Genomic DNA, 72,089 nt, shown 5'->3' with positions numbered 1-72,089 from the left:
CGAAGTGGCCGCGCGGTTAAAGGCGCTGCAGTCTGGAACCGCAAGACCGCTACGGTCGCAGGTTCGAATCCAGCCTTGGGCATGGATGTTTGTGATGTCCTTAGGTTAGTTAGGTTTCACTAGTTCTAAGTTCTAGGGGACTAATGACCTCAGCAGTTGAGTCCGCTGCAGTCTGGAACCGCAAGACCGCTACGGTCGCAGGTTCGAATCCTGCCTCGGGCATGGATGTTTGTGATGTCCTTAGGTTAGTTACGTTTCACTAGTTCTAAGTTCTAGGGGACTAATGACCTCAGCAGTTGAGTCCCATAGTGCTCAGAGCCATTTGAACCATTTTTTTCTGTTCCTATAATAAGCTCAGGTGGCTCTCGCTTCACCGAAGTCGTGTGCATTAATCCGTAAAGCACCCGCCATATAACCCATTGCGATTTGTCATTTGCCATGTAGAACAGCGGCTTTTAAAGTGCCGTATCTCGATAACCCCGCTCCACTCCTAGGAGGGAGGAATGAAACGAGTAAGAAGATAGGAGAAATCTACAACTGTAAATCCGCTGCATGGTAAATTTACTATTGCCCTTATCCGTGTGTGGAACAAATAATCTGAGGCTATTGAAGTGATCTGTAATAAATAATGATGGTGCTTTAGAGCTATAGCTGATAGTAAGCTGTTAGTATCTAAGAAAGACCGCAGCTAAACTGTAGTTGTTGTTGTGGTCTTTAGTGCTGAGACTGGTTAGCTGCAGCTCTCCAGCTACTCTATCCTGTGCAAGCTTCTTCATCTCCCAGTACCTACTGCAGGCTACATCCTTCTGAACCTGCTTAGTTTATTCATCTCTTGGTTTCCCTCTACGATTTTTACCCTCCACGCTGCCCTCCAATACTAAATTGGTGATCCCTCGATGTCTCAGAACTTGTCCTACCAACCGATCCCTTCTTCTAGTCAAGTTGTGCCACAACCTCCTCTTCTCCCCAATTCTATTCAATACCTCCTCATTAGTTATGTGATCTACCCATCTAATCATCAGCATTCTTCTGTAGCACCACATTTCGAAAGCTTCTATTCCCTTCATGTTCATACTATTTATCGTCCATACCATACAAATACGTTCAGAAACGACTTCCTGACACTTAAATCAATACTCGATGTTAACAAATTTCTCTTCTTCAGAAACGCTTTCCTTGCCATTGCCAGTCTGCATTTTATATCCTCACTACTTCGACCATCATCAGTTATTTTGATCTCCAAATAGCAAAACTCCTTTACTACCTTAAGTGTCTCATTTCCTAATGTAATTCCCTCAGCATCACCCGATTTAATTCGACTACATTCCATTATCTTCGTTTTGCTTTTGTTGATGTTCATCTTATATCCTCCTTTCAAGACACTGTCCATTTCGTTACACTGCTCTTCCAAGTCCTTTGCCGTCTGTGACAGAATTACAATGTCATCGGCAAACCTCAAAGTTTTTATTTCTTCTCCATGGATTTTAATACCTACTCCGAAATTTTCTTTTGATTCGTTTATTGCTTGCTCAATTTACAGATTGAATAACATCTGGGATAGGCTAGAACCCTGTCTCACTCCCTTCCCAACCACAGCTACCTTTCATACTCCTCGACTCTTATAACTGCCATCTGCTTTCTGTACAAATTGTAAATAGCCTTTCGCTCTCTGTATTTTACCCCTGTATTCCAATCAACATTGTCAAAAGCTTTCTCCAGGTCTACAAATACTAGGAACGTAGGTTTGCGTTTCCTTAATCTTTCTTCTAAGATATGTCGTAGGGTCAGTATTGCCTCACGTGTTCCAACCTTTCTACGGAATCCTAACTGATCTTCCCCGAGGTCGGCTTCTATCAGTTTTTCCATTCGTCTGTAAAGAATTCGCGTTAGTATTTTGCAGTTGTGACTTCTGATAGTTCGGTAATTTTCACATCTGCCAACACCTGCTTTCTTTGGGATTGGAATTATAATATTCTTCTTGAAGTCTGATGGTATTTTGCCTGTCTCATACATCTTGCTCACCAGATGGTAGAGTTTTGTCAGAACTGGCTCTCCCAAGGCTGTCAGTAATTCTAAAGGAATGTTGTCTACTCCAGGGGCCTTGTTTCGACTCAGGTCTTTCAGTGCTCTGTCAAACTCTTCACGCACATGGGTTCAAAATGGTTCAAATGGCTCTGAACACTATGGGACTTTTCTGAGGTCATCAGTCCCCTAGAATTTAGAACTACTTGAAGCTAACTAACCTAAGGACGTCACACACATCCATGCCCGAGGCAGGATTCGAACCTGCGACCGCAGCGGACGTGCGGTTCTAGACTGTAGCGCCTAGAACCGATCGGTCACCCCGCCCGGCAAATACATGGGGAAAGACTGCCACTGTGGAGTGCTCCTTTGGCTTTCCAAGACAGAGTGTCGGACATATTGTTGAAGAGTGTCGTTGAAATTCGAACCCTCGAATCTCCTCGGACTTCTTGCGCAGTACAGCAATTGCGGTTATATAAATGTTTCTGTAAACTGTGCACATATTTTATATCTATTTTTAAAGTGATGCGTGATTTTCATGCAATTAATAATAATAATAATAATAATGATATGGCATATCAAACACTTTTTGAGGTACTGCTACTAACACAAACCGAATATATTACATCAATTCTTACTGTTTCCGAAGACCCAACAGTGGCTGGTTGGTTGGTTGGGTTGGGGAAGACCAGACAGCTTGGTCATCGGTCTCATCGGATTAGGGAAGGATGGGGAAGGAAGTCGGCCGTGCCCAACAGTGGAGCACCGACTTTCAATAACCAAAGAAGATCGTCAGAGACGACCATACCTTGTTTAGTGCGTCTGCGGAAAGAGATTTCATAGCTCTTGCATTCGAAACAGCATAAATAGCGACCATCTTCCAATACTACTAAAGACAACGTTGTACAACAAAGCTAACCTACACAGAAGAACAAAGTTGTCTATGGTCTAAAGAACATGGGTATTAAAAGGAACCAATGAACCTTGGTTCACAGCCTACCAAAACCATTAAAATGTCATCAGTTGACCAAGTCAATCACTATAATGAAAACACAATAACAGTAATACGAGGGCGTGCTGAAAAGTAATGCCTTCGTATCTTCTATGTGAAAACTCTTAAAGCTATTTACATAAAACTAACGTTTTTAATATTCTATGCCTTTATTCTTCACGCCTACATATTTATTTCTGAACACACTACCCAAATTTCTCCCAATGAGAGATCACTTTCTTGATATCTTTGATTGCACGCGCCTTCGTGAAGAAGTATGAGAGAGAGACTAGGCAAGTGAAGCCGAACAGCGTGAAGGGCGAGTGGCGGGATACAAAAGCCACTGACCTTGGATTAGTCTCACGCATTTAGTGCTCTGGTGACCAGTCTCGTTTCTGTATTTCCCATCCCTCCTATTATCTGCCCACCCAGGTGCTACTCGATGAGTGATACAATCGAGTATTGCATTCGGTGTTCTCCCTGCTCGTTACAGCAAGCTGCAGTTAGGTACCGGCATATAGACCATTCTGCAAATCAATGAACAGTAATTTTTGCAACGGATGCTTTACGCTTTAGCTTGTGTAGTGAAAGAATCTACATCTGATTTGACGAAAAGTTAGAAATTTATATGTGTTCGTAGAACCGAAGGCCTGGGGAGTCGCGAAGAATGCACAGTAGTTATTCTGTGGAATGAAGATGATATCATGAAAGCTTTGAATATTTTCGTGGTTTGGTATTGCTGAGATGTGTTTCAGCAAGTTATTAGAAGGGCTACTCCATTGTGATGTTCTATATCGTCGGTAGACATGATATCCTCAGAACCGCACGATGGTTTCCGGCTTCAAAACCAAGTCTCGAGGACGATAATATTTATTAGGTAACACCAGTGGCGGCGCTCCGCTCCGAAGACTTACATCGGGTGCGGTAAAACAGACAGCGAATACTTCCCCTTGGTCCACGCGTGGCCACATGACGCCCGCCAGTGGTCTCGGTTCAGGCAAGCCAAAGATCTCAATAAGATTGGTGTGTTTGCGCGCTAAACGTTATTTCTCTACGCTGCTGCCTCATCGCCGAAAAGGATTCTTGCCTATATGATGGATTCACTGAGAATTATTGTATTAAGCAGATTCTCTCTAGCTACCCACAGACCTCTACACTTGTAGCCGGTTCAATGAGCTCGAGTTGTACTTTGTGTAAACCGTTCTTCTCCATTCTCTTCGATAAACATGACGTCCACCATGGCACAATATAGAGGATAAATATAAGGTCCATGAAATATTTAAAAAAAATTGGGGTTGGTAAATGATCATACGTAAAGTAATGAATATGTAGTGCGTGCAAGGTAGTTCGGAAAACCACCGTTAGGGGCGTCACCGACAGTTGCTGCAGAAAAAGGCGCCGAACCAGGCACTGAAAGCATTGTGAGCACTATAATTTACCTGTTGCCTCTCAGTAGTCATGCTCAAAGAGCTCTCAGTGCCAAATTTCACAAGACGTCACCAGTGTAGTGTAGTGGTATAGGAAATTCGAAGAGGATGATTGAGCAGGCCAGCTAGGCATGTCAGTAAAGACAGCTGATCTTGCAAGATGCTTAATGCTGCAAAGTTCCACGAAGTCTACCTGTCGATCTGGTGCGGAGCACAACGTCCCTCAGCCAGCAGTATGGGTAATCTTTCGTAAGCCAAACAAATTGCACCTGCTGCAAGCGATACACCATTATGACAGTTTGTGCCGTCTTCATCTCTACACCGATGCACAAAACCTTCCTGAAAATGAAGATTTCATAAGAAAATGTGATTTAGCGTCCAAGCCACTTTTCACCCTTATAAACACGTTAACCGACACAACACTCGCATATGGGTCGCCGAGGATCCACATGTAGTTATTGAACACTTCGGCGATTCCGAGAAAGTTCACCTGTTCTCTTCCTCGTCCAACGAGACGGTCTTTGGAAGCTTCTTTTCTTCTGAGAGCACTGTCATTGGTCTCACGTATCTCGACATGCAGCAATCGTGACTCATGAAACAACTCGAAACATAGGAGGTATTTCACCTTTCAACGATGTGGCGTGTGGCGCCACCCACGTGCCCATAGCTGCGCATGAAGTTACCTATATGAGATGCTGACACGTCCTTAGCTAAAACTTGATGCGCCCTCCGACCTGGCACCAATCGAGAGTTTACTACTGTCACTGGACTTGACGGTTCAGGATTATTTCTTGTGGGGTTACGTCAGTCAGCGCTGCAGGGTGTTACAAAAAGGTACGGCCAAACTTTCAGGAAACATTCCTCACACACAAAGAAAGAAAATATGTTATGTGGACATGTGTCCGGAAAGGCTTACTTTCCATGTTAGAGCTCATTTTATTACTTCTCTTCTAATCACATTAATCATGGAATGGAAACACACAGCAACAGAACGTACCAGCGTGACTTCAAACACTTTTTTGCAGGAAATGTTCAAAATGTCCTCCATTAACGAGGATACATGCGTCCACCCTCTGTCGCATGGAATCCCTGATGCGCTGATGCAGCCCTGGAGAATGCCGTATTGTATCACAGCCGTCCACAATAGGATCACGAAGAGTCTCTACATTTGGTACCGGGGTTGCGTAGACAAGAGCTTTCAAATGCCCCCATAAATGAAAGTCAAGAGGGTTGAGGTCAGGAGAGCGTGGAGGCCATGGAATTGGTCCGCCTCTACCAATCCATCGGTCAACGAATCTGTTGTTGAGAAGCGTACGAACACTTGGACTGAAATGTGCAGGAGCTCCATCGTGCACGAACCACATGTTGTGTCGTACTTGTAAAGGCACATGTTCTAGCAGCACAGGTAGAGTATCCCGTATGAAATCATGATAACGTGCTCCATTGAGCGTAGGTGGAAGAACATACTGACGAAACTAAAATGAGTTCTAACATGGAAATTAAGTGTTTCTGGACACATGTCCACATAACATCTTTTCATTATTTGTGTGTGAGGAATGTTTCCTGAAAGTTTGGCCGTACCTTTTTATAACACCCTGTACATAGCAGAAACTCTAAGACTAGAGACACTGCAACGCAGCAGATGTTCTTACCGTCACTCTTAATATGCTGCATCGATTATAAGCAGAATTGGATTAGCGATGAGACGTGTGCCGTGTAACGAAGGGTGCACACATAGAACATTTACAAACTTTGTAAAAAAAGAAAAAAAATCTTTAGAGTTTTTCTTTCACATACAGTACCATTTGTTCTATTGTTCTTGGCCATTTGTCTGCAACGATTCTGCAAAATGTTTCATACACTTTGTAATCATCCAATAGCGCACTACCGATGACACGGCTGAAGAAGTGGAGCAGTGAATTGTACGACTTGGAAGAAAGAATTCCTAACACACTGTAGTACGAGTGTGTCTTTGCTTCCAAGTGCCAGCAGTTCACTTAGAACACATCCTTTAGGGGTACTTGTGTACAGGAAGTTGTAAGTTACAATGAGCTGAAGCAGTCTTGCATTTCTTGTTAACGTACGCCAGGGGTGAAATTTGATCCCGATCATATGGGGACCTATTAGAAATTTTACACTTAAAATGTATCTGCGCTGCCTAGGCCAATATTTCATACTGAAGTCAGCGGAAGCTCGTAACCACATAAAATTGTAGATCCAAATTTACTATAACCTTTTTGCTTCTACTGTCGTATATTTTCACCTATGCCAATATTTGCTGTTAACTAAGAAACGCCCTGTACATAAATGTTAAATCACAGCTAACATACACTGTATTTATAAATAAACTCAAATTTTTTACTACATTACAAACTGTGTAGTAAACCCTCGGGCTTATAAACTACAAGTAACCCACGAAGTATCGGTGGCAGCAGTGGAGAACAAGAAATGAGGTGCCTAGATCAGTTGAGAAAGGTACGAGGCCCCGTCTCTGCCTCTCTCGTTTACGGAAGGGCTTGAGAGGTAACGTTCCGCGAACGAGGGCAGCAGTTTTCTTTACAATCGCGAAGAGGAATCCGCAGAAATACGAAGGCTGTCCGTCCCACGCGCAAGATGCGGCCCCTTTTGCCAAGCGGTGGCCGGGAAGCCACTGGCGATATACACAGCAGCGGAATTGATTTCTTCGGTTGCGATTTGTTTCCGCGTGAAGGAATCTGAATGGAAGAGAATTCCCTGCCGAGTAGACGGCTGCTGTATACAGGATAACCCGGGGCGGTAATCTCTTGGGAGAAAGATGTTGCGTGCGCCCCCACACACACAAATACACACACACACACACACACACACACACACACACACACAGGCGTGGGCGTGCGAAAGGAGACCTGCATTCACATATACAGACGCCCAAAGCAAGAGGAATATATACACTATCAGCCAAAAATTCTTGATCACTCTTGATAAAAAGTATATACTTTCTTTTAATATACACGCACATCCTACAAAGTAATAGAACAACAAAACAATTATTTTCTCTCTCTGTCGGCAAGTACAATGCAGTACGGTTTAGATTTCGGCCTGTCCAAAGTATCTACCCTTTGCCGTCAGAACAGCTGCACAAATTCGTGGCCTTCAAGAGACAAGATTTGACAATGTTCTTGCACGTATTTGAATCCATTCTATAGATCATCCAAAGACTGGATAGTTGAACAGGTCACACCAATATTCAAGAAAGGTAGCAGGATTAATTCGCTAAATTAGAGACCCTTATCAATAGCGTCAATATGCTGTACATTTTGGAACATATGTTGTGTTCAAAAATTATGAAATACCTCGAAGAGAACGGACTATTAACACACAGCCAATACGTATTTAGAAAACATCGTTCTTGTGAAACAAAAGTAGCTCTTTACACGCACGAAGTGTTGAGTGCTATTGACAAGGGATTTAAATGTTTCTAGGTTTCCAGAAGGCTTTTGACACTGTACCACACAAGCTAAAACTAAACTTAACTCCTCGCGCACAGGCCCTGAAAGCCCAACGGTTACCGACTGGCCGCCGTGTCGTCCTCAGACCACAGGCGTTACTGGATGCGGATTTGGAGGGTCATGTGTTCAGCATACCGCTCTCTCGACAGTATATCAGTTTCCGAGACCGGAGCCGCTACTTCTCAATCAAGTAGTTCCTCAGTTTGCGAGACAAGGGCTGAGTGCACCCCGCTTGCCAACAGCGCTCGGCAGGCTGGATGGTCACCCATCCTAGTGCTAGCCCAGCCCGACAACGCTTAACTTCGGTGATCTGACGGGAACCGATGTTACCACTGCGGCAAGGCCACACAAGCGGCTTGTAGTGCAGTCGGGTGTTTATGGAACAATGTCTCAGTTATGTTACTGGATTTGTGATTTCCTGTCAGAGAGGTCACAGTTAGTAGTAATTGACGGAAAGTCATGGAGCGAAACAGAATTGATTTCTGGTGTTCCCCAAGGTAGCGTCATAGGCCCTTGCTGTTCCTTACCTATATAAACGATTCAGGAGACAATATGAATAGCCATCTTAGGTTGTTTGCAGACGATGCTGTCGTTTATCGTCTATAAAAATCATCAGAAGATCAAAACACATTGCAAAACGATTTAGAAAATATATCTGTTTGGCGCAAATAATGAAAAGTTCGATGTCATCCACATGATTGCTAAAAGGAATCCTTTAAACTTCGGTTATACCATAAAGAAGTCAAATCAAAAGGCAGTAATTTCAGCTAAATTCGTAGGAATTACAATTTCGAACAACTTAAATTGGAAAGAATACATATAATGTTGTGGGAAAGCCAAATCAAAGACTGTGTTTTACTCGGAGAACACTTAGAAATTGTAGAAGCTCTGCTACAGAGACTTCTTACACTACGATCGTCCGTCCTCGAGTGCTGCTGCGCGGTATGGGATCCTTACCAGATAGGGTTAACGGAGTACGTCGAGAAAGTTCAAAGAAGAGCAGCACGTTTTGTATTATGTATCTCGAAGTAGGAGGGGGTTTCACGGACATGATGCAGGATTTGGGACGGATATTATGAAAACGAAGGCGTTTTTCGTTGTGGCGGAATCTTCCCATGAAATTTCAGTCACCAACGTTGTCCTCCGAATGCGAAAATACTTTGTTGACGCCGACCTACATAGGAAGAAACCATCTTCATAATAAAATAAGGGATATCAGAGCTCGTATGGAAAGATATAGATACTCGTTTTTCCCACGCTTTTCAAGAGTGGAGTAATGAGGAATTATTGTGAAGGTAGTTAGGCGAACTCTGCCAGGCACTTAAGTGTGATTTGCGGAGTATCCATCTAGATGTACATAGCTATGACCTTAATTTTTCGACCTGCCTGTCAAATCCACCCAAAAATTTCAATGGCATTTACGTCAGGTGACTGACTTGGCCAAATCATATTCACGAGCTCCCCACCTTTCTCTTTTCTATTGACATATCTTCTGCACAGTTTAAAAGCATGTTTGGAATCATTGTCCCACTGCAGAACAAACCCACAACCAATAAGTCTCCTGCTACATGGAGGTGAATTGTTGATCAGTATCTTTCCTGTTTCAATGCTGCAAAAGACCCTATGCCATCACCGACCCTCCGCTATGCTTCACCATTGGCACGACACACTGACTCTTCATACGTTTTCCACAAAGTCGAAGAACGAACATACCACGAGGGCTTCCAAATGTTTCAAGCTTAGATTAATCTACGAGTAACACGTTGGACCATTGCTGCACTATCCAGTTTTCATGTTATTGTGTCCACTGAAATCTCTTTTCCTTATTTTCTTTCCGTAATAAAAGTTTTTTGGCCGCTATGTAGCCCTTTAAACTTGTTTATGGAGACAGGATTGCATTGCTGAGATAAAGATTGGAGCTGCTCGCATGCTATTTAATTCCACGCGGATTTCAGATGAAATGTGGGGCCTCTGACCTTTACTCTGTAGAAATATTAACTGATTTTCGCTGTATGATGTTACTCGGGGTCCTTCTAACCGCGAAACACTTGCATTGACATCCGTTTGCTTTATCAGTTGCAATGTGTACATCAGTGTAGACTGGTCTACCAGAGCCATAGTTAGACCTACTATTGTCCTAATATAGTAGCTTTCTTAAAACAGAGGTATAATTATGGCATTTTTTTAATTTCCAGCGTCCTGCTTCCGTTCCATTGGGAGGTAATACGGTATGAACCTGATCCTGATCATCTATAAAAACACACTGCTAGACGCACGCAATGTACTGTAAACTAATGCAAATTGATTGCTACACAGACAGTTGAAGGAATGACGCGAGTTTGAATCGATCCGTCTTATGCAAAGGCACGCCACTGTCGTTGTGGATACTCATCAACGCCCCTCTATGCCAACTACCAGTCAAATACATGGTTATGTTGTCTTTGATAGAATATTCAAAACGAATTCTCAGTACTAATCACAATTCCAGTGTCGTGATACACGATCGGAATTTTCTGACCGGTAGCGAATAAAGTGTCGACAGAAAGGATGTAAATGAACGCACTGCTTAATTACAAATAGCAGGTAGACACACTAGAGCGTGACTGTAAAGTCCAAGGAATGTTGTGAAGGCTTGTAACCTCCAATGTCTCACGGACCAAATAATCGATTAAAGTGCTGAAACACGTATGTAACGTAGCAGCGATGGTGAGGCATGATAAAATCTTTGACCAGAGAGCCTTTTATCGTGGTTAGTCTGCGCTTGACCGCGCGAGAGTTGCGAGCAGCACTCTGTCGGTAGCAGTAGCTTAGTTCAGTTGCGTTCGGTACTCGGTCGGTAGTAGTCGTACAGTACAGTTGCGAGCAGTCTGTCAGTGGGCAGTCTGTGAGCAGTGCAGTATGTCGGTAGTAGCAGTCGAGTGCAGTTGTGTGTGAGGAGTCGGCGGGCGTCGACACGGCATTCTGGTCAAGATTCAGGATGAGGTATATTATTTTTAAATGCGCTCAGCTAATAATGTAAATTAACTGTAACTAATTTGTGCAATAATCGCCCCAATAATAATTTTGATTTCAAAGCAATTTTTTGCAAAAGAGGCATTTAATTGAACCAACGATTTCCTTCCATTTCCTTTAAAGAAAAGTTTCAGTTAAATTTCAAAAAAAAAAAAAAAAATATTATTTGCAATGCATTTCCTCCAAGCCGTGGCCAACAATAAGAGCAGAAACTTGACATGCAGTTATACTGAGGTAAGAAATTAATTCTGATTTTTTTGCACAGGGCCAAAGACCGACATTTCGGTTTAATTGAGTTATCATTTTCACTGAGATTTTCTTATCACTGAAGTCTCATTAGCATTGAATTGTTTTTCATTATTTTCGTGACAGCTTACACCTTGAGTCAGATTGCGATTCTCATTCTTATTGTCATTAAATTTAATTGCTAGGGAGATTACTGTTTCAAAATTTCTCTGGGTAGCTTACACTTAGCTCAATGACCATTAGCATTCAATAATAATATCTTTAAAATTTCGGTGGGGAGGTTACAGTGCTTAGATGCAAATTTTTTATGTGCGTCCTAGGCTATCTTACAGTATCACCACAAAGGCTGCTGACAACCATTAAGTTTTATCGTATAAAACAAAAGTTATTGGATAATTTCCATACAAGTGTAACCCCAAAAGCAGGTAGATAGCTTGAGATGACAACTATTACGTACATTTCGAAAGGAAGAACTGGCCATAAGAGAAGACCTGTTTAATAAAACTTTACTGTATTGTCAGCTACTCGTCATGGTGATGTACAGACCAACGATTTGGTCGTAGTGGCAAAGGCGCCTTGCAACGGTCCGCGCGGCTTCCCTCGTCGGAGGTTCGAGTCCTCCCTCGGCATGGGGGTGTGTGTTGTCCATACCGTAAGTTAGTTTAAGTTACATGAAGTAGTGTGTAAGCTTAGGGACCGATCATCTCAGCAGTTTGGTCCCATAAGACCTTGCCACAAATTTCAAATTTTACCACAGCAACACTATTTTCATTATGATTCTACTGGCACTGCGGCCTAGATTAACAGGTGTTATTATTCCTGTTTGACGGTGTCAAGTTGATTTTTAAATTATTTGACAACGTCACTTTTGGCTTAATCATATTAGGATAACATAAGGCTTCTTCAGTTTGAATCAGGTCTGATGGTGGTCATTTCTGTTGGAAGTCGATCACTTTTTGTCTGCACTTCTCCATAGTTTGTGGTGTTGCGGTAGCGTTCTCGCTTCCCGGGAACGGGGTCCCGGGTTCGATTCCCGGCGGGGTCAGGGATTTTCTCTGCCTCGAGATGACTGGGTGTTGTGTGTCCTTCATCATCATTTCATCGTCATTGACTCGCAAGTCGCCGAAGTGACTTCCGCTAAAAATGGCTTGCAATGCAGCGGCCGAATTCCACCGCATCGGGCCTCCCGGCCAACAATGCCATACGATCATTTCATTTGTCTGTCCTTCGGAAAAAATTGTGATTTTTCACTTGTCATGGCTATGAAATTTGAAAGTAGAAATTTCCCCTCACATACCATTTTCCAAAAATAGGTGTTTTATTATTTCTGAGAAATACATAATTTTGAAATACTGAAAGGGCAGGTATCTCACCAAACGATAAGTTTAGAAGGACATTTCTGATCTTTAGCTGTTATGTTCTGCAGTTTCTCTAAGGATCAACAATATTCTGCCAACATGCTGCAGTTCCATCGCCCCACAAACCGCTTTTCCTGTAGTTAATATCCTCGTTAAAACGTTCGCCGTGTCTATCACTTGTCAGGATGGAAAGAAAACGTAACTTTGTTCAGATGTGACACTTCATTCGTTGGAATTATCTGAACATATTAATCACAACCTCTTTATTGTCATCAGATTTGTGATTTGAAGGAAAGTGCATATACGCTGACTTGAAGGCATTCGAAGAATCTTTTTCAGTATCACCCAGCGAGATGAGTTGTGAAATCTTATGTTGCACAACCAGTTGTATTTGTGATCAAATACATATTTTCAATCTTTCCACCGCTGATATTAGGAAACTTTGGCTTCAGGTGTGCAAATGCTTTCTAGGCCACTCTTTACGTACGTAATGTACTTTCTTACTGCAACTGTCCCAGTCCTTCAGAAACCAGCAGTACTTCGGGTAGCCTTGTTGCATGATAGACATAGCCCTATTACTCGTACTTTCGGATTTGTACACAATTTTCAGTTACGCATACCACTGTATAAATAATTGAGGAAACTGCGCATAGTTTAGTAAGTCTCTTGTTAACCACTCATCCGACTGGAAGAGAGGGATATGTATTACGAATCTGAAGGACGACAATCTTTGCACTTGATTTCGAGGAGTCAATAAACAGTCTCCATTCCTCATGGTTGTGAATATGACCCAGTGCACCAAGGAAACCATTGATGTCACTATGGTACATAGACTCGTTGGAATGAAATAGAAACGTTTGACATTCACTCTGGCCCGTCCTACAAGAAGTCCCTCTAACATCCAGAACAAGTAAATTCAATCCTAGCAGTCGCGAAGACAGTAACTCAGATACTGCCTGCGACAGACTGTAGACCCTACTGAGGTAGTTAGTTTTTCTTTGCGTAATTCGATGAGGTGTTGTTGAGTGTGGTGACAAACACTGCAGATCAGATCCAACACATGCTGTGCTGTTTCGTCCCCATCGGTGTCGGACTGCATCTCTAAATGCGTTTCATCAAATGTCCAATCACTTCACGGCTTAGGGGCCTGAGAAGCATCGTCATGAACTGGCCACATGGCTAAGACTCGGTCTGGTTATTGAATAGCATGTTTTGGTTATGCAGGATACCCTTTCAGTTTCGTTGAGCAACAATAGCTGTTAGGAATATGATACTTCTGTTCGTGCCACACCATTGGTATCGTAAATGGCACTGACGCTCGAGAATCCAACAGCCATTAGCGCAAGCTGCTTGCACATGTTCAACGATAAAGATGAGGAGCAACAGCGCTTATCTTTGTCCCCAACTCCGCAGCCAAAATACAATTCGTATTCCTTCTGAATTAGAGTAGTAAGATTACGCCATGGGATTCCCTCAAACATGTATAAAATATAGGTGTTGTTTGCACATTGTCTAGAAATTTTGTAAAGACGTTTCTTACGGAATATACACATGCACAGAACACAATACAGTAGTAACTGTGCCATTACAGAGTAGTATTATGGAAAGTCACCAGGCGGCAGTGCAGAAACAATTGCGATCACTGTTGATGATAGCTAACACTGGATGGACAGACACAGAGATCAAAATACACATCGAGGAGAAAGTTTCCCCGCTGGATGTGAATTGAAATTATTTAATTAAAGCATATTTCCATAACAATGAAAAAAACTGATTTCCAAAAGAAACTGTGTATGATGGAGAAAAACTAAAATGAAATCTGGAATTAGCATACGACAATTAAACATAGTAACCTGTTTTCATGCAAAGGACAAGAAGTATGCTGTGTAGTGTGGTCAGAAGACAATTGATCTTCTAACATTCTGCGTGGTGTCTGTTTGTTCTATATCGTGTCTCCCTACCACTTTCGCGCAATGACGCTCTGAGCGTGTTTTTTAGGGAATTGACTAGTTTGAACCTGGGGCCTGTTGCTGGTAAGGAGACGCCAGACCACACATGACATGTAGAATTCAGAAGAGTTCAGTGAGACTAGCGATGATATAACCAAATACTTAATGATTTCAGCGTCAGCTCCACTGCACTCCCTGTAAAAGAATCTTAATACTAACTAAATTTAGTGGAAGGGGTTCAAGGCTTTACTATTTTTAGTTAGCTGGTAAAATAACGTCGAAAAAGCAGTTAAGTTTACCATTGGAAATTTTATCCTAGTCACAAAACATTGTTTATAAATTGCACTATTGGTAAAAGGAAATGTTTTAATACAGGATGGTAAAAACCGACTGCGTTCAACAAAAATGTGAACGAATATTCCCTGAATGGGTTTCCAAGTTCTACAATGGATCGAAGGATGACCTATGCCATATCACATCTATAATCTAGGTTTAAATTAAGTTTCACAAAAGAGAAAACTATCAAAATGGTCTACAGTGACCCTCAATTATCTTTAATTACTTATCTAACTTGTCGTAAATTACAGTGGCTGATGTGGCTTCTCAATGACTACATAACAGAAAAATCAACGCGTTTCAGATTTTTACTTCAAGTGGCAAATGTGAACACCATGAGCTTTAATTGACGATCGACACTAGTATTACGCAAAAAGGGGATGTAACAGATGAGACTTCTGCACTTCTGAGTGAAGCCTTAAGCGCTCAAAAATGCGTAACGCGTGCGTTCATTACCTTGTCGGTGTTCGTCAGGGGGTGGCTGGCAGCACAGCGGAGTGCTCACCTCGCCGTCTCCGAAGCAACTCTCTCCTAACTTCTCCTTACTAGAATTTACTGAAGTTAGTTTAAAAAAACTATCTGGCTGTGTTTTCATCTGACCAGTCGGGGTCTCAATGTTAACCTTAAGCTCCGCATACAAAAATTCTATCAATCCAATGAGAAACGTTATACTTTTCGTGGTGGAGCAATGTTTTTAAAGTTTGCAATGTAACAGAGACGCGAAAAAGTCTCACGCAAAAACTTGCAGCTGGTGTGCTCCTTTTAGAGTTATCATAAGATCTATACTGTTGTTATGGAGGGCTCTATCTTTTAACATGGGCTGGGGGATTGTCCTGACGTGACAGAGACGCGAAAAAGTCTCACGCTAAAACTTGTGGTTGGGGGGTGGCCCTTTTTGTGTTATCGTAAGATCTATACTGTTCTTCTGGGGGGCTCTAGCTTTTAACATGGGCTGGGGGGTGGTCCTGACGTAACAGAGACGCGAAAAAGTCTCACGCTAAGACTCTAGCCTTTAACATGGGCTGGGGGTGGTCCTAACGGTTAGCTGGCGATGTGGGTATCCGTCCCTTATTGTAGAGCCTTCTAACTTAACACGGTTCTGGTCTCGGCTTCTGTTCTCGTTTCTCCTCTCGGAACTGTGTCTGTCTCACGGTGGGAAGGTATGACATGCATTTAGGCATTCTTGTGTTAGTCTGTGGTATTCCATCTGCTCACTCGTTACTCGTATTACTTTGGTTAATTTAATGTCACGATTTATTCGGTGCTATGTGACATACTACTTGATTTGCTTATCATGTCAGGGTTTTCATGGAAGGTGTTGGATTTGCCTGACACCTTACATATCACCACCCTTCGAACTTAATTTTTGCACTGAAGTTAGCAAATGATTGAATTGTTGTCTAAGTCAGTCAAAAATTTTTCCATTATCTAAATATTGTTGCCTACTGTTCAGCTACATTATTCTGTTCTATGCATCTTTGTATTACTAATTTATATTTTTATATTCTTCCACATTATTCTCAAAAATGACAAGAGAAGAATATTTTTATGCTATTATTAATTTTTAATTATTTCCTTTCTTTATTTAAGTGTGAAGTTTGTTTTTTAAGAAGTTTGTTATGGAATGTGAGGAGTCTTTCACATCGATTTTCTTAGAAATATATTTTTTTATAAATGTAGTAATTAAGTAAAATCTATTCCTAACACATTTTCTAAATATCATGTACAAGTAAAATGTTTTTGTTTCTAGACATTCATTTCAACATTGTTACACTAACAAATAAGAATTATTCCCAAGAATTGCTTTGACAAAGAAATATACATACACAAGTATTGAGATATTATCCTAACAAATGGTACAAATGTTAAAAAAAAGGGAAAACATTCAACAAGATAATTTTTAAGTCTTTGCTTTTATAAGAAGAAAATAAGTAAAATATAGTTATTATTTTATTTTTATGAGGAGAAAATGAGTGGCATATAGTTTTAGTGTTTATTATGCCTTACTTTTGGTCTTTATATACTGTCCATTTCAGAACTAATGACTTATTTTTATCGATAGTGTATTTTTTACTTAATTCCATAGTCAAGGACTGTTATTTTGTAGTTTATTAGCTGTCTGGTATGCTTAACTTATTTAGTTTTCTGCATGTTTCTTTTGCACAATTCCTACATCACATAATTTGATTTCACACATTCACACAATCCTATGAATGTTTAAGCAAGAGGTTGGCAAATGTTTTTTTGCACGAGGGTGATGGACTTGAGCGAGATAGATGTGGGCAAGTATTTGATGTACAGCTTCGTTCATCGTTCCTTGTTGGCTTTGCAAGTGTGTGTTGCTGTTGTGGAGGTCCCATAGTGGAATGGAGCTGTGAGTGCAGAATCTTGTGGTTTACTGGCTTTGTATGCGTGAAAGTCATCGCTATGTGTCGCTGAAAGTGGTTGTTTTTCGTTGTAATACTTCGCAGCCGACTACTTTGCAATAGGATAGGGATTTGGGAAGGTATGTCGTCTATTCTTCACCCATCTTCTTTCTTGGTCTCAATCTTGCGAATCTTCAACTTCTGTTATTCCTGCTTTTTCTCTGCTTCTTACTTGATTCTTGGTTCTTCTCTGAGCATGATATGGAGATATTTATTGATAACTAGTCGCTTTGAAGTTCTCCTCTTAGTAACAGTTTGATAAATTGTTTGGGTATGTCATTTTTACTTTGTGGAAGTTTTCTTCAGTTTTGTGCATCAGTGTGCTGTTTAATAGCAGTAGTGTGACTTTTACACATATTTTTTTTAGCCAGTGGTGACTTGCCCAAGCGGTCTTCTCGTCGGGCTGTTTTTTGCTTACTCCGCTGAGTGGGGGCGTTCCGAGACCCTTCTGGCATTCGGTGTCCTGTTGTGTCTCTGCAGGGTTCCGGCTCTCTGTGGTTCTGCTTGGCAGCAGATTTATTTACTGCCCACTTTCGCTACAAGAAGGGCCCTCTGATGGTCTTGCTGTCCTTTCCCTTCTCTCGACGCTTCTGCCTTGTAGGAATCATGTCTTGCTAATTACGTCCTTTTCTTTCTTGATACATCTCGCATTGCAACTTGTGGGTCATTGCATCTGGTCTTTGTTGGAGTTTTTACAATGGTTCTTACAAATAGTTTTACTTATTATCATCTAACATATGTCTAGTACCTACATTGTTTTACACCTTCTTAAAAGCTTTACAAATTTCGGCGCCCCTTCCATGTTACAATTCTAAGATATTTTGAGTCTTTACGTCTACAAAAATCCTCAAATTCGTTTTTTTATTTTTTTGTGTAGTGTCGTGGTGTATAGCATTTTAGTATTTCTTGCTGTTAGACTATCTACACTTTATCCCTTCACCTTAATCTATGGTACTGTAGGTGTTATTTTTGTTTTTGTTTTATTGAAACTACTTTCTTTTTCCCACCTTCCTCTCTCTTCATTCTTCTTTCTCCTGACGATCTTATCTGCAACATAATCTTGAAATATTGTGCTCATTATTTACCAGTAATAAAATTAATCTTCAAACTTGTACTGAAAGTGTTTAATACTGCCAGTCTTAGGTAAAAATACCTCCGCTTTATCTCGGAAAATACCCTCTAATTCTCTTTTACTGTGTTCCAAAATACCTTGAACTTCTTGCAATGTTTCGTCGATTTCTTTATGAACTTCTAACATGAGTTGAGGCGATTCCCCCTTCTGTGCATACCATTCTAATTCTTTGTCCTCTTTATCTCGCATAATTCTTAATTGTTTGTTTATAACTGGTAATTTTTCTAATTTTAGCTCTTGCTCAAAGAGAAGTGTGACATTCCCGAATGTTACGCTACCTTTCACCATATCTATTATCGCTCGTCTCTCATTTAAAATATCTGCGCCTAGAATCAAATCTACAGTTAGTTTAGGTATAATCACGAAGTTGGCTTCGATCTTTTGACCTTGGCACGAAAGAGTTAACCTTGTTTGTCTCGTAACTTCCGCAGCATTGTTTCTAATAGGACCTCTTACTTTAATCTTATGTGTTTTCAGAACTGGCAATTCCTCATTGGCATTACACTGCATGAATAAATTTTTTGAGATCGCAGTCAGTTCACTTCCGCTATCAATTACAGTATTGACTGGGATATGCTTTGTCATGGCCCTCACAATTGGTTGAATTGGAAAGGGTTGGTTCTGTTCTTCTTCTTCTTGCATCAACGAATCCTCCACTGAATCATACATGAGTCTTTTTAGGAATTTCCCTTGTGAATTCGATCTTTCTGTAGGATAAGCTTCGACTGCTACTTCTCTCTCTTTTTTTTTCCTCTCTTCTCTATTTCTTCCTTCATTTACGCTTTCTTCAACATCCTCTACTTTTTCCTCATCCTCGTCTATCTTCTCCTTCTTCGTCGCTAGTTCCACATAATCGCATCTAAATGCTCTAATTATAGCTTCATAACTTCCTTCATTATATACATTGGGTTGTGTGCCCACTCTAACTTATTTTCAACTTCTGTCGACTGCGCATTATCCTCATTGAATTCGCTTTCCCTGGTTCCATCTCAAATAGCTCTGCAATACTCATTACTTCGTCCTTTCCTCCTACATTCGTTGTGCGTGCCTCTGGTAATTCATCTTCCTCGTCAGTATTCTCCCAATTAATTTCGTCCCAACACGATATTGTTATTTTCTTGCCTTCGTTTTCATCTGGTCCCTGCGGATTTGTTTCTTCCTTCTTCTCTTCTCGTGATAAGATCTTTACTTCTCTGTTCAAGGTGCTGCAATCGTCTGGGTCGGTGCGTCATTCTCTTTGGCATGGGCGCTTAGCTGTCAACTCGAATTTTATCAGAGTTTGGTGGTCTTACCTCCACCTCTTCTACCTGTATTCTCTTTTCTTGTTCAGCATGTTGATAGTGGTTTCTTTGTTGATAATTTGTCGGTCTATTGGTTCTCCAGTACCCGTTCCGGTTGTTGTTGTTCCCTCTGTAATAGTTGTTGCCGTTCCTGGGTGACTTATAGTTATTGCCCTATTCTCTTCTAAATCCATAACCGGTTCTTTGTTGATATCTATTGTCGTTTCTTGGTGCGAAGTTATCACATGGCTCGTAATTATTGTTTCTTCGTACTGTGTCTTGTGGATTCCACTGCTTTTTGCTTTCGTTTTCACGTGCGCTTCGTCTTTTTCTTGCGTCATCTTCCGAAAATATGAACTCTAGTTCTCCTAGAATTCCTTTAAATGCTTCGACGTCATAGCCTCCGCGACCTACTAATGATTGCTGGTAATTCAATGGTAGCTTCATCGCGCATAATTTAATCAACCCTCCGTCACTGTATGGTACATCTAAGCATTGATTTTTCTTTGCCATTAATTCGAAAAATTTCATGGGACTCTTCTCTCCTGAATTTTCAAAATATGGGTTCTGTAATAATTCGTACTTCACTCTGTTATGTGCTTCGCTGGACCAATATCGTGAGAGAAACTTCTCTCTGAAATCTTCGTACGATCGGCATGTCGCTGCAACATTCCGCATGGTTTCTGCAACTGTTCCTGACATGTGTTCACGTATAAAGTCTAATTTGTGTGCTAGCGTCCAGTGTTCTGGTAATCCTACTCGGAACTGATCAATAAAAGTTCGTGGATGTAATGAGTTTCCTTCTCGAAAGTGTTGAAATTTTCTGACTGTGAGGAAATGATCGTTGTCGTACTTCGTCATAGTTCCATATGAAATTCGCGATTCTTCGCCACTTTTGTTTCTGATCATTTCTCCCGTCGTTCTTTCCGGTTGTGGTAGATCCATTGGATATTGTCCACTATAACTTTCGCCTACTCTTGCATAGTATAGTTAGAGTGGTACGCAATAATTTTCTTCCATCGGTTGTGAACGTGTAGCTGAATGCATTGCACTGTACTCTTCGCAACCTGGCTTCCCATTGTCAGGTATTGATACGGTATCTTGTCTGGCTAACCTTGCTGCTTCATTGCACGATCCAAACTGTCTTGAAACATACAGTTGTGGTTCCGCATGTGTTTATGATGACGTTTGTTCATCAAGAATTTCGAAACGTGTTTGTTGCTGTGCAGGCTGTCTGATTTCAATAATGTTACTTAAAATCCGTCTTGATTGCAAATTTTTTTTTATTATTCATATGACCGGTTTCGGTTCATTCAGAACCATCCTCAGATCTGATATTTCAGTTACAGGAGTAACCCGTCACAATCCAGCAACTTTTACATGCTACGTCACGTGACTCCTGTAACTGAAATATCAGATCTGAAGATGGTTCTGAATGAACCGAAACCGGTCATATGAATAATAAAAAAATTTGCAATCAAGACGGATTTTAAGTAACATTATAAAATCACTGATTGCTGTTATCCCATAAGACATTATGTCTGTTTTTGCAATGTCTGATTTCACGTATGTTACTTTCCGCCTGTGATTGGAATGCAAATGCGTAATATCTTCGTTTGTTTTTCCGGTGCTGTTACAGATATGGATGTGGTTACAGACTCTGTGCTTGTTCGATCCTGTTCACTACGCTCTTCAATGGCTTGCAACAACTCTGTTCGCAATTTCTGAGATTGTTGCTTCGTTTGCGCTTCTACTTTGACTATGCGTTTATCATATCATTTCAGCGCTGCTTTTGTGATACGTTTGTATAACACACTGTTTTCGACAACTTCACGCGCTGTACCTGCTGCTTGTCTAGTAACTTCGTTTATCTGTTTCTCTAGTTTCTTGACTTCTCCCGGGGTGTTGTTATGTAGTGTTTTGATCTCGTCCTGAATGTCATTACGCAATGTTTGTACGCCCGCTTCGACCTAGTCAATGTTTGTTCTCAATTGATTGTGACCTGTTATTAATTTTCCTATCACTTCTAGACATTCTTTTGCCTCGTCTTCAATATGACTTAGGTGTAACTGAATTTTTTTGTTTTGTTCTTTAATCTCATGCATTTGTCTCGTGATTTCTGCAATTTGGTTCGACATTTCTGCATTCTGAATTTTAATTTGGTTCGCAATTTCTTTATTTTGTCTTGTCATGGTTTCCGTCATTAATTGTAATAATTCTGCTAGATTGGTGGGTCCTATTGCGTTTTCTTCCGACGTCCTACGCTCTGTGTTTTCGCCCAAGTGTTGGTTTGCAACCGATTGCATTGAACTGTGCGGTGACACGTTTTTGCTTGAATTCCTCTATTCTCTGTCCATTTTCATGCTGGGTCTCTACCTCAATTCGGTGAAGGTCTCGATCTGCCATTGATAATCTTTCCGAAGCCCTTATTTTCTGTTTCAAAAGCAATTCACGCGCCCTACTTCGAGTCAACATGCGCTCATACCATCTCACACGTTTCATAAGCTTATTGTTCACACGACTTGGCAAACCATTCTCTTACTTGTTGGGTCAGAACCAACTTGTCAACGATGTATCCGCCACCTGTGCTCTTGCATTGGAGAGAAAACTTAATTCTAACAATATTAACATTCATAACTTAATTATGCTATTGTCTCTGCCAGAATGCCTCACTTTTATTGAATACTTTCTTACTATCTATCGCTGCAGCTACTGTTTTCGACTATTTATAACGTTCAAAAAAAAAATTTTTTTTATTACGAAAATTTTTCAACAGGATATTTTTCTGACCTAGTTAGGCATGTGGTCGACCTTCAATCATGGTATTTTACCATCCTGGCAGGGTCGCCATTTTCTAACATTCTGCATGGTGTCTGTTCTATATCGTGTCTCCCTACCACTTTCGCGCAACGACGCTCTGAGCGTGTTTTTTAGGGAATTGACTAGTTTGAACCTGGGGCCTGTTGCTGGTAAGGAGACGCCAGACCACACATGACATGTAGAATTCAGAAGAGTTCAGTGAGACTAGCGATGATATAACCAAATACTTAATGATTTCAGCGTCAGCTCCACTGCACTCCCTGTAAAAGAATCTTAATACTAACTAAATTTAGTGGAAGGGGTTCAAGGCTTTCCTGTTTTTAGTTAGCTGGTAAAATAACGTCGAAAAAGCAGTTAAGTTTACCATTGGAAATTTTATCCTAGTCACAAAACATTGTTTATAAATTGCACTATTGGTAAAAGGAAATGTTTTAATACAGGATGGTAAAAACCGACTACGTTCAACAAAAATGTGAACGAATATTCCCTGAATGGGTTTCCAAGTTCTACAATGGATTGAAGGATGACCTGTGCCATATCACATCTATAATCTAGGTTTAAATTAAGTTTCACAAAAGATAAAACTATCAAAATGGTCTACAGTGACCCTCAATTATCTTTAATTACTTATCTAACTTGTCGTAAATTACAGTGGCTGATGTGGCTTCTCAATGACTATATAACAGAAAAATCATCGCGTCTCAGATTTTCACTTCAAGTGGCAAATGTGAACACCATGAGCTTTAATTGACGATCGACACTAGTATTACGCAAAAAGGGGATGTAACAGATGAGACTTCTGCACTTCTGAGTGAAGCCTTAAGCGCTCAAAAATGCGGTATCGCGTGCGTTCATTACCTTGTCGGTGTTCGTCAGAGGGAGGCGGACAGCACAGCTCCACTCGCCTCACCGTCTCGGAAGCAACTCACTCCTAACTTCTCCTTACTACAATTTACTGAAGTTAGTTTAAAATAACTATTTGGCTGTGTTTTCATCTGACTAATCAGGGTCTCTATGTTAACCTTAAGCTCCGCCTACAAAAATTCTGTCTATCCAATGAGAAACGTTATACTTTTCGAGGTGGGGCAATGTTTTTAAAGTTTGCAAAGTAGCAGAGGCGCGAACAAGTCTCACGCTAAAAGTTGCAGCTGGTGTGCTCCTTTTAGAGTTATCGTAAGATCTATACTGTTCTTATGGAGGGCTCTATCTTTTAACATGGTCCTAACGTAACAGAAACGCGAAAAAGTCTCACGCTAAAACTTGCGGCTGGGGGGGGGTGGCCCTTTTTGTGTTATCGTAAGATCTATACTGTTCTTCTGGAGTGCTCTAGCTTTTGACATGGGCTGGGGGGTGGTCCTGACGTAACAGAGACGCGAAAAAGTCTCACGCTAAGGCTCTAGCTTTTAACATGGGCTGGGGGTGGTCCTAACGGTTAGCTGGCCACGTGGGTGTCCACCCCTTATCGTAGGTCCTTGTAACTTAACACGGTTCTGGTCTCGGCTTCCGTTCTCGTTTCTCCCTCGGAACTGCGTCGGTCTCATGTTAGGAATGTATGACATGCATTTGGGCATTCTTGTGTTAGTCTGTGGTATTCCATCTGCTCACTCGTTACTCGTATTACTTTGGTTAATTTAATGTCACGATTTATACGGAGCTATGTGACATACTACTGGATTTGAGTATCATGTCAGGGTTTTCATGGAAGGTGTTGGATTTGCCTGACACCTTACAATCTGTGGCCATTGATTGGAATTCAAAACAGTAACTCTGTATTTCCTGGATCACTGTGTTTATTCGCTAGAGGCTTTTACTACTGCCGCAGGCGTTAGTGAACACGATGTGGTGCAGTTGTTGGCACCGTTGGTTGGTGTTCCTTAGGCTACAGTTCAAACCTGACCGCCAGATATTACTTTTTATTTAACATTTATCGTTTCGCGAATGTTCTTCAAATATCTTACTTTCTTAGTATTTCTGTGTTCTGGAATTTTCGATGTATGTGTAATTACCAGCATTCTCGAGGATTTGGTGTTTTTGGGAATTGCTGCACTCTCTGTCTAGTAGTATAGTTATAGTCTGACTGTACGAGGTGCATTCAAGTTATAACAGCTCCGATTTCTTTTTTTCACGGCTGAAAACAGAAATTTTTTTAATACGTCTGCAATAGTCGTGAGTGCGTGACGAGGATGGCAGTACTGTATGGCACACAGATGTCTAGCGTCATTAGCAAGAGTTAGGACTGTTTTTGATACTAAAATTGTTATTTTCATTACAAGAACGACCGACTCCGCAACTGAGTGCTGCGAGATCCGCCTCGTGCTCCAGGCCAGAAGGTTCCACGATAGGCAGAATCCAAAGCAGTTATTCTGTCAACTGGCGCATTTGCAATACACTCTACATATAAATACAGATATCCAGCAAAAACATGTAACAGAATTTTACTGAATTTATTTTACTGAGTTTGTTTCGTCTCTCCATACTTCCAGCATTTATACATATATATGGATTGTATAAACAGAATTAACAAGGCACATCTGGTAGCATCAAGTATATATATATATATATATATATATATATATATATATATATATATATCTGTCTTGTTATTTCTGTTTCTAAAAAAATGGTTCAAATGGCTCTGAGCACTATGGGACTTAACATCTGTGCTCATCAGTCCCCTAGAACTTAGAACTACTTAAACCTAACTAACCTAAGGACATCACACACATCCATGCCCGAGGCAGGATTCGAACCTGCGACCATAGTGGTCACGCGGTTCTGTTTCTACCATCCATATATATATATATATATATATATATATATATATATATATATATATATATAACTTGATGCTACCAAATGTGCCTTGTTATTTCAGTTTATAACATCCAGCTCTGATAAATAGCCCCATATCCAGTTCTGATATCTATAAAATATCGTAAATCACGTAGACACCCAAATAGATTACTGGGGTGAGGTTGGGGTTCGACGTTATTCTGTTGTACACGCGGACAGGAGAGCACAGTTAGGCTGTTTCGAATACTGGATCCATAGGCTAGGACTTTCCACACAGTCTCTTTGGCGATGACACAGTCTTGTACACACACATAGCTATTTCGTGTTTTGGATTCACAAGGTGGGAGTTCCAACACAATCTCTTTAGCAGTGATACGCAAACCGAGCACATGTTGCGGTGTCATTGGCTGAGGGCATAACGGGATCGATGCGAACAGACGAGTTGTTGAAGTGACATGTCGTTGACAGCAGTGGTCAGGAACTCGAGTAATTGAGTAAAATGTTTTGAAATTATGGAAATGTGGTAAAATATTGAAAACTGATACAACAAAAATGAGGGTACTTATATGTTCAACTGGTTATATGAAAATCATTCCATTCCACCAACGGAATGACTGTCAACTGGTGGTGCATACAATCCGTATTCTACAGGTTTAAATCCTGAAGAATATACGCTGTTCTACATTTGGTTATGCACTGTAAGCCACAGAAATTTGGGTAAAATGCGGTGAAATTACGGAAAATTGGTAAAATTGCGAAAATTGATGGAAAATACGTAAAGCTGAGGAAAATGCGGTATAAATGGAGGTATTTACATGCCTGCCTGGGTATATAAGTATCATTCCTTTCCTCTGTTTTTGCGATTGACAACTGATTTGGCATTCTATCCAATTTCTATGGGTATAAGCTCGGCAGAAAACGTCCTGTTCCACAGTGGTTGTGCTTTGTAAGTCATAAAAATGATAGCTGCAGTGTCTAAGGATTTGGATGTCAGGATGACCAACACCTACGACACCGAAACAATGATCATGTACCTGGGCGCAATATTCGAAATCAATGCTCTTGGTCTCTTCAAAAACAGAACACGAAGATATCTCCTATCCGGTCACTGTGGAAGATGGAATTACGTGTAAAGGTCATCACCATGTGACAGCTGTTTGGAATAGCTGCACGTTGTTGCAAACTCTTCCAGTTTCTGTGTGTTGCGATGTCTTCCACATTACTGTCAATAAAAAGCACTGCCTCTCTCTTTTATTTACACCATTCTAGGTGTGTTGTGGGAGCAGCACACCCTACACCACACAATGTCCAGCATTCTGCGAGAGCCAATGGATCAAAACTTGTTAATGTCACTTTAGCACCCTGAGACGGCCGCTAAACACGCTGAGCAGAACCGATAATAGCATTGTGGAAAGGGCCAAGGGTTGAGGTCGGTTTCTGCTTCTAATTGTCATTTATTGTAATTTAATAACTTTTACAACCAAAGCGGCACATAGCCGAATCTTTACCGAATGCAACTCTTTCACGGCTGAAGACCAACAAGAAATCTTAACAAGATTAAAATCCAATTAAGATAGAAATAAAATAATTTAAAGAAGCAGCATATGCAAGGTGCAATACCAAAGGCTGAAGGCCATAATTAAGTCCCAAAATTTTAAAACATATTACCATAATCTTTTAAAGACAGAAAGCCGCAATGTTTAAGCTTGGAAGATAAACTCAAGATTAAATTTTGCAAAGTTTTTAAGAAAAAAGAAAAATAACCATCAGCCTTAAATTTTGAGTAGCTGAAAACAGATAATTAAACACCGGTGACACTCAGAAGCCTGCAGGGAGGTCGGTCTGCCCTCGTTCACTTAGGCGAGACAGGTGGCAAGCCGAACTACACTTGATCCTTTGGAACCCAACCAGGGGACAGCAACGGACCGACCGACACAACGGCTTGCTTCCCACCAATCAGTACATGAGAACTCAAACAGAAAAGGCTACAAACGTTATAATCCACAATGGAGTGTGTATTAGCCGTCAAAACTACACTCAACTGCGTCGGTGAACGACGATGCTCGTAGCGATCGGACAGCTCCACACACGCTGCGACACTGCGCAGGGCCCGGCAGGGAATCCAGGCAACTGAGCCGCACGGAGATGTCCTCCCTGGTACGGACCAACCTACCGACTGCCTGCCGGTCCGCCCGCGACTGCCCGCTGCTCCGTCGCGATTGCGCTGCTGGTGCGTCTCCCACTCACTTCCAGACACACGATGGCGGAAATTCGGGCTCGGACCCAACCATGTAGAGGAAACACGCCCATTAGCTAAGCGACATCCCTGCACTAGGAAAGGACCGACATAAGTTCCACAAGATGGTATTGAAGGGGGGCCAGAAGCGCTCAGACAACCTGTTACACGTCGCCCGATGAGGCGACCGACCTCTCAGAGCCAGTGTGCCATCAACATTTAACGGGCGTGAGTCGTGCTACGGTAGCTCAGATGGTAGAGCACTTGCGCGCGAAAGGCAAAGGTCCCGAGTTCGAGTATCGGTCGGGCACAGTTTTAATCTGGCAGGAAGTTTCATATCAACGCACACTCCGCTGCAGAGTGAAAATCTCATTCTGGAAACATCCCCCAGGCTGTGGCTAAGTCATGTCTCCGCAGTATCCTTTCTTTCAGGAGTGCTAGTTCTACAAAGTTCGCAGGAGAGCTTCTGTAAAGTTTGGAAGGTAGGAGACGAGATACTGGCAGAAGTAAAGCTGTGAAGACCGGGCGTGAGTCGTGCTTCGGCAGCTCAGATGGTAGAGCACTTGCCCGCGAAAGGAAAAGATCCCGAGTTCGTGTCTCGGTCGGGCACACAGTTTTAGTCTGTCAGGAAGTTTCAACATTTAAAATAACTTGTCAAAGGAAATCACGTCAACTAAACAAACAACCTGACAAACACTTGCACGAAGACCAGAACGATACCCAACACTAACTAAGCACACACGAAGACAAATCGGGAGTCGATGCACACACACAGCCGACTCATGAACGATCGGCTGAACCAAAACACGTCGTCCGGTAGGACGACCGACGGACGATCCTCCAAGACCATGGACCGGCTTACGTGATGCGTGACGGTAATGGTCAGGCGAGCCATGTCGACGCAGAGCTCACTGCTGCCCCAACCCGACTGCACTAGTGCTGCATTGCAGCTCCCCGACTGGCAGGTCCGGACTGCGCTCCAGACGCTTTCCAACTGACTGGCAGACCGAACTCGCTATCCGGACTGGCGATCCGACCTGACTTACGACAGACCACGACCGGGAAGTAATAGCAGCCGAGTAAAATGATCTACGAGAGGGGATATGTCGATAAGCGCTGGTAACGCCGCTCACGGTCAGACAAAGCAGCAGCTCAGTGACAGTAGTAATTTAAATTAACGTAGTGATGTGGAAGTACGTTAAAAACAGGATGTAAAATGAAGGATGGCGGGATCATGAACCACGCACGGCTCACACTCGACATAGACCTCGAAGTCGTGGTATGAAAAGAGAAAGTTTGGCAGTGTAAAAAGCTGGTCATACACTGCCGAGGTGTGTTACAGCAGAAAACAAATGCATCAAACTCCTTACGAACTCTGTATTCTGACTGATAGTCGTGGGATGCTCGATGTCAACACTTGGACTATATTTGTTTTCGATAAATCGGAAGAGAGAGAGAGGGTACAAATCTTATCAAATTCTCTACCGGATAATGTTAGCAAAGATTTTGTAGAGCGTATATTTACTTCGCTGGATGTTATAAAAGTAACAAGAAGAAAGATAGATGCAAATTATAACTTGCTGTTGAACATAAAAATGACTGTTTATTTCTGACATGCGCATAGATAGCATGGAAGTTCTGTACTGATATTTCTTGTGCTTGAAATTAATATAATACACACGTGCATGACGATGTCTTTACAAGACGTACACACACACACACACAGACACACACACACACACACACAGGATCACTCTCAGATATGTCAATTTGTCCATCAAATGAAACAAATCGGTTGTGTCTTTTATCATGGAACCATGACTGCTTTGTTTTCGTCGCGAAGATGTTTTTTTTTGTTTTATTTTTTAATTCTTTTTAATAGCTGCTCCCTTATAACAGGTACGTTGTCATTAGATATAAGTATTTCACTGAAAATCCCCGTCACAGAACGCTTTATAACATAGACGTTTCAGTTCAAAATGGTTCAAATGGCTCTGAGCACTATGTGCCTTAACTTATGAGGTCATCAGTCGCTTAGAACTTAGAGCCAATTAAACCTAACTAACCTAAGGACATCACACAAATCCAGGCCCGAGGCAGGATTCGAACCTGCGACCGTAGCGGTCGCTCGGTTCCAGACTGTAGCGCCCAGAACCGCACGGCCACTCCAGCCGGCAGACGTTTCAGTAAATTCAATGTTTTCGTATTCTGAAGTTCTCACTTTTACTCAGATGGATGTTCCGGAATAACAAGCACATTTTGCTGTAATCGGTAGATTTCACACCAAAACAGCGGAAGTTTTCGATTCATTTTGGATATGTTACTGATTTTATACACAGTAGACATGTCCTGGATTTGTGTTATTGGTTAATACATGTATCACATGTATTGTTTTAGATCTCTGACTTTGGCAGTTTGTGAGAGCATCAATGAGAGGCTTGAACAGACTGGCAAACCGGTGTCCCCACCTGTGGGCGGAGGAGATAAGGGTTGTTGGCGGTGTAGGATGTGACGTAAGACTGGTGGCGGTAGGTGGAAGTTTTTTTCAACGCCTATCTGATGTTATTAGTGTTTCATCTTCTTGTAAAAGTAAGGACACGATGCACGCGTAGCATAGCAAATTCGATGTTATTGTGTTTTCTAAAAGTTTTCCGCTTATAAAAGGATTGTGTCTGTCTCCTCCTAAGATACAATGGCACCACACACGAGAAAAATACGTCTATTCCTCCCAGTATTACCGGTCAATACTGTTTATCACGTTGTTTGGTCATACTAGCATTATGTCATTAGCGAAGTCTTCTGCTCGCAATACCGTTTGGAACTTGCTAGATGAATGTATGTTTCAGGGCTATTGGATGGTGTTGTAAAATTTACAACTTGGTCATTTGTCAGTAGAAGCAAACTTGTCTTAAAAACTATTATATTAACTAAAGAAAGCAGTTCATATTCACTATCCTCAACATTTATAACAAAATCTTTTGCTCTTTCAGTTCTTTAAATAACAATTTAGTCAGTTTTTCTGACTTCTGCTCACTTTCGTAGCACCTTTCACTGTCAATTTGTTTGCGAAGTAATTACGGCAATGTTCAGAAAAATGAAAAAGTAGCCAGTGGCCATCGCCTTGTGATTCTTGAAATGGAGTATCAGGCAGACATTTTAGCTACAGTGTCGACGCCACCTTTTGTCATATTGTACTCAGTTATGTTTTCAGGTTTGTGTGTTTCTTCATCCAGTGTCGTCATGTCATGCACAGCCGACAAAAGTGTGGTAGCACAGTTTTTACAAGGAACATATGATACTGAGGTCTTACCCTACTGAAATCCAAACATTGCAATTCCAAATTCTTTTATTTTATTTGGGAGAAAATCTGTAGAAATCCTCCGTCATTGTACCAATGCAAGTGATAGCCTGCTGCATCAAATATTCAGAAAGGAGATACCTGTTGTACCAATTGTCAGTTGTAAGGTTCTTGTTAGAATTTTCTATAAGCACCACATATATTTTCACTATGTCCTCAGGACCATTAGAAACTCGATATTGTCCTTTGTTTGCATGCAGCAATAAACCTCCAGATTACTGCAATAAAATGTTTTTGCATCACACTGAGCAAACATTTTTCTCCCATATTTAGCGAGTTTGTTGGGTATGTATTGAATGCATCTACAGCCGTCTCCATAGGGATGAAGCATTTTATCTATCGTGGTGAATTCACCAGGCTGTAAGAACATTGACAGTTAGCAGCAAAAAGATCCAATACTGTTGCAATTGCAACCAACTTATCAGTTTTTCTCCTGTCATTCCTCGTTCCCATATCAACAAACTGCATACAGCTTAGAAAAAACAGAAACCTATTGCAACTCACTGCAGTCCTAAGCAGTAACATTCCTGTTCCATCTGCTGCCCAGAGTTCCAGTACGTTAGCATGATGACATTTTCTTCTTCCTCTTCAAAAAGAAAAAAAATCCCAATCACAGCCATTATTTCGTAACTTTATTACCTGTTTTGCGAATGAATTGATGCGTGTCTCGCTATTTATTTGTATGGGTATTTGTATAGTTTACGATTTCATCAGTAAAGTCAAGGTCAATTACTTTCAAAAAAGCATTAACTTCATCTGTTGGACCCATCGCATTTCTCTTCGGATCTGGTGGCATTTGCACAATGGTTTTTCTGTTGTTTTTGATGTTTTAGCACACTCGCTTTTACACCAAGGTGAAACTTTGTCTTTTCAATAAAAAACCCTAGTACATTTGCTGTCTCTTCGGGATCACCACCATCCTCTCCAAGTTCAGATTCACTGCCACGGTCCTATTCAGTATTTTCATCACTCAAATCTACTTTACTTTCCTCCAAGTCTGAATAGGGTTTATCATCACCTTCTTCGAGCAGTTTGCGAATTTCTTCGTCCCCATTTGAATTGGAACAAAACCTCAAAGAAATGAAATGAACAAATACATTCAGATGTCGGTGTAGCCAAAGTAACGTTAAACGTGCATCTATAAAATCTAAAAAAAAAAAAAAAAAAAAAAAAAAAAACGAGTAAGTATAGTTAACTTTTTAGTATACTTTCCTCTGGACATTGACAGCTGGAGCAAAGCTTCCAACTGTCACACACCAGCAGGTGCGCATTGTACTTTTTACAACATTCAACACGTCGTTGATTACAATTCAGAAGACAAACTTAGAAAACTAACCAAATGAACTGAAGCCACTTTCACATTGCCGAGAAAACATCAACAAAGAAATACATTGTAGGAATCGCGCAGTAGCTCAAGGCTGACAATATTGTCAGTACACTGCTTGCGGAAGACAGAGATTGTGCTTACAGTCCTAAAAAGGAACACGGTTTGAGCTTGCCACGTTCTATCGAGGTTGAATTGAAAAGTTATTTGTAAACTATCAGTATCTGTGTTCATTTGTTTACTTAAATATTTGTTGCTTATATTACGTGACAGCTGAGTAAGTCTGATTTAAACCAGATGACACTTAACGTTCAGGGTCTAAAGCTGTGGTCTGCAGGCATTCACCACAGGACATCGCTCTCCGCGGCGGCAGAAGTCGCTTTAGAGCCTGTATCTTCCACAAAAATCAAGTAAAAAATTTCAAATTCACCGACGATATAGATCTCTATAACGTGTCTCAGTGCGTCAAAAGTCCGTTCTTAAGTTTAATTTATGCAAGAGTTAGTTAATGGTTTTCAAACAAGTTAACTTTTTCTGTTCGTAAAGACCCTGAAACGTATCACATCACATCTACAAAACTATTGATCTCACAGAAAAACTTTTCTTTATTACCAAAATATCTCGCTCGGCAACGAGTGTTTTAAAATTTTCGTTTTGCATTGCGATTCTTGCATTTACGCTTGTGAAAACGGTGTTTTTAAGCATTTCTTTTAACTTATAACAAGTATGAAATTTAAAGTTTCTATCTGTTACAAAAATAATGTAAAAATTCTGATATTTAACTCTTGTGTCTCTAGGCGTGCCAAAAATATTTTCTTAATTTAAATCAGGGCCAGGGTTATGTTGGTTATTGAAACAGGAAACACTTTCGAGTGCGAAAAAATTTCCTTCTTATCACTGTATATCTCGAAAACTTTTACACACATGGAACAGCGTCTTTGTGTCTACACAAAATGAAGTGTATATAAAATGCAGTCTAACCTACCATACGGAGATGATGGGGTCTGGCTGAACAGTATTCCTGAGCCTCAAAACAAAGAAAGAGAAACTGATCAAAATAAATTCACAAAAACCAATCAGACTAAGGGATAGCACCCCTTAATTCAGAATCAGAGTCAGAGTCAGTGGAGATATCCGTGTCGCTGATCGTAGTGATAGATACTAAGTTTTTGACGCACTGTTGTAACACGCCATTATTCCACGCTTCCTGTGTCACTCATTTCACATGATTCACTACCATTTGCCAGTTTTCTCGAATCACTTATTCAACTGCCTTGTTCAATAGGTGGGACTTCAGTCAGTGCTAGTTTTTTTTTTATTTCCTGCAGATATAGGCCGTTTAACCTCGACCCAAATAAGTTCTGGCCGGCCGGGGTGGCCGAGCGGTTCTAGGCGCTACAGTCTGGAACCGCGCGCCCGCTACGGTCGCAGGTTCGAATCCTGCCTCGGTCATGGATGTGTGTGATGTCCTTAGGTTAGTTAGGTTTAAGTAGTTCTAAGTTCTAGGGGACTGATGACCACAGAAGTTAAGTCCCATAGTGCTCAGAGCTATTTGTACCATTTGAACCAAATATGTTCTGTTCTGTTGATATAGCAATGGCAGGGAGCGAATCTGCGCACTTTAAGTCCCATTCCTCTGCTGTTTCATTCACAGAGCCAGATGGGTTCTCTGGCTTGCGTTGCGAAACAACTTCTAACAATTCTTCTCTTGTCAGCTTACTTCTCTACCCAGCAAACGAAGTATTTTTTCTTCGTTGCCTTTGGGGTGCTTTCTCTTGTACAGCCGATCGATTTGGAGCGTTATTCATTACAATTATACAGAAGAGTTTTTCAGAAAAGTATTGTAGTTCATCTCTTCGTGGTAGTCGAAGCCTTGACCGAACTGAATACTTCTTCTTAACGCCGTCTCTTTGGAGCTGGGTCCGCTTTTAGGATAAATACATGCCATTTCTTACGGTCTAACGCTTCCTGTGGATTTAGGTTTCTTGAACTTAGATCTGCGTTTATAGTGTCCAGCCACCGTAATTTAGGACTCCCGCGTTGACTCTGGCCTTCGACAGTGACATGATTGGCTGAGCTGATGACGAAAATAGTTATTGTCCGTTTCATGTGCTCATACCACAGAAATCTCGGTTCTTGCATCTTTTCACTGACTGAAGCCTCACTAGCTAGTTGTCGGATCGTTGGCTGAACTGAATAATAACCGGCAGTTAAGAACGAAACCTTTTGAATTTCGGCACGTGCTACAGTTATTCTTTTTCCTGTGCCGTTCGGAGCTGTCTTACTACCGCCGAGGGTATCGTCTGTCCAGCCTCGTCTTTTCTAAATTGCGTCCCGCATTTAATTGTGTTTCATCGAGTCAAATGATGTGGTTAAAATTTGGCCCCATAAATCCCTAAGAAGGCGGCATCGTGTAACTTCAAATACCTTGGCGTTACATTTACAACTTGAGATCAGAAATAGATTTACAGAGGAATCCTAACATTTTCACGACCCGTGGCAAACGAGAATTTACTACCCTGAAACGCAAACAATCCTTTCACAGGAATATCCGCACCTGAGCATTATAACAAAGATTAAAAATACCCCTTCAGTTGCAAGGCTCTCTTTATTTAAAACACTACTTGTTTCGGGCTGTTACATGCACATCATCAGGTATTACAAACCAGGTGTATTCTGCACTCGTCGGCGATGCACTGCGTCCCGTACTCGTCCACCGCGGCGCTCGAGGTCACAGCACACCCGATGATGGGTATATAAGTGCCCGAAACAGGTCGTGTTTAAAATGAAAAGAACCTTACAAATGAAGCGGCATTTTTAACCACTGCTTCCCTGAAACAGTTCCACTGCTGCAAGGATAGCATGTTGCGTTTTAGGTATAGAATGCTCCTTCCTTGCATGATATGCATATATAAGATCAGGAACTGCATCTTCATGAAAAGAATCGAATTTTGTGACCCTCTCCTCGAGACGCTTCTTCTTCCCAGAGGTAGCCAATTCGGATGGCTCACCCAGTCTTGCTTTTCGAATGTCTTGTTGCAGATCCTTACCGCTCATCGTTCGCAGATTTGTAAAGCAGCTGCAGTCCGCTCCATCACTTTATCGAAAGGAACGAGGGGTGCTCCTGCTCCCTGGCCGGCCTTTATGAAAGTTTCCTACGAGTGTTCAGTCTCGATCTGCCCTCTTTCGACTACTTCTATTACACATCGTAAAGCTCGCAAAGCTGAAAATCACCCAAATCTGTCACTACCACGACCCATTGAAAACTGTCTGACAAAACGTTTTTAGGCAGTGCAGCGGAAGTGGCAACACAGTGGGAGGGCTAGTGGTTGCCAGATTGTATCGATATGTCAAAATATCGACATTTTTATATTATTATATACCGATAATATTTAAGTCCCGATATATTGTTTAATCAGTATTTAATAATGATGATCTAAATAGATATTTTTATTCTCTGTCTTTTCTTGATCCGTAATTAATATTGTCGCCATCGGTAGATTTCTTGCCCATTCCAGCTACTATGGATCTTTGCATACTGACGGTATATATCTCATAATGGGCTTATTGCAATTTCTTACTCAGTGCTACAAATGAACATCAGATTTGAACATGAACGTATCTTTACGTACTGCATATTCATGAAAGTTTCTTATTTCCATGTGGCTTTTCCATCATTGCCCAAAATGCAAACGTTTGCTGACACCATTGTATGAGCACGGTGGAAATTACTATTCTCTGCTCCCAGCTGTGAGGCAAAATGTACGCTCCCTTTCACCCTGAGTGCATGTATCAAGAAGAGATAGACGCACTGTAAAAGTAACGTAAACTCGTCACAAAAAAGCACACGAATCACTGCAGTGGTATTTATTATAAAATGGACTCTGTTGTCTTAAATGTTTGTGGTAAGTACAAAATGTCGTGCTCAGAACACACAAGTATTTTACTCCCGAGATTTCCCTTGCGTCAAACATTTCGTTACTGCTGGGTAGTCGGTGGTCGGGCACTTCTATCAGGAACAATATGCCCTAAAGCTGCGTCCACAGCTCGTGGTCATGCGGTAGCGTTCTCGCTTCCCACGCCCGGGTTCCCGGGTTCGATTTCCGGCGGGGTCAGGGATTTTCTCTGCCTCGTGATGACTGGGTGTTGTGTGCTGTCCTTAGGTTAGTTAGGTTTAAGTAGTTCTAAGTTCTAGGGGACTTATGACCATATATGTTGAGTCCCATATTGCTCAGAGCCATTTGAACCATTTGAACCCTAAAACTTCGCAACTCAGTGCACCGTATCGCCCGTATCGCATGGTTGTGCCACTTAACAGAAGCAGACTAGCAGGGAAACATATTAAACAATGAGTTCTGTTAATGTCTCTTGCTGATGATTGTTGGTTTTATTAAATAGTCTTTTTGTAAATAAGTGATTTTATAGTATATTGTATGTCTTTTATTGATTAATGGTTGAAATAACAAAGTAATTGTCAACTTTTAAATGTTTATTAATTATTTCTGTGGCTTTGAAAAATTTCTTAATCATCATCATCATCTTGGACAGTTTCCAGCCACTGGCTGGATCTGTCGGGAACACAAGCCTCTCCATCGTGTTCTGTCTTTCCACCATTCCCCCTCTTCCACCTTCGTCCAGTTCTCTCCTCTTCTCGTCACACATTCCTTCACTCCCTTCACCCATCTATCTCTTGGTCTTCCTCTGGGCCTCTTCCCCTCCAGTTGCAGATCAAACATCCTCTTTGGAATTATTCCCTCATCCATTCCCTTCATGTGTCCATACCACTGCAGTCTTGATTTTTCTATCCTGTCCTGTACTGGTTCCTCCTTTAGTCTTTCCCTCACATACACATTTCGCAATCTGTCTCGTCTTGTTACACCCAACCTGCTCCTCTGGAACTTCATTTCACTAGCCTGTATTCTACTTTTGTCGCTTTTGTGCATTACCCATGTCTCACTTCCGTATGCCAATATGGGGACAAAGTAGGTTCGGTATATAATTCCCTTGGATTTCTGTGGCACCTCCTTGCTCCAAATAAGCCCCCTAATGCATTTGTAGAACTGCCCTGCTTTTCTGCACCTTTCATTTATTTCCAATGCGTTTCCCTCTTACTTTCAATCACGCTTCCCAGGTACTTGAAGTTCTCTACCACTTGTAGTTTTTCCCCTCCACAAGTTATATCCACATTTGGCCTATTCGTCTTCCTTGTTGTGACAATTATTTCACTTTTCTCTGCAGAGAAATGCATTCCATATTGTGCTGCCGTTGCCTCCCATGCATCTAACTGCTCTTGCACCTCCTTCTCGCAATTTCCCCATAACATCCGGTCATCGGCAAAAAGCACTGCTTTCATTTTATGATCTCCAATTGCATCTGACACTTGCTGTAGGATTTCATCCGTAACAATAATAAACAATAAAGGCGAAAGTGCACTTCCCTGTCGCAGCCCATTTTCCAGCTTGAACCATGCAGTACGTTCCCTCCCCACTTTCACACAACTCTCACTTCCCTCATACATTTTTCTGACTTTTCGTGTTATCTCTTCATCTATCCCTTTTGCGTTCAGCACATCCCAGAGCTTGTCCCTACAGATACTTCCATACGCCTTCTCAATATCTAAAAAGGCCATGATTAAGTCCTTCCCGTACTCATAGTGCCTTTCCTGCAGTTGCCTTACCGCAAATATGAGGTCCGTTGTTGATCTTCCCGGTCTGAAACCGTACTGCTCCTCTTGCAGTCTACTTTCAATACTGCTTCTTATTCTCTTCTCCAGGATCTTTTCATAGATTTTTCCACAGTGGCATAGCAGGGTGATTCCTCTGTAGTTCTCACATCTCCTTTTATCCCCTTTCTTGAAGATCGGGACTATAATTCCTTTCTTCCAATCCTCAGGAATTCTGTTCTCCTTCCACACCACCCTCAGCACTCTGTATAGCCACTGGGTTCCTACTTCTCCTGCTGCTCGTATCATATCCACTGTTACTTCGTCCCAACCTAGTGCCTTGCCCCCTTTCATCCTTGTTATGGCTTCTTCCACTTCATTCCAAATTAGATCATCAATTTCCCCTCTATTATCATCGTCTGCTGCCTTAGGCTCTCCATCGCTGTTAGTTACCCGCTTGGCGGCATTCAACAGATCTTCAAAGTACTCCTTCCACATCTTTTTGAGCTCATGCATTTCCTCCACAACTCTTCCATTATTATCCATGATCCTCAGGCACTCGCTTCTGTCGTTCCTCTTATTTCTTACCATGGTGTAAAGTACTTTTTTGTTCCCTTCACTGTCCTCTTCTAACATTCTTGTCCATTTTCCATCCACTTCTTCTTCTCCGCCCTTACTATGGTCTGTGCCGCTTTCTTGCTTTCCTTATATTTTACCCTAGCTTCCTCTGTTCGGGTCTGGAACCATTCTCTGAAGGCTTTGTTCTTTCGAAGTACTGCCTCTTTACATATGTTGTTCCACCATGGGGTTTCCTTACTTCTCCTCTTTGTGCTAGTTCTTCCGCACACAATCTCAGCTGCCTCAACTAGGGCCCTCTTAAAATCTCCCCATTCTTCTTCCACTGTTCTCTGATCTTCCTTTGGCAGCTTCTTCCTGATCAATGTCTGGTACTGGGTCCTCCGTTCATCTTCTTTCAGCATCCATGTCTTCAACCTTTTCTCCTGTATATCTGTTGCCCTCCTATCTTTTTTCTCTCTCAGGGTGGCTACCAACAGCCGATGGCCACTGTCTAAGGCCTCAGATGGAATGACCTTAACATCTCTGAGGCTGCTCATCATCTGCCTATCCACTAGTACATAGTCTACTACTGAAGTTTTGGACCAGTCCCCACTGTACCAAGTTATTTTGTGACTACTTCTCTTCTTGTACCAGGAATTTGCGATCGTCAGCCCATTCCTCTTGCAGAATTCCAGCAACAATTTTCCTTCTCTATTTCGGTTCCCCCAGCCCTCTGGTCCCATTATATCCTCGAATCCTCTCCTGTCTGTGCCAACATGTGCATTGAGGTCCCCTATTATAATCTGATTACCTCCATTTAGCTGCTTTTGCATGTCATCTTCAAATTCCTCCTTCTCCTTTTTTGTACACCCCACCTGTGGGGCATATGCTTGGATGATTTCAATGCTTTTTCCTTTCACTCGTACTCTGGCTTTTATCATTCGATCATTGATACCTTCCACCTCCTCCTGCAGACCCTCTCTGACCACTATTGCCACTCCATTTCTTCCCCTCTCATTCCCTATCCAGTACAGTTTACATCCTTTACTTAGTGGTTTTTCACCAACTCCTGTCCACCTAGTCTCAGCAAGTCCCAAGATGTCCAATTTCCTCCTTTCCATCATTTCTACAATTTCTTCTAACTTCCCAGTTAGAGTCCTTACGTTTAAGGTGCCCAGTCGTAAACCATCTCGTAATCCTTTTCCATTGCTTGGTCGGTTTCCTTTAAATCCGTTCCGTGATCCGAGGCATGTTCCTCTTTTAAAAGCAGTTGATTTATCCACTACTGGCTTGCTAGGCCTGTCGCAGCTTCACTAGAGCCCCGTTAGCCGTCACGTTTCAGGGTTCCCATAGAGCCTTCTCAGCTACCGTAGCGGTCCTGGGGCACACGAAGTCCCCGCTGTACATCGCCCCTATAGGCAGTCCCCTACTTTGTGCCGTTGCCCATCTCCCACGACTTGGACGAGGGGTTGGACTTATGGGAGACTGAAAAATTTCTTAATAATTCCTGTAAATATTATAAATATAGAGCGTATATCGAATAATCGATATTTTTCTCTCTATAAGATCGGCATTCCTTGCTTATATCGATACGGTACCTACACCGATATCATGCGCAGCACTAGCCGCACAGAAAACAGCAAAGTGACGGTGTTCTCGTGATCGTCCCGAAAATTTCACCCGTTCTCATCCGCTTATTTACGCATTCTGCGTTCCTCGTATATGGAAGTGTTACTATTTCAGATGCACAGTGGAACGTGTTCGCGTGAAACACTAACGTAGAGATGAGTCACATATTAGGAAAAATACACGACGATGTGGCACCTTCCGTTGCACGCGCAACGTTTGGGCATGCAATTCGTATACACACAATTCGCATAAGTGCGTGAGAAGGTACTCGCCGTGAATTGGCAAAATGCGCTTCATTTGGTTAATTCATACGCAGCGGCCGAAATGCGGTGCACGCATGCACCGAGAGTCATTTCAAAGCTCGCCAGCGCGAGTTAAATTACATTCGATTTTAAGTGATATTGTGTTTAATTGCGATGCCATTAATTCGACAATCGACGAATAATGAAGCAGAGCATCTCCAATTACACTTCATTAAATTATCAGCGAAAATATCTCGTCAACGACTGAACGAGGAGCGCAGGTATGTTCGCAGGCGAGAAAATTAGAGTGAATGATTTTACTGGATGCCACAATGGCGTTTACTGTACTATCTGCAAAATGAATGACTTTACTGACCCACCACACTGGGGTGTTCGCCTAAAACCCGCAAAATCTGTGCTCCAGAACTTTGTCTCTGACCCAATACTCGGTATATTGAGGACGAATTTGAAATTGTCCGTTGTTACAACAAATCTTAGTGCGCTTCATCCCGTGACTAACACAGAAGATAACTATCTCTACCGTAATTTATCCTGTCCGTTAATCACTTACACACTTCTTCCACAAAAATGGTTGTTCATGCAAGACACCGAAAAAGGAGAAGAGAGCTCACAGGAAGCTGTGAATCACTAGATTTTGCGCTTTTCTTAGTTTATTCGCTGGCTTTTATGGCGACTATGGTTCAAGTCCTCGATGAATAATCTCCATTACGTTATCTGTTACTTCCCTAAATCGCAAAAAAGGAACCGTGGACTACTTCCTCGAACAAGTAGTTCATTCCTGTACTAATTTTTCTCTCAGTATGAAAATTTATCACCTCCGTGGACTTCGACGTCCAAGTGCATTTACACTGTAACTAAGCACTGTTATACTGTTTCCGCTTCTACTGAGTGTAGGTACTGTTATACTTTCTCTTATACTGACTAACGTGTTAGACTGTCCATACCGTCTGCGTTAGAGGTTTGGCTGATAATTCTGCCCAACGGACCACCCGAATGTTTGACAGTGTTAGATGTGTAGGCTAAATGGACGTCCAAAAAGCAGCTTTTGAAGAAAGAGTCCATCCAGTCATTGACCCACTTATCTGAGTAAGCCTTCTGCAAGTGATAACCTCTCACCTTCCATTTCGCTCAAGAGGTGGGGAAAACAGTTGATGTTTATGTTGATATCTTTTATATCAGCATTCAGCCTGGCATGTTGGTTGATGTTGCCAGTTGAGCTACACATTAAAAGATGCCCCTCATGTTTTTATTAACTGATTGATTACATTTGATCTTAATTCTGAACTAGAGCAATATCAGAAAAGTGAGATACACCTTTCGCCAAACCAAATGGACTTGGTGAAGCTACTGTTTCCTATCAAGAGAAGGCAGAGACTCCGTTGGTAAATATCACTGAGTGTCATGTCTTCTGAAGTTGGCAAGAAAATATAATTACATCTTGCATGTGGTTTATCTTAAAATACGCAGTGGACTCAGACTAAACGGCATAAATACGATTGATGATTCAAGAGAACATTTTTCAAGCTCATTAATCACAGAAGCAATACAAGTAGGCGAAAACACATGTGAGTTATTCGCCACAAAAAGTACGTGCATTAAGAGGATATATTCTACCCTTGAAGTTTAACAATCCTTTAACAAGCAAGATTCGTCTTAATATTATGGTTCTCTATGCGTTTTGATTTCTTAATAAATTATATATTTTTGTTAACAAAGGACAGTAGGGGGACAGAGCCAAAGCTGGCAAGTTCTAAGATTTTTCCAAATTTCTTCAAAACGGTGGTTCTCGCTGAGGGATCGCCCAGCTGCTCTCCATGGGCGTAGATTTGGCATCGTCACACTATGGCATCACCACTCCCACTCCTCTCTCCTCCGCAGTTCCCGTTCCCTCCACCACTTGAGAGTTGGTGGGAAGAAGACACATTTTGCACTGAGCTGCTGCAGAGGAAGGATGTAACATACTGTCGTTATTTATTTATTTTTTTGTTTTTGAGATTGTTATCCTACTGCTGTATGGTCAACCCCCTGCCCCTCCCTCTCTCCGCCACTTAAAAATTGGGGGAGGAAAGGGTGGAGTCGAAAGTAGTCTTTCTATTTTGGGTGGGAAATGCCTTTATTTGACGAGATGACGGTGTTGGACAAAGTTGAGCTTCATAAGTATATTAGCTGTAAGTATACAGCTTAGGACTGCGCCCAAAGCCTCCTAGACGAGGAATGGAAGGAGGTGATAATGGACGAGCCTAGGGGGAATATTTTTCAGTATATAATCGTGATGCAACGAGATGGACTGAAGATGCATTTCACAACACATAGAGTATATTGGCTATATTGGAGCTGTTCGTGTTCTTTGACATGGCCAGTCAATCCACGTGCAGGAGAGAACTTGGTCCTATTCCACTATTCCAAACAACAGCAGGCGCGCCTGCCGGAGAGCTAATACTCTTTCTGAGCGTTTTCATTACTTTTCCGGCGTACTGTTTATTTATAACCTTTGTATGATTTATCCTAAAAATTCAGAATATTTGAAATTGTTGTAAATAAATGTATTTCTCTTTTAGATTCTTGAGTTAATCCCATCGAACTACCAAAGACATATTTTACTGCTCCCATAGACTCTACACGGTAATCTAACATCTTTATCACTGTGACATCTTTGCAAATATTACTTACGTGAAGCAGGGCCACACTTTGTAAATCTTTATCGTGTGTGCTGCCATCAAACAGTAAATGGTGTGTTGCACATCCACAGTCTTGTTGATTTTAAAGTTCATAGCAGGAACACAAGGCGACTTCCTCAGAGAGTGTCGTACAACATTTACGTTTTCCCATTTCGTATTTTAAAATCTTTAAATCATTATCATAAATCTTGCAATAGAGAACAAAAGAACTAAAACCTTAGTAAATTTTACTAAAAAGTGAACAAAAACTTTCTGGCTATCTGTAGTGAATTTTTCCAGTGAACAAAAAACTTTCTGGCTGTCCTAGTACAGCAAACCAACAACCACCTGAAGAACAATTGGTAAGAAATCCGAAACCAGCCATGACTTGATTCAAATATACCTTTCGAAACCATGCTTTTGGCTGGCTGTTATTTCATTTATGAAACTTATACTACTGAAGCGATTGTTCTCAAGATGTCAGTTTCCGACTGTCAGCTTGGATATGCAAATGTTAGCATTTCAGTGCAAGCGCAGAAAGTAGGAATACAGCCGTAATATTTTCTCACGTGGTATAGCTGGTGGCTGTGCCTTATCTGCAACGTATTAGAGACGTCGCTAACAAGATGACGCAACAATGCACACTCCACTTGCTGTCCTCACCTATCACGATACAGAGGGTGTTCGGCTGTTGCACTGACCAGCAAATTTCCCAGATCTCCAAGCCACTGAGAACATCTGGTCAATCACTACGATTGATATACTCCATCATATATTTGAAGCTGCAGAGAATTTCGTACCGGTTTCTGTCACAGATCACTTCGAATCGATGCCTCTCTTCCAAACAGAGTTGGCACCTATGTGTACCCAATTTTCTACTCTCTGCACCTCCAATCATCTACAAATCACGTATTCGTCCTACTCTACCGTATTTGCACAATAAATCAAATATCGTTTCCTGCTTCTTTCCTGGTGTAGGCCTGACAGTTTATATTGTACGATGATACTTTGAAACCAACTTGGCTGGTATACTGTTCATAATATTTTATTTTACTCCTATGACCGCAATGACACATTATTAGAAACAAGTATTTACAACGACGATACACTGTGACGAAGATTAAAGTATAATTTGGGACCTGCATAAAAAACTTGCTGTCTGCCATGATATGTTTTCAGTTACGGACGGTATGTGAAAAATAGAAGCGAAATAATCAGTTGTCGTCTGTACAGCAGCATTATTGATTTCAGTATGTCATTGAAGCTGCAGAGAATTTCGTACCAGTCTCTGTCACAGATCACTTCGAATCGATACCTTTCTTCCAAACAGAGTTGGCACCTATGTGTACCCAATTTTCTACTCTCTGCACCTCCAATGATCTACAAATCATGTATTCTTCCTACTCTACCGTATTTGCACAATAAATCAATACTTCTGTACCTCAAGAGGTAAAAACGGAACCCTTATATTATCACTTTCTTGTTCGTACGTCAGTCTGTCTGTCTGTGTGTCCGATTACTAAGACTTTTTTCTTGCGAATGGGTTGAGGTACCGAGTTGAAATTTATGTCACATACTAAGATCTACGGTCCCTTCACGGTGTGAAAATATATTCGAAAGATACGGCAATTTATCTCATATATTTTGATGAACCTTTACAATACTTCTCACTGGACTAGAGTCATGAAATATGCTAAGAAGCAAGGTTTTACAGTATAAGTAAAGAGAAAAGGCATAAAATTGATTTATAATTACACAGACGAAAAAATATTTTTATCGTTTTTAATACGTCTGTGCGGCCCTTAGTAGATGTACCAAACTGAAGTTTATGTTAAGGTCTACGGCACCTAGACGCAAACAAAAGAAACGCTCATATATGTCACATATCCTGACAATCGCAAACTCACTCGTGAGAATCTATAGGACACCTCCCGTTGCCTATACGCATGAAATTTGGGAAGAAGCAATATTTTATAGTACAGGTACAGGAAAAACCCCGAAAATCGTTAACCTGTAATTGTATCACACTAAAAAAAATTATTTTCATTTGTTATTTAACTGCCTGTGTATCTGTCTGTCCAGTATCAACATCGAGAAAAGACAAAAATCGTCGAGATTCTTGAGTCCCGGGATGGATGAACTATCTACATATACAGAGGGGTCCAGAAAAATGTACACACTCTTAGATAGTTAATATCTTTGGAAAAATAACATATCGTTACAATTTTGCGCGATAGCGTAGTCATTTGTTTTCTCGGCAGATCTTGGCGCTCGTTTTCCAACAGATGACAGTGAAGCAATGAATGAAGTTAAGACAGTCGTTGGAGCAACTCAAGACCGTATTGAAGTGATACTGGGAGTACGAAAATATGATGTAGGTACATCGGCAGTGAAGTAATGTGTACAAAACTCAGCCACCAACAAATACAACAATTTATCGTATTCGGGATAAATTTGAAACCGTCTGTACTCTTCAGGATGTGCATAAGGAAAGGTCTGCCCGAACAAAAACATCAACACGTCTAGCTTCCAGCGCTGCTGTGGCGTAACATTTTACAAGGTACGTCAAAAGTTTGTAAACAGAATGCATGTGGAAGCGGTGTAAGCCGATGAAGCGTACGACAACTTCTGAAGGCCGGAACGTGGAAAGTGTACACTCCAAGATTGCTGCATGCTATGAACGAGGACGACCTGGATTGGAGGATGAAAACTACTGCGAGTGGTTTGAAACTGAACGGTACTGTAAACAGTGATGGGCTCCTGTAAATCCTCGCGTTCATGTGGACTAACATGTTAGTCCACCCGGTGTTAATGTGTGGCGTGGTCTGTCATAGGGCGGTTTGACTGACCCGTTCTTCTTTGAAGGTACCGCAACAGGTGAGATGCATCTGTGAGGTGTATTTTCATATGATGCGAACGTCGACCTTCCCTGCCATTCGAGAGGTGTTTAGAAATGAAAGATTTTACCTACAACAAGATGGCGCTCCGCCTCACTACCAGAGAGGTGTCAGAGCCTACTTGGACGAAAACCTAACTGGACGATGGATAGGTCGAAGAGGAGCTGTTCAGTACCCACCACGGTCTCCAGACCTTAGACCTCTTGTCTTCTACCATTGGGGGACCTCAAATAATAAGAAATGTTGTGTGGCTAGGGCCTCCCGTCGGGTAGACCGTTCGCCTGGTGCCGGTCTTTCGATTTGACGCCACTTCGGCGACCTGCGCGTCGATGGGAATGAAATGATGATGATTAGGACAACACAACACCCAGTCCCTGAGCGGAGAAAATCTCCGAACCCGGGCCGTTAGGATTGACAGTCTGTCACACTGACCACTCAGCTACCGGGGCGGACACCTCAAATAATGAAGTTCATCAACAGAAGCAGCCACACTAAACGAGCTACAAGAAACCATCGATGCGACCTGCGCGGCTAACATTTCGGTAACACTGACAGCCATAGTTTGGTCAACAGTTCTGTGGCATCCACGTTGTTTGACTGCTAATGGCGGTCACTTTGAACACATAAAAAGCCTTTATCCTCAACCGATTCAAAAATGGCCGCACATCAGCGGAGAGTGGCCAGCGTTCTGGCAGGCCCCAAACTGCTCGGAATGCTGCTGTTGTTGAGAGGGAGCATAATTTGGTGATGACAGATTGTCGTTTCATCGTGTGGCAGATTGCCCAAGAGGTTGGAGTGAGTAAATGTTCTGCACATGCATTTTTACGTGATGATTTGAACATGTATTGAGTGGCTGAGAAATTCGTGCCCAAGCTGTTGTCACCGGAACAAAAAGACGTCCGTTTTGACGTTGCGCAGAACCTTCTGGACGCCATCGTCACTGATCCTGGGTTCCTGAACACTGTGATAACTAGAGATGAGTCATGGATGTAGGTGTACGACCCAGAAGCAAAAGGACAGTCATCGCAATGGAAGCATCCCAAGTCTCCAAGGGCCAAGAAAGTGCGGCAGGTGTGAAGAAAAATCTAGGTGGTGCTGACTGTATTCTTTGATGTCTGTGGAATTGTGCATCACAAATGCACACCGGAAGGACAAATAGTGACAAAGGAATACTATCAAGATGTTTTCCAGCGACTCTGTGACGCAGTTTGGCGCAAAAGACCAGACATGTGGATTGCGAAAAACTGGCAACTGCATCACCATCACGACAATGCCCCCGCACATTCATCGCACTTGATCCAAAGTTTCTTGGCCAAACATGGAATTACAGCCGTTTGCCAACCTCCCTACTCTCCAGACATGGCTCCTCGCGACTTCTGGTTGTTTCCAAAATTGAAGACGCCACTGAAAGGATCCCGTTTTGAGAGTAGAGAAGAGATAACACTGAACACGATGACCGATCTGAACAGCACTCCAAAAGAAGACTTCCAGAGGTGTTTATGGCAGTATAAGGATTGGTGGGCTAAGTGTGTGCAAGCACAAGGGGCCTACTTTGAGGGGGATTAGGATCCCAACCTGGTCAGGTATTCGAAATATTTGTTCTGGCGAAAGGTGAGATACTTCTTAGACAGACCTCATATCTGGCCAATTTTTTTGGTGATATTGATATTTTCTGTTACCGTTCTGAAATGTGTATTTTACTTAATCAAACAACTGTTATGAAAATAAGAGCCTTTTAATGTCGAAACATTTAGTATTATCTTCCTGTATTCTTTGTGAAGAATGTCTTTTGTAAGTATAGTGTGGTACTGGTATCCAGCATAATGCCTCAACGACTTCCTGAAACTGGCATGCTTTCTTTGCCAAAGCAATCTTTAAATACGAATAATATTTTTGGTTAGGCATTACTATGAATGTTATTGGTATCAAATGAAACAACTAGTTTAACGTTATTCAGTAACAATTTCTTTATTTTCACGTTGGGTTTGAAAGGTTTAGTGGAGAGTCGAGCAATATCAGCTGGCTTACTGTACCGGCCACTACTGTGATTTCCCTTTTTCGCCTCCAAATGGCAGAATATACAGTAAGCAGAACCAAGCTTGTGGATCCATCTGCAATGGAGCCGGATATCTTCTTCGAGTCTTCATGCTTTGTCTGCTCTGAGTGCCTGATAGTGTTGCCATAACTATTAGTGTACAGAAGATGTTTTGAGACCTGTGTTACTGGCTTTTAAGGGAAGTGATTCGTTTCGTTGCTATATTTCGGTTATTTGTGTACGTAAGGAATGATATCGATCAACAGTTGCATGATGATTTCTCAAAAAGAATCTATGATGTGACTAGGTTCTACAGAGTGTCTGCTGTGCGGTACCGACAGCATGACTGTCTTTCAGTATGAGCCAGAAGTAATTTCAATTGTTAAATGATATTTACTTCCTCCTACTTCTTTTCAAATTGAAATGATGGAAAACATGCCAAAAGTAAGATGAAAATGGGAGGAAGAGTGCATGAAAATGGCTGTGAGCAAGGTTAAGTCTAACAAAATGACTGCAAGGAGGCCAACTGAAGCGTTTTCAACAATTAGAAATGAAAAGATTCGCCACCGAGGGGAAGAGATTAAAAGCAGAAAAAAATAAAATCTGAAAGAGAGTTGAAGTTGAATTTCAGTCGCTGTTCAAAAATAAGATAAATACGCAAAGGGTGGCCCTGGAAAGACAATCACAAAACGGTGAAAAAACTGGAATTTACTGGAAATAATGATTCAGTAGAAGAGACCGAAAAATGCTTGTATTCTTGGAGTCATTTGAAGAAAACTGAGTGTTGTGTACCAAGCGTAGAGGCTGCGCATATGTTGCATATGTGGATCATGAGAAGATTCTGTATTTCATTAGCGATCTCTGAAAAGCAGTGAGCTAAACATTGGTGAACTCGGCTGAAATAGTAACAATAAGTTCCCATGCTTATGTGTTCTATTGTTATTCAATAAGTATCAGTGAGATATTATTACAGAAAAGACAATGACCGATTCAGCAAGACACTTCTAAAAGCCTTGCAGTTGTAGCTAATTTACTTTCAATGTATTTAAGTACTATAAAGAGAAAATAAAATTCATTTCTTCACGCTATTCGTATTCAAAGGGTAGAAAAACGGTGCACATAATTACCGGCCATTTTCAGTGACATCGATTTGTTGTACAATCGTGAAACATATTTTGTGTTCAGACATAAAGATCTTTCTAGACTCTGAGAAGCTCATCTGCAGAAACCAGCACGGTTTTAGGAAACAGCGGTCATGCGAGACACAGCTGGCCCTCTTTGTGGATGACATACAACAGGCTCTAGATACCGGCTCTCAGGCTGATGCCATATTTCTGGACTTTCGAAAGGAATTCGACTCAGTTCCGCGCTGTCGTTTACTCCAAAAAGTGCGCACTTATGGTCTATCCGCTGACATATGCGGTTGGATAGAGAGCACTTATGTCGTCCTGAATGGGAATTCTTCGACAGAAACAAGCGTAACTTCAGGTGTGCCCCAGGGAAGCGTAATAGGTCCGCTGCTTCTTACGATTTACATAAACGATCTGGTTGATGGTACTGACAGCGGCATTAGACTGTTCGCGGATGATACTGTAGTCTACAGGAAAGTAGTGTCACACGAAAGTTGTGAACAAGTCATTGAGGATTTTCAGAAAATAAATGCGTGGTGGCAGTTATCTCTCAATATTAGTAAGTGTAACCTGTTGTGTATAACAAGGCGAAAATACCCATCGATGTTCGAGTACAAAATAAAAGCGCAATCTTTGGAAGCGGTACATCCGTCAAGTATCTGGGTGTGGCTATTCGAAATGGTCTCAAATGGAATGATCAGATTGCACAAGTAACGGGCCAGGCGAACTCTAGATTGCGGTTTATTGGTAGAATCCTGCAGCGATGCAGTCCTTCAACAAAGGAAATTGCTTACAATACGCTTAGTTCATCCAGCCCTAGAGTACTGTTCGTCTCTATGTGACCCTTACCACTTGGGTCTGATTCAAGAGATTGAGAAGGTCCATAAGAGATGGGCAAGATTCGTGACTGGTACATTTAGCTATCGCGAGAGCGTTACAAATCTCATAGAAAGTTTGAAGTGGGATACACTCGCAATAGACGACGCGCTAAACGGAAGGGGCTGCTCACTAAATTCCGAAATCCGATCTTCGCCGTGGATGTAGAGCGTATATTATTACCACCAACTTTCAAATCGCGCAATGATCACCATTCAAAGGTAAGGGAAATTAGAGCTCGTACTCAGGCGTTCAGACAGTCGTTTTTCCCTTGTGCCCTCGTGCGATGCGCAAGTGAAACAGAGAGGGGGGGGGGGGAGGGGGAGGAAAATATGACTTTGGCGCGAATTGTGCCCTCCGCCACACACCGCTTGGTGGCTAGCGGAGTATATATGTAGATGTAGAAGATATCTTGAGATAAGAGAATAGTCTATTCATATTAAAGTCAAAAGACTTAACCCGGCTGATACTGCACGACTGTCCCATAAACCTCAATCATCAGGTGAGTTCATGTGGACTAATTCATGTATGTTTTGTGTTACGACTATCTTGTAATTTTCGCAATGTCTCCACTAGAAACAGGCTCCGTCTCCATTCGCCTAAAACAATGCACACTATCACACTCGCCGGCCGGGGTGGCCAAGCGGTTAAAGGCGCTTCAGTCTGGAACCGCGCGACCGCTACGGTCGCAGGTTCGAATCCTGCCTCGGGCATGGATGTGTGTGATGTCTTTAGGTTAGTTAGGTTTAAGTAGTTCTAAGTTCTAGGGGACTGATGACCTTAGAAGTTAAGTCCCATAGTGCTCAGAGCCATTTTTTTGAACTATCACACTCATAGATGTCGTACGAATCCAGCAAAAAGCAAATAAACTTGTACAAGTCTCAGACTACACAGTGCTGTCTTACACGTTTTTTATTGAAACAATAAATAATCTATAAGACAGCACCATGCCGCGATACATTTTTCCAAATATATCGATGTTCTTAATAGTAGCCTGAAAACAACATTAGTTTATAAAATATGTAGATTACTTCTGGTAATAGTAAACTTGTTGTTTCGTTCGTCGTAGAAGTCTTTGGTAGATACTGCAACTAGAACGCTATTTGAGATTATGCTAAAAATTTAAGATAATATTAGTAGACATATACTTATAAGGAGGCACACCGTTGTTACTGTCACAGCTTTGGTTGGGGAACGGTATAGTGGCACATCATAGGGCCTCTGCAGTTTTTGGGTTGTGACCTTGGTTTTTGACAGACTGCCCTAGTATGTTCGTCCAACTGTTTACATGGAGGCAACCAAAGAAAAGCAGGAGAGGTGGTTCGTTTTCTGGTGGCTGAGAGTGCTGGAGAACACGAAATTGTCGCATGTCCACTGTGTATGAACGCTGCATGTCCCTCACGAGTGTGTACGAGTGACAGAAGAGACTCTGCGAAGGGCGGGCATCACTGCCAGACTATCCGCCCAGGCCATGCCCATCGAGTCATTACCTTTGATGAGATTGCGCGGATTGATGGCCTTATCCGAAGAGACCGACGAAACATGGGTTATGAAATTCGTGCCCAGGTCGGCATCAGCCACAGCTCCGTGCATGCAATCACTAAAACCACTTGCTTTTCCGCAAAACTATCCACAAGCGTCAAATCAGAGTTGTCTGCTGCGGTAACACGAGGAATGCCATCCGTTTCCGGTCTCTATGGTTTGGGAGACGATAGGTGGTGCCACCAGTTCGATGACAAACGGTAAAGCCGAAAGTAGATACATCGTCTATCTCCTCCGCCAAGGAAATCGAAAGTTGTTCACACAACTTTATTCGACTGCAGGAGCCTTCTGCTCGTCTAGCACCTCGAACGTGAAACCACAAACAGAGCGCAGCTCTAGGAACATACTTTGCAGAAACTGCATGTCCCATAATGCTGTCGGAAGGAATCATCCTGTTGCACGACAATGTCCACACCCAGACTGCCAATCGGACGATGGGCGCGCTTTCGGGTTTCGGTTGGGAAACATTGCAACGTATTCCTTACAGTCCGGAACTTCACCGTGTGATTTTTACGACTTTCAGTCGGACGAGGAATTGCAAGTGCGGCTGCTGTTGTGGATTCATCAGTTTCCGATCGCGTTCTACGAAACAGGAATAGCCGTTTCGTCTCGCTGTGGGGTATATATCTCAGCGAATGCAGTGATTTCTTTTCAATGGAACCATTCCATGGTCCCGTTTTGGCGTGTGTTCGGTTTTCGTTTACCTGAACAGGGTACGAGTGCCTGTATGTGAAATCTGTCAGAACAGCAATGTGGAATGTCATGCTTCAGAACAACTGATCATCTAAATATTAAGAACCAATAAACAGAAAATATAAAATATAAAACTGAAGGTACTGCACTAAGAACACTTCCAACACAGTACGTGAAGCAGGGAGCGTTCGACTGCATAAGGTGGAGATAGGAAGGAACCGTTCACAGAACAGAGAAATTGAGAACGACGTTTTCTGACGCGTGTGATGACAACACGACATGGGCAGCTAGTTTCCAATAATACAGTGATGTCACAATAAACAGACGTGCCTATCGCGCCCTAATTGGAAACTTACGAGTAAGCCCCCGAAATTGTCGTTAGCTTCCGAAACAGCAGGTACACATGAAATCCTCGCTAGGAACTCACCTCGCCCTTGTACTCCCACCGTTTACATTCAACTTCGTGTCTGGTCGCGATTAAGCTAGCGCACAAATTTTGAGTCCGCCGATCGCACCATCGTTTTGTTCCGGTGATGTTGTTGTACGGAAGTATTATATTGAAAAATCACACGGTAATATAGTCTGTACAGACAAATGAAATTAAGTTATAGATGGATCTTATCGGCTAGGGGAGGGGAGTCAAACTTTCAATTTTGCATAGCAAACCACGGATTGTTCGTTTTAGTCGGCCTAAGCAGATACGGTTTCTTTCTGAGAACCCAACAGAGTAAGGATACATTGGCTTTGTCGACTTCGTAGCAAATTTGAAATGAATAACATCTAAATTTTCAAAATGTACAATATTTTACGTCGACAACGAGTATTTTCTTTAAAAAGAAAAAGATTGGATCGTCGCAAAATGGAAACCACAGTGGAACTAAAAAACTGTTTATTTGTAACATTTTGTAATATTATTTGTAACCTTCATGTTACTCCTCCACATAGTCCCCGATCCGATTTAGACATTTTTCATAGCCTTGTACCAATGTTCCAATACCATCATCATTGGAAGCAGCCACCTGTGCTTTCCACCAATTCTCTACCGTGATTTGCAGCTCATTGTCTGTGATTAAATGCTGTCTTCATAGCCAGCGGTTCATGTGACCAGAGATCAAAATCAGACGGAGCTAAGTCTGGATGTATAATGAGTGATCTCCTCCCATCTAAAACGTTGCACGAACGTCTTTGTTGCAGACCGAGCAGTGTCATGAGGAAGGACTGTCCCTCATGAATAAATTCCCCTCTCTTTGTTATAACCTGCCCTTCTTAGGCGATTTTCTCGAATCGTCTACTTCACTTGCTGAACGAGAAAATCTCGCTTCCTTCCATGACTATCTGCATCATGAAAGTCTGCACTTCCTGCTTCAAAGTTCCTAAACCATCGCCGCACACTGCTGTCATGCGTGATAGTTACATCACGTAGAGACCGTGAAGTCGGGTGGGTCCCCTTAGCATGAAAGAATGAGAGTACGCACTTCGCTAGGCATCTTTACGCGCACATTGCGGGCTCAGAGCTCAAAACCACGACGAGATGCCGTCAGCGCGAATGTTAGGGACACTGTGCAATACATCTGTGAAGTACTTCATCGGATTTTCACTGTGACTAGTTTCGCGACCCATTGGACATTGGAAAAAAATAGCCTTCATATCTGTAGGTGTTGACACAGTTACCGAGGTCCCTAACCATTTCGTTATGTTGAATTACATAACCGTATTGTCTGTTGCACAGCACAAAAGGCAATGAATCATAGTGCTGCCAAAATACTGTCAGCTCATATGTGTTCTTAGAAGAAGTAGAAAGTGACATGCGAAGTGGACCTAAGTTAAGGAGTTAATAACTGTTTGCGCGATGTGCGCTTTCGTTTGATTGACATGACCTACACTTTATAAACATATTTTCCAACTCCAACGTAATTTTATTTGTCACGTAGCTTTTCAGCCACCAGACCAGTGTATGTATCTGTGATCGTGGTTTTCGAATTTGGAATTGTCCAACATACGCCTTCCTCAAAAATGTTCAAATGTGTGTGAAATCTTATGGGACTTAACTGCTAAGGTCATCAGTCCCTAAGCTTACACACTACTTAACCTAAATTATCCTAAGGACAAACACACACACCCATGCCCGAGGGAGGACTCGAACCTCCGCCGGGACCAGCCGCACAGTCCCGGACTGCAGCGCCCAAGACCGCTCGGCTAATCCCGCGCGGCACGCCTTCCTCCAGAGACAATTTATACAAGGGCAATTTTTGTTCAAACTCCGATCGGTTACGAAATTAAAACCACGGTGAAAATTCGGTGTAGTTTTGTAGGAGTGTGTTGCGCAGTGTCTCTAGGTATGCCCGTCTATCGAGTCACGTTGCACTTTATAGTTCTGAGTGCACAAAGAGCACGCAAAGAGGCCAACACCAGTTGTGTCTCTCGACAGATGTGAAATTTCTGCTTGGTTTCACGCAGCCTACGTAAAGTAACTGTCATGTCTCTACTTCTTTGTCGGCCGCACCCTGGAGGTGCAACGTAGACGCTCCTGCAGCGTTTGCAGTACGAAGTGTTTGATCGCCCACGATACAGACTGTACTGAGCTTCCTTTGATTTTCAGCTCTTAGCTGACATGAACAGCTGATTACGAGGACAGCATTTCCATACAGACAACCAGCAGCAACCTAGGGTAGGTGGCCGAGCGGCTCTAGGCGCTACAGTCTGGAACCGCGCGACCCCTACTGTCGCAGGTTCGAATCCTGCCTGCCTCGGGCATGGATGTGTGTGATGTCCTTAGGTTAGCTAGGTTTAAGTAGTTCTAGGAGACTGATAACATTTAGAAACTAGGTTTCATCATATTATTACGTGGGTAATAGTCCTGTGCTGCAACTAGAAGTACTACTCTGAGAGGAAATCGACTGCTGAATGTGAGTCGGATCTCAAAGCAGCTCTCTCAGCTCCTCAGGCTAGGAAACGAAAAGTGGAAAGTACCCTACCGTATTGTAAGTAACTCGTTCACTCGCTACGCTCCTTGCAGTAAGGAATACATGTTTACGCTTCTCTGTTCATGTACAGTAATCATATTAAGAAACGCAAGTAAGCCTACAACATTTTGAATAAAGAAAGTAGCTGGAAGGTGGACTTCAATTTTGTAATTGAAACATTTGTGACTATCGTTGTGGTTTCCATTTCTTGATCGATATGAGGTTGCAACTTACTCGTTTGTGGAACAGGCAAGAAAGATTCTGCTTTATAGCTTGTTTTATGAACGGTAGATGCCTCAGAGTCACACAGTTTTAGAATCGCAGCGCAATAGTTTCCACCTGCCTACTCTGTCAGGTGCTAGGACAGTGACAATTCTTTCGGTGTGCCGGGCCACTGGTACTTATCTCCAAAGTAGAGATTTCATTCTCACTGTCGTCTCGACTATATGTAGATGAGGTGGATGCGAAAATATTAATTTAAATGTAAGACAAATACGAATCATAAGTTATGTCATTGATAACATTTTCCTTTGTGGATAGATTATTAATATAACAACCTGGCCAGAGTGGGCGAGCGGTTCTAGGCGCTACAGTCTGGAACCGCGCGACCCCTACTGTCGCAGGTTCGAATCCTGCCTGCCTCGGGCATGGATGTATGTGATGTCCTTAGGTTAGTTAGGATTAAGTAGTTCTAGGAGACTGATAACATCAGACGTTAAGTCCCATAGTGCTCAGAGACATTTGAACCATTTTTATAACAACCTACCAGGCATCTTGGATTTCCTTGAACTGTATCAGGTTATCTTCCCTTCGTAAACGCAGAGTCTGTGTCACGCGGTCACCCCTTGCACTACATTCTAAACCGGAGTTCGACTGTCTGTTAAGACTGCCGGTCTGATGGCGCCATTAGTGCTTCAGCCGTGAGAAATGGAACTTCAGTTAGGAAAACAGTACATTTTTGCCGTATCATTCGCTTCGATGTTTGACAGGTGTGTGTTGTCAATGAAGGCAGCTCCACACGTTTGTTCCGTGAACGGGACGAGTGCCGTCGATGAAAATACGTCAGAAAATGGTTTTCTTGGTCCAAGTTGAACTATTTTCAGATGAATTTTCACCATGATGATGGTCAAAAGCTTGGAATGCGGTGCGATAGGGAAGGGAGCATACCATGAACTTTCAATTCAACTATTCCGATATTAACTGGATATTTATAGTTTTGTCAATTAAGTTTGTGCATTAGACTTGGCCACTGTTTCTACGTTTCGATACAGTGTATCGATACGTGGAACTGTTTCAGTGTTTCGGAACGGCTGTGGTTCACTGTTTCGAAACAGTGGTGTTCCATTCCGCCCCTGTCTCGGATAACCGGACCAGATTCGATCTCGAACCAGACACAGAAACTTTGCCGTTGTTTCAAAATAAGGCTGTTTCAGTCCACATGTGCTTGGAACGGATTAATTGTATCGAAACAGTGATGTTTCATTCCGCTCTGTGTCGGACGAGATACGGGCTCGGCACAGGTACTGAAACACAACGTACCACTTCGTGAAACACTTTCAAGAGTGTCGAAATCTTTTTGACAAGCAATAGCATGAAGCTTAAGATATCCGAAAATGAAGGTTCGTTTCTAGCTGACTGTCCTATTCCGAAATGGCGTAACATCTGCTTTATAAACACTAACCAAACAATAAAACAACGCATACTATTCACATTCAAAATTATAAATATGTGAAAATCATTCAGTTAAATTACACTTATTTTTATAACATAAGCTTCTCTGTTCATATACAGTAATCATATTAAGAAACGCAAGTAAGCCTACAACATTTTGAATAAAGAAAGGCGTAGAGTGACAGTTATTTGACTTATACATGAATTTGATGTAGGTATAATTGCAAGCAATCTATTTGACATATCACTGATAGTGTAATGGTGAACGGGAAGGTCTGGGAAGCATGGTGAATTTATAGTAACGGTTCGAAACACCTTGAAAGACAAAATTTTTTTCTGTTATATTTTGTTATTTGTTCGAATTATTTGGCATTATTTGTCAGTCTGTAGTTACTGTGCCCATTATCCACAGTGATTCCCCTTTGTGTGCATGGAAATTAGCAGGATGGGTATATTACCCATACCAACGGAACGTGGGAATCCCAGTAGCATATCCGTTGTTTCTGCAGTTTGCTCCCACCTTCAGTTCCGTTCGTGGTGGTTCTTCTATGTTCAGCTATGGCTGTCCTCAGCCAATTGAAAAATATGAAAGTCACACAACACGAAAGCAGCGCATTTGGTGCAGGAAATAAAGTACTGCCAAGACGCCTAAGTGATAGTTTCATACTTTCTGCGATATGATCAGCGTTCTCGCACCTCGTTTGAGTTTATATGGACATACTTATACAGTAGACATTCAAGGTGATAAAATGTGTAGGTTTATGAGATTATAAAGCACAAACTGTTTCACTGTTTCGAAACAGCGTATCGAAACATTACAGTGTACTGTTTCATTTGTTTCGAAACAATTATGTGTTTCAGTTTGCCCACCTCTATTGTGCATCATTATCCAAGGTTATCTGCTGGGCCTTCGCGATAGTTTCTCAGTTTTTCGGTCAACTAAAAAGCGAGACCCATTAGCGATACACACGATTTTTTTTTTTTTTGTGATATGTTACAATATAGCATCACCGGTCTATTGCGGTGTAACTGTGTTGGTGAGGCAGTAAATTTCCACAGGGCAGTGACTGCGTCACTGCAATTCACTTTGGAGGTGTGGCGGTGGGACTTGTAGTCCCGTACCACCCTCTGACGGTGACAGTACTACATGAGTCAGGCAGAAAAATTTAGCCTAACATGGGCAGGTATGATTGGAAAGTATTGGGCGTGGAATGGGGGCTAGTCCCGCCAAAGGATGCGTCCGTGGTGGGCGTGCCAGACCTATCGTTAGCCATGGTCGGAATCCGTTTCCTCTAGGATGGATAGGGGAACCGGATGTCGATGCCAGCGGCGTGGAAGTGTGGTCCCAACGTGGCGTAACCCATGGGCAGTGTCCCGCAAGGCATCCACTTTCTCATAGATGGGCAGGTATGATTGGAAGGTATTGGACGTAGAATGGGGGCTAGTCCCGCCAAAGGATGCGTCCGTGGTGGGCGTGCCAGACCTATCGTTGGCCATGGTCAGAATCCGTTTCCTCTAGGATGGTTGGGGGAACCGGATGTCGATGCCAGCGGCGTGGAAGTGTGGTCCCAACGTGGCGTAACCCATGGGCAGTGTCCCGCAAGGCATCCACTTTCTCATAGAGCCGCCGCGCGTTGTTGCGTATGGTCGTCTTTAGGGGGACGATATCCGCTTCCTTGTGGAGAGTGACAATTCTCGTGAGTGGCGCGGCTTGCAGGCTCCACCTGAGCACCTTGTTCTGCAGGCGCTGCAATGTCCGCATCCTGGTGACACTAATCGTGGCCCATGCAGCGGATCCATACGTGAGGGCAGGCAGGGTAACTGTTTGGTAAATGCGGAGCTTGGTACGTAGGTTAAGTTCGCTACTACGAAAGAGCGTGTACAAAGCCCTGGTTAGCTTTTGCCCCTGGTTAGTGACATGCTCCGCATGACAGTGGAGGCGCAGCTTGTGATCCATCTGGACTCCGAGATCGGTGGTTGTCGGGGACCTGAGCACCTGCACACCTGCAATTAAGATACTGCGGCGGAGGACTGGGCGATACATACGAATTTTCCCACGAATTATATGTAAATCAGTTCTGAACCATTTGACTGTGAGTTTCAAAGTGTCCTCTAGCGTTTGCTGTTGTGCAATGCTCCTGTACGCAACAGATAACGTACCTCGTCTTGCCGCTGCAACTGCGTGATCAGCGACATGCTAAAATATTCCAAAAATCAAGACTGCGATCCATGCAGAGTGCAATGCATGGACTAATTGCAACAATTACTGCCATACTTTTATACATAGAAATTGAAAGATCAGGAGCGGTTTGCATCGGGCGGCGAGCAGCGCGAGCTTTGTGACGGTCACAAAGAGGCGGCGTTTTTACATCGCGCCGTCGTGAACGTATTGCGGAATTGTCGTGTCGATAGGTTGACAGGGCGAAATAGGACTCAGGAGAGACCCCTGGAATAGCTGGGGATAGAATGGATAGCGAAGGGAACGATGAAGATCCAGGGCCACAGACGCAGGGGCCCGACCGAGAGTAGGCCGGCGCTCCGCGAGCTGTACGTGCGCGGCCTTCCAGACAAAGAATTAGCAATAGGGCTGAGGTAGATCTCGCGAGTAGGTCTGAGCCAAACACCACCAACACACAGCAAACAGATGTCGAACATGTACTCAGACAACAAATTCAGAAGCTACAACAGGCACAACAAGACAATAACATGGCGACTTCGCGCAAAAACCAACCAACCAATCACGACGCACCACGACAGGACACAGAGCAAAACTCGACAAATGAAGACACAAATCAAACATACGATGATGACAACATTTCACAGTACTACCGCTCTTCAGAATCTGAGTCATCTGAGCATGAAGAGATGTAACAAGACGATGGGGAAGGAGATTTACAAACTCCTCCCCCACGGAAAACAGCAAAACCGAAGAACACTGAAGACGACACAGCACCGCACAAACAATTCACCATTCAAACAGAAAACCGATTTGAACCTCTCTCACCTCCAACACAACGAATCATTAGTACCAGAAATCCAGCGACTGCATCCCAACCAACTCCATCATCATCAAACGCACCTCAAGCCATCCCAAAGAAACCAAGGATCCCGCCCATTACTATCCAGTACAAAGGCCACTACCTAACGCTCAACGCAGCATTGAAAAAGCACATGGAAGGACCAATACAGGCTATCTATAAAGGAGACACTATCAAATATCACTTTGACTCAATGAAAGACCAACGGACAGCACTCGACTTCTTTCATCATCATAACATTTGCAATTTTACTCAACAACCACAAAGTGAAAGACACCTAAAAGTAGTGATAAAAGGTTTACCAGAAACAGTCACAAAAGCAGAAGTAGACAAAGACTTCCGATACCTCAACTTCAAGCCAAGAAACGTTCACCAATACAAGAAAAGGGACAATAATACGAAACAATTACGACCCATGGACGCCTTCTGCGTAACACTTGACAGAAAACCAGAAAACGACGCCATTTACCACGTCCCTTACATCCTCGAAACAAAGGTGACAATTGAATCTTATCAAAATAAAGACGGTCCACCACAATGTAAAAAGTGTCAGGGTTTCTTTCACACCGTAAACTATTGTTCTATGCCGACTCGCTGTGTCCGCTGCGGTGGCGCCCATAGAGCAAGACAATGCAGCCTACCAGTAAATGCTACATCACATTGTGTAAACTGCAAACAATATGGCCACCCCGCGTCTTTTCGCGGCTGCGAGGAATTCCAGAAAGCAATACGCATTTACCAAGCCCAACGACCAAGAACCACCACTCCAGCAGTAGCAACAATTCAACCAGCCGTAAAGAACACACCAATGCCAACTCCAGCTGAAGCCAGCCGCAGAGAACGCAAAACATGGACAAATCTCCAGATAAATCAGGAATCACCCTCAACTACCCAGACACAACAGGCACCAAATTCAACCTCAAACCAAACAACTGGACCTGCTTCCTTCCTCGACTTCCTGAACCATATTAAAAATTTCTGGCAAAACACACACTGGACGAACATCATATCAATCATCACCACCACATTTCAGCAATTTATGACTGCACCAGACATACTATCAAAAGTAATGGCAATTGTCGGTGGAGTAATGAAATTCTTTGGTACCGACAATGGAAACAAAACCTTCGTTTTTGTAACTTTAACGCCTCAGGACTACACAACAAAAAAGACCTCTTAAACGAATTCGTAGACGAAAACAAGATCGACATACTATTTGTTACTGAAACACATCTACGTCCAACACAATCTTTTAAACTGAGGAATATGGTATGCCACCGAACAGACCGAACCAACCGAGAGGGAAGCGGAACGGCCATCTTCATTCGCTCACATATACGACACAATCCTGAAATTACGTCACAAATGACATCATTAAAAGACACAATAGTAAAAATAGAAACAGTACAAGGAAAAATAAACCTGGTGGCTGCATACCTCAGTCCCAGAGCAACATTCGAAGAAAATGACTTGCTACAAATATTCGATAACAACAACAAAATCTTACTGGCCGGCGACTTAAATGCAAGAAACACCACGTGGAATGCCCGACGAAACAATGCACGCGGAAACACACTATATAACCTACAAAGACGACTGAATGCTACAATTTCCGCTCCTGAAGATATTACCCACATTCCATTCAATCACCGCCACCAACCGGACGTCCTAGATATCTTCATAACCAAGAACCTCGATCCCGACCTGCATCTCCGAACCTTTCAAGATCTCACCTCCGACCATCTACCCGTAATAGACCACATCGGTAACGCAACAGAACCGCCTCACCCACGACACAAAACCACAATAAATTGGGAACAATTCCAGAGATGGCTAAATAATAACATTCGTCCCACACTAGACCTAACAACTACTCAAAAAATAGAAGAAGCCATTGGCCCTCTAACAGACAAAATTAAAACAGCCCATAAGAAAGCATCTACAACAAACATATTTCCTGAAACAAACGTCCACACTCTGCCACCACTTATACAAGATCTCAAGTACCTCAAAAACGCAGCTAGACGCCGATGGCTCCAAACACGTAACCCGGAAGATAGAAGACAATTAAACAGACTCAAAAAACAAATACATCACCGTGTACAAGAACGGAGAGCCGAAGTCTGGGAAGACCACATAAACCGGTCTTACTGCACAACAACCACCTCATCTTCGACGCCTTCAGTCAGGCAGAACCGTTTTGCGCTACCTACGAACAACAAAATACGATAGAACCTCAAGGAAACCAACAACCTGACATACTGCAATATCAATAACATGTGACAGCTACAGCCCAGAATATACGTCAGACACCACCTCGCGACCTTCCAGAACTAACCACTCCTGCGGAAATAAAAATAATTGTCAACCGACTCGGCACAAACTCCGCTCCTGGACCGGACCTGATCTCCAACATTCAACTCCAGAACCTGCCTAGAAAGCACTTAGTCCTACTGACCAGAATCATCAACGCCTGTTTAATCAACCATTATTTCCCACAAGCATGGAAGATCTCCAAAATAGTACCTATCCCAAAACCTGGAAAGGACCTGAAACAACCACATCATTACAGACCGATAAGCCTACTCCCAACAATGTCAAAGCTCCTGGAACGCATCCTGCTCCCAAGAATTCGACAACCATTACTTGACGGCAACATTACCCGACAAGAACAATTCGCATTCCAAGAAAACTGTTAGCAGAACTCCAGGTCCTCCGTATTACAGAATATATTACACAAAACATGAACCTCTCCAAGTATACAGTCGCAGTTTTTCTAGACGTCGAGAAAGCATGCTATAAAGTATGAAAGGACAACCTTGTCACGAAACTAAAAGACCAGACCGACATACCTGAATGCTATATCAAAATGATTGATAGTTTTTTACACGACCGGAGATGCTTTGTACAGATAGATAGCAAACAATCAGCACACAAAGTACTACAGGAAAGAATACCGCAGGGTTCGGTACTTTCGCCAACCCTATTTACCGTATATGTAAACGACATCCTGAAAACAGAAACCTTGACAATAGCGCAATTCGCAGACGATACAGCACTTCTAGAAACGCACAGACGACTATCAACAACAATAAATAGACTTCAAAAACAAGTTGATTACGCAGAAAAATGGGCCAAACTAAACAAGATCAAAATAAACCCAGAGAAGACAGTCGCCATCATATTCACACGCCGTCGACCGCAAATCCACGACCAAATCGAGTTAAACGGAAAGCAAATACCATGGACAACATCACTAAAATACCTTGGCGTAACAATAGACAGTAAAATGTTATTCAAGCAACACATAGAACAAAAACGACAACGCATATCAAAAACCATCCACGCAATTTACCCTCTTCTGGACAGCAAATAAATGTTTCAAATAACAAAACTAAAGATATACAAAGCCATAGTCCAACCAATGATGCTCTACGGCTGCTCGTCGTGGGGCATAACCAGTAAAACCAACAGGAAACCACTTCAGACACTTCAAAACAGATGCTTAAAGCTTATTCTTAACGCCCCATGGTGGACGAGTACTAATCAAATACACGAAGAACTAAACATACCGACAGTGGACAACCAAATCAACACCTCTACAAGAAGACTCAACGAAAAAATAGAAAGGCTCAGACCTACCAGACAGCAATTACAAGAACTGGCAACTGTAGAACCAGCCCCTTGGCACAAAATAAGAGTTCCGCTATCCATATTACAATACAACTAAGAACCAAGATGCAAATCAAATCGGAAAGATCACAACAAAACAACGAAGCAACAATAAGTATATATAAAATACCAAGACTGTGGGCCTCAAAGACCAATAAACTGTGCCCAAAGGCTCTCAAATGAATACAAGGTGTCCCATTTGTTGTTTCAAATAAATGGTGTCCCCAGTAAGGAAACCTACCCCGCACACTTGAGGGACCAACCTCCTCCGGAGGTAGAGCCCTTGCCAACTCACAATACACCAAAAAAAAAAAAAAGAAAAAAAAAAGGAGCGGTTTGATCAACTAACTTTAAACGATGCAAAGTAAATGAAAGAAACCAATAAAAAATTTTAATTTACTATGTTCAGAAAAATTATAATTGAAATGTTTACATATATACAATTTTAATTATTCAGCCGGCCGGAGTGGCCGTGCGGTTATAGGCGCTACAGTCTGGAACCGCGTGCCCGCTACGGTCGCAGGTTCGAATCCTGCCTCGGGCATGGATGTGTGTGATGTCCTTAGGTTAGTTAGGTTTATGTAGTTCTAAGTTCTAGGGGACTGATGACCACAGTAGTTAAGTCCCATAGTACTCAGAGCCATTTGAACCATTTAATTATTCCATTACGCCTACTAAAAAAACACGTTTCTGACCACAACAGACATACGAATTTTATTCTGAGAGTATGCATACACACATCTGATAAAATCCCTCCAGTGCGTAAGCAACCAACAATAATGCGTAGCGGAAAGGCAAATTACCAAAAGACCGTCAATTAAAGAGAGTCACAGACGTCCAAGTTGTCTTAATATTTATTTATTAATCAATGAAAGTACACAGTAATAAATGTTTGGACGATCATGAGGACGTGCAAGGACACCAGCAATAATGGAGGGAAACACCTACGTGTCACCGCAGCGTTAAATGTAAATGTCGTGTGACTAGGGCCTCCCGTCGGGTAGACTGTTTGCAGGGTGCAAAACTTTCGATTTGACGCCACTTCGGCGACTTGCGCCTCGATGGGGGTAAGCTGATGGTGATTAGCACAACACAACACCCAGTCCCTGAGCGGAGAAAATCTCCGACCCAGCCGGGAATCGAACCTGGGCCCTTTGAACAGGTATAAGAAACCATTTGAAGAGGGGACATAAGAACATTTTTTATTTTTATATCTATGAATTCATAACGAAGTCGTATTGTCTAGTTTTTTCTTCGTTAGCTGCAGTGACTGTTCGTATAGCCGAAACGCCTCCTTTATACGATAATACATACCAGAATAATCTTTAAAAATATTATTTAACCCTGTATCTAATATTTTCCTTATCCTTTTCAAATCCTTTTCCGAATCATTTTACAGCTTTTTGCCTATTTTGTCTTCACTGCATTTTCATGTCTCAAAGCTGCCTATTCGTCTTCTATCGTGTGCTGTTCCTGGTTCCAATTAATCGTTGTCTAAAGTTCCATTTTAAACTCTCAGCAATCTCTGGTTGTTTCAATTTATGGAGGTTCTGTCTACTTACTGCCAAGTACCCATCTTAAAAAGATTCTATTAGCAGTCTGTCCGCAGCTCGTGGTCGTGCGGTAGCGTTCTCGCTTCCCGCACCCGGGTTCCTGGGTTCGATTCCCGGCGGGGTCAGGGATTTTCTCTGCCTCGTGATGACTGGGTGTTGTGTGATGTCCTTAGGTTAGTTAGGTTTAAGTAGTTCTAAGTTCTAGGGGACTGATGACCATAGATGTTAAGTCCCAGAGTCATTTGAACCTTTTGTTAGCAATCAGTAATGGCTAATGGCCTGAGCTGTTCGAACGAGGCAGTGACCTGCGACCGTTGGCAGGTAGGGACAGACTCTGCGAGACCGCCGCATTTCGCTGTATCGGCGGCCGGGCCCGGGCTGTGAATCAGCGCCCGTGACGAATGGCAGAGTGGCGGCTGGCGGGCTGCGAGGCGCGAGCTCCCGGGCCGCCGGCAGTGTGCATTGTTGGAGCTGCGGGGCTTTGTACAGCGGCCGCGCAACTTGCTGCTCAGCCGCGGCTGTGCTGGCCGGCGCCGCGCGGGGACAAATGAATTTGCGAGCGCCCGCCGCTGTGTGTGTACCCGCGCCGGCACACAACGCCTCCGCATATGAATAATTAAAGCGGTATCCTGTTCTCTTTGTCAACGTGCGGCCGCAGCGCCGCCCTCGTCACACTGACCACTCGCGCACGCACTCGTCCGCCGTTCCGTTCACCTACTCCAGCTTTTTGAGACCCGCCACTCCCACAGCACACTCGTTGACACGCAGTTGCAAAATGCTCTACACTGCCGCCTTTCAGAATATTTTGGCACTAAAAAAACCGAGAAGAAATATTTGCAGGAGAGAATCTTTTCTGCATCTTCACTGAGAGACATCTACATCGACATCTACATACATACTCCGCAATCCACCATACGGTGCGTGGCGGAGGGTACCTCGTACCACAACTAGCATCTTCTCTCCCAGTTCCACTCCCAGAGAGAAAGAGGGAAAAATGACTGCCTGTATGACTCTGTACGAGCCCTAATCTCTCTTATCTTGTCTTTGTGGTCTTTCCGCGAAATATAAGTTGGCGGCAGTAAAATTGTACTGCAGTCAGCCTCAAATGCTGGTTCTCTAAATTTCCTCAGTAGCGTTTCACGAAAAGAACGCCTCCTATCCTCCAGAGACTCTCACCCGAGTTCCTGAAGCATTTCTTTTACACTCGCGCAATGATCAAACCTACCAGTAACAAATCTAGCAGCCCGCCTCTGAATTGCTTCTATGTCCTCTCTCAATCCGACCTGATAGGGATCCCAAACGCTCGAGCAGTACTCAAGAATAGGTCGTATAAGTGTTTTATAAGCGGTCTCCTTTACAGATGAACCACATCTTGCCAAAATTCTACCAATGAACCGAAGACGACTGTCCACCTTCCCCACAACTGCCATTACATGGTTGTTCCACTTCATATCGCTCTGCAATGTTACGCCCAAATATTTAATTGACGTGACTGTGTCAAGCGCTACACTACTAATGGAGTATTCAAATATTACGGGATTCTTTTTCCTATTCATCTGCATTAATTTAAATTTATATGTATTTAGAGTTAGCTGCCATTCTTTACACCAATCACAAATACACCAATCACAAATCCAGTCCAAGTCATATTGTATCCTCCTACAGTCACTCAGCGACGACACCTTCCCGTACACAACAGCATCATCAGCAAACAGCCGCACATTGCTATCCACCCTATCCGAAAGAACATTTATGTAGATAGAAAACAACACTGGACCTACCACACTTCCCTGGGTCACTCCAGATGATACCCTCACCTCGGAGGAATGCATACGCTACAAAACCACTGTACAGTGCATGTCAGGCGGTTCCAGGTGCGTTAAAAAAGGAAGAGCCCGGAGACTGTAAACTGGAAACTCTGATATGATGCGGTTCTTACAGTGTGTTTCAGTAAGAGCGTGCAAAAATGTAACAGGATATAGGGAATTCCCCACTGAACAGTTTGAGGTAGGGAACGTGGAGTCGGAGAAGCCAGCTTAAGGAGATATGTAAGTAAACTTGTCTACCGCTTCGTCTAGAATTACTGTTTTCCAGCTTATTTACAACTAACATGCGTACAAGTTTATACGTACAGTAGTGTTTAGTTACATGTACGTTCTTTGTTTCCTGCAGAGAAACAAGGACGACGAGTCTGTTTATCAGGAAGACATGATGCAGGTATCGTTTACTTTACTTGTCCATAAGGTTGCTGTGTTGTATCGTATTTACATGACAGAATGTGCTATGAATCAACTACTGACCCTTTCATTACTCAGTGCTATTCATAGACGTACAGTACAATACGATGGAGCAGTGCAGTTTCTAAGAACTCACTGACATGCACTTTGTGTATGCGAAAGTACCGGGTGATCAGTAATGTAGATAGAGAGGTACAAATTGACACACATGCTTCGAATGACATGGGGTTTTATTAGAACCAAAAATATACAAAAGTTGAAAAAATGTGCGACAGATGGCGCTTCATCTGATCAGAATAGCAATAATTAGCATAGCAAAGTAAGACAAAGCAAAGATGATGTTCTTTACAGGAAATGCTCAATATGTCCACCATCATTCCTCAACAATAGCTGTAGTTGAGGAATAATGTTGTGAACAGCACTGTAAAGCGTGTCCGGAGTTATGGTGAGGCACTGGCGTCAGATGTTGTCTTTCAGCATCCCTAGAGATGTCGGTCGATCACAATACACTTGCGACTTCAGGTATCCCCAAAGCCAATAATCGCACGGACTGAGGTCTGGGGACCTGGGACGCCCAGCATGACGAATGTGGCGGCTGAGCACACGATCATCTCCAAACGACGCGCGCAAGAGATCTTTCATGCGTCTAGCAATATGGGGTGGTTCTAATAAAACTCCATGTCATTCCAAGCATGTATGTAAATTTTTACCTCTCCATCTACATTATTCCGTGGTTTATTAAGTTTTCAAATTTATACTGACTTTTTGATCACTCGGTACGTTGCAACGCTCTAGTAGCTGAAAGGCTGTACAGGGAACGATATCCTAAAACTCAACGTTAGTCACGACGAATGTGTATTTTTCAAGATCGACTAATGCGAGAGATTGTTTTATTGAAAACAAGAAACGAGGAAGCTGGCAATATGTGGTCCACTCGCACACCCGATTTTGAAGAGAATGTGTTGGAACGTGTTGCGGCGAACCCCGCTACAAATACTCCTTGTACTGCACGTCAACTGGGTGCTGCACTTACTAGCGTGTGGTGAGTACTCCACGAACAACAATAACATCCATATCTCACGGCCCATCCTTCTCTAATCCGATGGAACCGATGACCTCGCTCTTTGGTCCCCTCCCCCGAATCAACCAACGAAACAACAAACACCCATATCACCCACAACGAGTACATGCAATGCTTGTGTCTCACTGTGCACCAAGGGTCGCATTGTGTCAGTGGCTGCCCCAACAATGGATTGATCGGCCAGGTTTCCTCCAAATCGTACTGCTTATTAACGAAGCTTCATCTGATCGTGATAGTATTTCGAACCGTAGAAATAGCCAATGTGTGGGATAAGGAAAACCCTCACGCTGCAGTAGAGTCACACAATCAAGTACGTTTTGCTGTGAATACCTGGGCCAGCATTGTACAGTGGGTGACAGTCATTGGGCCATATCTTCTACCTGGCCGTCTGAATATCCACCTGTGTGTAGTGACGTATACTCTGATGACAAAAGTGTTTTTGTCGACTGTTTGCGGTCTGATTAACTTATCTTACCATTGCTTACGAAAATAACTAAGAATGGAAAGAGGAAGTGCCACTTTCCGGATGATTACACCGAAGAGCGGTATTTTATCAAGAAATGAATTACTGATCAGGTACCGTTGTGTGAGATATGTAGCTGTTACATCTCAGTAACTCACGGAGTTAAGATAGATGTGAGGCATCACATTTCTACGAGGAATCATACAAATATATTCACTGTAGCATCGACATGAAATCCCATTTCTACATTCATGATTAAAGAAGATACCCAGGAGGAACTGCTCGTTACAGCTGCAGAACTTACAACAGATTATAAAGCTCTCAAGCATCATCAATCTCTCAGCTCTCTTGCCTGTATCGTATAACTCAACGCTGCATTGTATCCTGACTGCAAAGTCGGTGCAAATTAGACTACTGCCAGGACCAAAGCTACAGTGACTGTTAAAAATAGCCGGCCGGAGTGGCCGAGCGGTTCTAGGCGCTACAGTCTGGAACCGCGCGACCGCTACGGTCGCAGGTTAGAATCCTGCCTCGGGCATGGATGTGTGTGATGTCCTTAGGTTAGTTAGGTTTAAGTATATCTAAGTTCTAGGGGACTGATGACCTCAGATGTGAAGTCCCATACTGCTCAGAGACATTTGAACCATTTTTTTTGTTAAAAATATTCTCGCACCACACTCCGTGTGTCCGTATTATTTTTCAATAGATACGGTAAGGACAGAAATATTTTGCCTGTAGGACGCTATGGACCGGCAGTACACCCGTGGTGGTTGTTTCCATTATCCCTGCAGGCCTGTTCTGTGCGCTTGTTAAATGTTGTAGCTGGCTGGCTGGTGTTTTGGAGTAAGCGCTACCTTTCTACCTATGGGTACCGGGGCTGTGAAATCCTGGGTAGCGGGAGGCGACTGCGGGTCGAAGCTCGAGAAGTGGGTCTTGTACGAACTGCCGCCTTCCGCCTTGGCTTCTCCAAGTTAAGTTTTCGTTCTGCCTTCGAGCGACTTAGCGTCACTGCTCGCTAATTAATTCTGGCGCTAATTATATTTACTTGGGTATTTATTATGTTTATTAAACTTTGTCTCAAGAACAACATACAATTCTATAAGGTTGTTGCTGTGCTACTCTTAGTAAGACTTGGCATTGACTAATTCTGTTACTGGGCCTTGGAGCCAAAGTTTGAAACCTTAGTAAGCCGTAGTAATATTGACTGATACTTGAGTGTGAAACAAGTGCCTTTGTATTAACTTCATGCTGCTATTCATTGGGTGCATCTCTGGCAGGTTGTTATTTAGGTAAATGTTTTTGAGATCATCAGTTCTGAGTGTCCGAAGATTATTCATAAATATTGTGTGTCAGACGCATAATTGTCATTGGTTTAAAAATTTTCTTATGTATGTTTCATGAAAGGACATTGGTAGCAGATTCACTAAATTCTTGTGACTGGCTATTGTTATTACCTATAGTAATCAGGATTAAGTGATTGTTGTTTTAAAGGAATTTGTTGATATGATTGTTAAAAAAATCGAGTGATAACAAGAGCGGTCCAGGCCTTCCTATTGTTTCCTTATTCCCTAGTAGAAGAACGTTACACTCAACATTAATTATTTTTCGTATTGCGTTTTTTTTTCATCAGTGTAGCGTGAACAATTGTCTGGGACATGCCTGAAGTTAGTTCAATTTCTGTCGATGACTCTCCATTAAGATCACGTGCTGCATCTTCTCTGCCACTATGTCCTAAATCCAGTCATAAGTTTTGATACCCCATATGAGCGTATTTCCATTGCTAAATTCTGGTGTTCTCCCGAGTGAAAAACTTTTCTTGGTTCTCTTTGCGGATGACGTAATTCTGAAAGACGTGTAACGTAATGTAAATGATCTAGTTAACGGAGAACTCGGTGACATCAGCACATGACTTTTAGAGAACAGATTAACGCTTAGCTGCAACAAAATGCACTGCGCACAGTTAGGAGACGCAGCTCTTTCAAAAACGAAATTCTGCTGTCCAGAGGTGGTTAAGTGTCAACGAAGTCATCAATTTTAAATTCTTAGGAGTGAGTGGGAACTGAAAATTTCACTGTCATGAAGAGAGATTCAATGTCGTTACGTGCACTACAAGAGACGTCTCCACTGTCGCTGACTCTGAAACGCGAAAGCTTGTTGACATGCTTATATTCACTGTTATCTCCAACAGTTATAATATTTTGGGACAGCTTTGTACATTCACCAACAGTTTTATTAATCCAGTAAAACTCGGACACACTGGTCTTCTGTATCAGTTTGCGAATGTCGTGTAGGTCTTTGCTAAACTTTTTCGGAATTATCTTCCATCCCTACGGCTATACTCGATCATTGGGAACAGACTGCAACGTTCATTCAGTAAACACCAGGCGGAAAATCTGCTTGTGCTGGGGTAACACTTCCTAAAGCACATCACTGAAAGGTGTGCTCCGTTCGTTAGGTTTCACTTTCAACCAGTTTCCAGCAGAACAAAAACTTTAATTATTATTCCCAAGTCTATGAATTTACATTGAAAGATTGTGTTGTAGCACACAATTTCTGTGCCATACGGGAATTGCTCACAGCAATTAATAACTTTCCACTGCAATGTGCTCTTTATTCGTATATTTTCTCACCAGTATTTTGGTGTTTCTTTCTTTGTGCTATAGTTGCTTTTAGTAATAAATTTTCTTGTCAGTATTTAATAATTTATGCATTAACTCGTTCCACTTTGGTTTGATTGGTCCCACAGAACCTTTATATATATACATACGTATAATCATAGAAAATAACCATTGTAACACATTTAGGTGCTGTGGAATAACGTTTGCATTTGTGAATGTAATTTGATACTGGAGGGATTAAAATGCCCAATCCCAAAATAAATAGTATAACTTATTGCGATAAATTATATCTTGTGAAAAACTGGAAGGTAACACTCTTCCTTATGGAGAAAAAAAGAAATAAAGAAGTATGACGTAGAGAGTAACATGGAATAATCGGCTGGTATGGAACAGAGGGTTAAGAACACAGAAAAATACATTTGTCAAACACAAGATGTAATAAAAATTACACAATGCAACTGAAAACACAATTTTGGTGCTGAGTAACTTAGGTTATTTCATTTGCAGATATCACAAAAACGCTCTTCCTTGTCTACGTCAGTACAATCGATGTAGCTCGCAGACAGATCTCCAAACACTGGAGACAGATCTCTTCTTGTTTATGTTCGGAAAACTTTCCATCACAGAAGAGAGAGTCACTGTCGTTGTGGTGC

The sequence above is a fragment of the Schistocerca serialis genome, chromosome 2 (assembly GCF_023864345.2).
Source record: "Schistocerca serialis cubense isolate TAMUIC-IGC-003099 chromosome 2, iqSchSeri2.2, whole genome shotgun sequence".
NCBI lineage: Eukaryota > Metazoa > Arthropoda > Insecta > Orthoptera > Acrididae > Schistocerca > Schistocerca serialis.
This window is presented reverse-complemented; position numbering follows the sequence as displayed.